At 42.6% G+C, this 72089-nt stretch overlaps 1 protein-coding gene across 2 annotated transcripts; it reads left to right on the top strand.

The window, feature by feature from the left end:
* The first annotated feature begins 11805 nt into the window (after positions 1-11805).
* LOC110507297 (ATP-binding cassette sub-family G member 1) lies at positions 11806-47770 on the top strand. 2 transcript variants are annotated; one of them, XM_021587187.3, is made up of 15 exons: positions 11806-11891; positions 14868-15111; positions 29506-29623; positions 30090-30222; positions 32025-32075; positions 32666-32811; positions 38151-38274; positions 39100-39214; positions 39509-39654; positions 39843-39944; positions 40366-40534; positions 40714-40814; positions 41558-41716; positions 42278-42396; positions 44317-47770. In XM_021587187.3, the coding sequence occupies exons 2-15, from the start codon at positions 14892-14894 to the stop codon at positions 44543-44545; spliced, it is 1932 nt and encodes a 643-aa protein (XP_021442862.1). In that variant the 5' UTR covers positions 11806-11891; positions 14868-14891; the 3' UTR covers positions 44546-47770. The 2 variants fall into 2 exon arrangements, with proteins under 2 accessions (XP_021442862.1, XP_021442861.1); XM_021587186.3 differs by lacking the exon at positions 11806-11891 and adding an exon at positions 12119-12453.
* The last annotated feature ends 24319 nt before the right edge of the window (positions 47771-72089 follow it).

Raw genomic sequence — 72089 nt, 5'->3', positions numbered from 1 at the left:
GACTTGAGTGCTACAGGGCGGTAGTCATTTAGGCAGGTTACCTTGCTTTCTTGGGCACACGGACTATGGTGAACTGCTTGAAACATGTAGGTATTACAGACTCGATCAGGTAGAGGTTGAACATGTCAGTGAAAACACTTGCCAGTTGGTCCTGGTAATCTGTCTGGCCCTCAGCCTTGTGAATGTTGACCAGTTTAAAGGTCTTGCTCATATTAGCTACGGAGAGTGTGATCACACAGTCATCCGGAACAGCTGGTGCTCTCATTCATACTTCAGTGTTGCTTGCCTTGACGCGAGCATAAAAGGCATTTAGCTCGTCTGGTAGGCTTGCGTCACTGGGCATCTCGCGGCTGGGTTTACCTTTGTAGTCCGTAATAGTTTGCAAGCCATGCCTTATCGGACAAGTGTCAGAGCCGGTGTAGTAGGATTCAATCTTAGTCCTGTGTTTACGCTTTGCCTGTCTGATAGTTCGTCTGAGGGCATAGCGGGATTTCTTATAAGTGTCCGGATTAGTGTCCCGCTCCTTGAAAGTGGTAGCTCTAGTCTTTATCTCAGTGCGGATGTTGCCTGTAATCCATGGTTTCTGGTTGGGATATGTACGCACAGTCACTGTGGGGACAACGTCGTCGATGCACATATTGTTGAAGCTGGTGATTGAGGTGTTATACTCCTCAGTGTCATTGGATGGATTCCGGAACATACAGTGCCTTGCGAAAGTATTCGGCCCCCTTGAACTTTGCGACCTTTTGCCACATTTCAGGCTTCAAACATAAAGCTATAAAACTGTATTTGTTTGTGAAGAATCAACAACAAGTGGGACACAATCATGAAGTGGAACGACATTTATTGGATATTTCAAACTTTTTTAACAAATCAAAAACTGAAAAATTGGGCGTGCAAAATTATTCAGCCCCTTTACTTTCAGTGCAGCAAACTCTCTCCAGAAGTTCAGTGAGGATCTCTGAATGATCCAATGTTGACCTAAATGACTAATGATGATAAATACAATCCACCTGTGTGTAATCAAGTCTCCGTATAAATGCACCTGCACTGTGATAGTCTCAGAGGTCCGTTAAAAGCGCAGAGAGCATCATGAAGAACAAGGAACACACCAGGCAGGTCCGAGATACTGTTGTGAAGAAGTTTAAAGCCGGATTTGGATACAAAAAGATTTCCCAAGCTTTAAACATCCCAAGGAGCACTGTGCAAGCGATAATATTGAAATGGAAGGAGTATCAGACCACTGCAAATCTACCAAGACCTGGCCGTCCCTCTAAACTTTCAGCTCATACAAGGAGAAGACTGATCAGAGATGCAGCCAAGAGGCCCATGATCACTCTGGATGAACTGCAGAGATCTACAGCTGAGGTGGGAGACTCTGTCCATAGGACAACAATCAGCCGTATATTGCACAAATCTGGCCTTTATGGAAGAGTGGCAAGAAGAAAGCCATTTCTTAAAGATATCCATAAAAAGTGTTGTTTAAAGTTTGCCACAAGCCACCTGGGAGACACACCAAACATGTGGAAGAAGGTGCTCTGGTCAGATGAAACCAAAATTGAACTTTTTGGCAACAATGCAAAACGTTATGTTTGGTGTAAAAGCAACACAGCTCATCACACTGAACACACCATCCCCACTGTCAAACATGGTGGTGGCAGCATCATGGTTTGGGCCTGCTTTTCTTCAGCAGGGACAGGGAAGATGGTTAAAATTGATGGGAAGATGGATGGAGCCAAATACAGGACCATTCTGGAAGAAAACCTGATGGAGTCTGCAAAAGACCTGAGACTGGGACGGAGATTTGTCTTCCAACAAGACAATGATCCAAAACATAAAGCAAAATCTACAATGGAATGGTTCAATAATAAACATATCCAGGTGTTAGAATGGCCAAGTCAAAGTCCAGACCTGAATCCAATTGAGAATCTGTGGAAAGAACTGAAAACTGCTGTTCACAAATGCTCTCCATCCAACCTCACTGAGCTCGAGCTGTTTTGCAAGGAGGAATGGGAAAAAATGTCAGTCTCTCGATGTGCAAAACTGATAGAGACATACCCCAAGCGACTTACATCTGTAATCGCAGCAAAAGGTGGCGCTACAAAGTATTAACTAAAGGGGGCTGAATAATTTTGCACGCCCAATTTTTCTGTTTTTGATTTTTAAAAAAAGTTTGAAATATCCAATAAATGTCGTTACACTTCATGATTGTGTCCCACTTGTTGTTGATTCTTCACAAAAAAATACAGTTTTATATCTTTATGTTTGAAGCCTGAAATGTGGCAAAAGGTCGCAAAGTTCAAGGGGGCCGAATACTTTCGCAAGGCACTGTATTTCAGTTTGTGCTAGTAAAACAGTCCTGTAGTGTGGCATCCGCGTCATCTGACCATTTCCGTATTGAGCGAGTCACTGGTACTTCCTGCTTTAGTTTTTGTTTGTAAGCAGGAATCAGGAGGTTGGAATTATGGTCAGATTTCTCCCTCGCCCTCCAAATGGAGGGCGAGGGAGAGCCTTGTATGCATCTCTGTGTGTGGAGTAGAGGTGGTATAGAGTTTTTTTCCCTGTTGCTGCACTTGTTACATGCTGGTAGAAATTAGGTAAAACAGATTTAAGTTTGCATGCGTTAAAGTCCCCGGTCACTAGGAGCGCCGCTTCTGGATGAGCATTTTCTTGCTTGCTTATGGTCCTATACAGCTCGTTGAGTGCGGTCTCAGTGCCAGCATCGGTTTGTGGTGGTAAATAAATGGCTACGAAAATATAGATGAAAGCTCTTGGGAAATAGTGTGGTCTACAACTTATCATGAGGTACTCTACCTCTGGCGAGCAATACCTCTAGACTTCCTTAATATTAGACATAGCGCACCAGCTGTTATTGACAAATAGACACACACCACCCTTCATCTTACCAGACGTAGCTCTTCCGATGCACGGAAAACCCAGCCAACTGTATATTATCTGTGTTGTTGTTCAGCCACAACTCGTGAAACATAAGATATTACAGCTTTTAATGTCCAGTTGGTGGGATTAGTCTCGAATGGAGATCCTCCCGTTTATTCTCCAGTGATTGCATGTTGGCCAATAGAACGGATGGTAGAGACAGGTTACCCACTTGCCGACCAACCCTCACAAGGCACCTCGATCTCCGCCCGTTTTTCCATCTTTTCTTCACGTGAATGATGGGGATTTGGGCCTGGTCTTGGAGAACCAGTATATCCTTATGTTGGACTCATTAAAGAAAATAATATTTGTCCAGTTTGAGGTAAGTAATCTCTGTTCTGATATCCAGAAGCTCTTTTCGGTCATCAGAGACAGTAGCAGCATTATGCACAAAAAAGGTTACAAACGATGCGAAAAATAAAAAAAAATTGCACAGTTGTTTAGGAGCCCATAAAACGGCATCCATCCCTTCAAGAGCCACTATCTCCTATCCATCCACCTAACAGGTGTGGCATATCAAGAAGCTGATTAAATAGCATGATCATTACACAGGTGCAACTTGTGCTGGGAACAATAAAAGGCAACTCTAAAATGTGCAGTTGTGTCGCACAACACAATGCCACAGTTGTTTCAAGTTGAGGGAGCTTGCAATTGGCATGCTTACAGCAGGAATGTCCACCAGAGCTGATAACAGAGAATTTAAAGTTAATTTCTCTACCATAAGCCGCCTCCAACGTCGTTTTAGAGAATTTGGCAGTAAGTCCAACCAGCCTCACAACCGCAGACCACGTGTAACCACACCAGCCCAGGACCTTTCTTTACCTGTGGGATCTTCTGAGACCAGCCACCCGGACAGCTGATGAAACTGAGGACTATTTCCGTCTGTAATATAGCACTTTTGTGGGGAAAAACGTATTCTGATTGGTTGGGCCTTGCTCCCAGTGGGTGTTTCCCAAGTGGGTGGGCATATGCACTCCCTGCCCAGTCATGGGAAATGCAAAGATCAAGGCCTATTTCATTTATTTCAATTGACTGTTTTCCTAATATTTATTTTGAATTTGTATTCAACCTTTATTTAACTAGGCAAGTCAGTTAAGAACAAATAATTATTTACAATGACGGCCTACCAAAAGGCAAAAGGCCTCTTGCGGGGACGGGTGCATGGGATTTAAAATAAATAATAAATACAATATAAATATAGGATAAAACACACATCACAACAAGAGAGACAACACTACATAAAGAGAGACATAAGACAACAACATAGCAAAGCAGCAACATATGACAACACAACACAGCATGGCAGCAACACAACATAACAACAACATGGTAGCAACACAACATGGTAGCAGCACAAAACATGGTAAAACATTATGGGGCACAGACAACAGCACAAAAGGACTAAAAGGTAGTGACAACAATACATCACACAAAGCAGTAACAAACTGTCAGTAATAGTGTCCATGATTGAGTCTTTGAATGAAGAGATCGAGATAAAACTATCCAGTTTGAGTGTTTGTTGCAACTCTTTCCAGTTGCTAGCTACAGCGAACTGAAAAGAGGAGCGACTCAGGAATGCGTGTCCTTTAGGGACCTTTATCAGAATGTGACTGGCAGCACGGGTGTTGTATGTGGAGGATGAGGGCTGCAGTAGATATCTCAGATAGGGGAAATGAGGCCTAAGAGGGTTTTATAAATAAGCATCAACCAGAGGGTCTTGCGAAGGGTATACAGAGATGACCAGATTACAGAGGAGTATAGAGTGCATTGATGTGTCCTATAAGGAGCATTGGAGGCAAATCTGATGGCCGAATGGTAAAGAACATCTAGCTGAACTGTAACTAGTTTAAATTGTTGCATGTTGTGTTTAGATTTTTGTTTAGTATAGTTGCAGTCCCTGGTATAAATATTCATGAACACTAGGCAAACATGACTGATGCAATGGTTGTTTGCACAACTATCCACAAGAGGGAGTGTTAAGATTACTGTCCTCAATTCTAAACCTGTTGACTGACCTGGGAGCCCTGTTCCCCATATAAAACATTTTTGTCCATGAAAAATATATTCTATAGCCTATCACAAGATAACACAAGATGAATGTTGCCTATAATCTTAGGATGATCCTTTCCTATGTAATATTTCATGGGAATATCATCAAAACTATAATTGATATGTTTTTAGAACAATTTTGCTTCCCATTTTTATGGAGTTTCCTTAGTAGCTGAGGAATGTTCAACTCCGTTCTTTTGAGACAGAGTTTGGTAGGCCTATTGATAATTGGTTGAGGGATTTGATAGCAACAACATTGAGTGGCCATCTGTTGATTGGCCTACCCCACTAGGCAGTTTGTTCCAATTTGGTTCAAAGTAATTTCATTCAAATGAAGTGGTAACAACGTTTATTCAACCAGTGTGCACCCAGTGGGTAGACCTACTTGTAAAAATGGCAATTCTGAAAACGCTTACCTGTAGCCTAACTATGTATGTCCTGTAGGGTAATTCACATTAAGAATACCAGATGTCACCAAATTATTTCTCAAAACACTTTCTCTGGCTACCAATGCTATCTCATTACAACTTTAGGAAAAATATTTTATGGTACGTTTATCAATTTTTTTAAGTTTTGAAAAAGTTTAGATATATTCCAATGAAGATATAGAGTGACTTGCAAAAGTATTAATCACCCTGGTGTTTTTCCTATTTTGTTGCATTACAACCTGTTATTAAATTGATTTTTATTTGAATTTCATGTAATGGACATACACAAAATTGTCCAAATTGGTGAAGTGAAATAAAAACAATTACTTGTTTTAAAAAATTCAACAAAAACCCCCAGAAAAGTGCGTGCATATGTATTCACCCCTTTGCTATGAAGCCCCTAAATAAGATCTGGTGCAACCAATTACCTTCAGAAGTGACATAATTGGACATTTCCACCTGACCTAATTAAAGCGCCCCTGGCCCAGCTGAGCAAGTGACCATAAATGAAAGGATTCTTCCACCAACTCCATGGGTCTTTTCTACAGCCACCCCGGAAATGTGTTAAATTCCACACTCCTCAAAAAGGCACATTGCTCCCCGTCCTCTGTCATCTCAGGTAGAGGAGTTAGTCGAGCAACTGGCCGGATATGTGTCTGGTTCTTTAACTGGATCTCCACTGATCTAACACGACCATCGGTCCCAGGCATGCTCTTAGTGATATGGCCCACCGGCCAGGAGGCTCGAGGCAGCTGAGGGTCCACTATCATTACAACTTGGCCAGTTTCCAGGCTGGCCGTTTCTTTCTACCATTTCCCTCTGTGCTGTAGGCTTGGTAGGTAATCCCGAATTAATCGGGCCCAGAAATGGTCAGCCAAGAGTTGGCTGTGTCGCCACCAGCGTCTGCCAACAAGGTTGGTATCAGAATACATGGCTTGAGGAAGTGATGCATCTCGGCGTCCCATCAAAAACATATTCGGTGTAACCAGATTGGGGCCAGCGATGTCTGCAAAGAGATATGCCAAGGGTTTGGAGTTCAGTATCCCTTCCACCTTTATCAGGACCGTCCGCAAGACAGTTTCAGTGACAGTTTGATCCCCCAGGACGACTCGTAAGACCGTCTTAACAGATTTGATCTCTCGCTCCAATGTTCCTCCAAAAGAAGGAACTCCTGGAGGGTTACATTTGAATAAGATTTGTTGGTCCATCAGCTGATCCTGGAGGCTGGGTTCCATGGCTTGGAAGGCTTCCTCCAACCTGGCTTCTCCTGCCTTGAAGTTGGTGCCCCTGTCATCCAGGATCTCGTAGGGTTTCCCCCATCGGGAGATAAACAGCCGTAGGGCCATGAGGAAGGCTTCAGTATCCAAACTCTCCAGTAGGTTCAGGTGGACACATGTAGTTGTCAAACACTTGAATAGATTGCCCCAGCGCTTTTCCACTCAACGACCTAGCTTGATCGTCAAGGGGCCAAAACTAATCTACTCATTTACCAGAAGGGTGGTTTGAGGAGGCGCAAGCGAGCAGGGGGTAAATCTGCCATTTTGGGCACAGTGGCTCTGGCCCGCCATCTCTGACATTCCACGCAGGCGTATGGGTGCTTATGAATGGCTCCTCGTCCTCCAAGTATCCAGTACTTCCGCCTCATCTCCCCATAGACTCTCTCTGGCCCTGGGTGGAGAAGCCTCTCATCATATCTCTTGATGAGGAGGCTGGTAATAAGGTGTCTGGAGTCAAGGATAATTGGGTGGATAGCATCGGGATACAAGATTTCTGCTTGGCGCAGCCTCCCTCCGACTCTGATCACTCCGAGGATTTGGTCATATTCTGGGGCAAGAGAGAGAAGACGGCTGTCCTTAGCCACTTCTCTACCGGCTTTCAGAGCTTTTAGCTCCTCAGGGAAACTAACTGCTTGTGCATGCTGGAGGAGTAGTGTCTCTGCCGCGAGGGAGGTTGGTATGGAAGCCACCCCATCTGAGGTCTGGTTTGTGGCGGCGATGAGATCTGGCAGTGTTTGGGATTGTGCTAGGTCAGGGAGAGCTGTTGTTGGTTCCGTTGAGATGCTGTAGCATTGGGCGGACATCCTTAACTCATGAGCTTCAGTTGGTTGCGGAGGGGCCGCGCGACTGGGGGCTATCGGCCACTCGTTCTCTGGTTGGGACAAGAATGGTGGTCCCAAGCTCCTGCGATGGGGTTGAGCCAGTTCCCTAAGGGTCTTCACGAGTAATGTCATCAGCAGGATTGTTTACACTGTCAACATACCTCCATTCCTGGACTTCTGTTAGGTCTTGGATTTCCGCAATGCGAGTTCTGACGAACACTTTATACAGTTGAAGTCAGAAGTTTACATACACCTTAATCAAATACATTTAAACTCAGTTTTTCAAAATTCCTGACAATAATTTAATCCTAGTCAAAAATTCCCTGTCTTAGGTCAGTTAGGATCACCACTTTATTTTAAGAAAGTGAAATGTCAGAATAATAGTTGAGGAATGATTTATTTCAGCTTTTATTTCATTCATCACATTCCCAGTGGGTCAGAAGTTTACATACACTCAATTAGTATTTGGTAGCATTGCCTTTAAATTATTAACTTGGGTCAAACGTTTTGGGTAGTCTTCCACAAGGTTCCCACAATAAATTGGCCCATTCCTCCTGACAGAGCTGGTGCAACTGAGTCAGGTTATTTGGCCTACTTGCTCGCACACACTTTTTCAGTTCTGCCCACACATTTTCTATAGGCTTGAGGTCAGGGCTTTGTGATGGCCACTCCAACATCTTGACTTTGTCCATTTGGAAGACCCATTTGCGACCAAGCTTTAACTGATGTCTTGAGATGTTGCTTCAATATATCCACATAATTTTCCTGCCTCATGATGCCATTTATTTTGTGAAGTGCACCAGTCCCTCCTGCAGCAAAGGACCCCCACAACATGATGCTGCCACCCCATGTGCTTCATGGTTGGGATGGTGTTCTTCGGCTTGCAAGCCTCCAGCATCTTCACAAGGTCCTTTGCTATTGTTCTGGGATTAAGTTGCACTTTTCGCACCAAAGTACGTTCATCTCTAGGAGACAGAACACATCTCCTTGCTGAGCGGTATGACATCTGCGTTGTCCTATGGTGTTTATACTTGTTTGTATTCTTTGTACAGATGAACGTGGTCCCCTCAGGCATTTGGAAATTGCTCCCAAGGATGAACCAGACTTGTGGAAGTTTACCATTTTTTTCTGAGGTCTTGGCTGATTTCTTTTGTTTTTCCCATGATGTCAAGCAAAGAGGCACTGATTTTGAAGGTAGGCCTTGAAATACATCCACAGGTACACCTACAATTGACTCAAAATGATGTCAATTAGCCTATCAGAAGCTTCTAAAGCCATGACAACATTTTCTGGAATTTTCCAAGCTTTTTAAAGGCACAGTCAACTTAGTGTATGTAAACTTTTGACCCACTGGAATTGTAATACAGTGATTTGGAAATGAAATAATCTGTCTGTAAACAATTGTAGGAAAATTACTTGTGTCATGCACAAAGTAGATGTCCTAAACGACTTGCCAAAACTATAGTTTGTTAACAAGAAATTTGTGGAGTGGTTGAAAAACGAGTTTTAATGACTCCAACCTGCAGGACTCTGTCTTGAGCAAGGTCGAATCACTTCAGTAGATTACCCTTTGGATTGGCAAAGTGAGCTCAGCTCACAAGTTAGAGGCCAACTGGGCTCCTGAAAGAGTAGCACTGAGTTCCAGCCTAGGCATTGACAACTGCTTCTTGGGTGCGACCCTGGACATGACAAAGGAGACATGGGTGTGGCCTGCCTTATCCTCTGCTCTTAGATAGGAAACTGCCCCATAAGCTCGCTCCGAACGTCACAGAACACGTGCAGTTCTAGACATGATCCCAGTTGGTCAGCACAGGGTGGTATTTGGGAGCTCCGATAACTGTTTCCTTACAGATCCATCATTCCACTAGGTCAGCCGGGTGGATCAGTTCATCCCAGTCCCTCTTGGTTTGCCACAGGTCCTGGACTAAGACTTTGGCCCGGGTTGTGTATGGCAGGATATACCCAAGGGGATCGTATTGACTGGCCAGGGTCCGATATATGGTGCGCAGAGTGGGGGTTTTGGTACTCAGGGCTGAGTGGTGCTTGTACCCAGAGTATCCTGTATGCAGCTCCATCTCAGTCCTAGAATGGGCTCTTGTGGGGTAGGGCCAGACTGCCATAGCTATAGTTCACTGCTACTGGACCTGGATTGTGGCGGGAGGTGCTGGATAACCTCGCCCACTGTCGGACTTCGAATCCCCCTTTCGACAGGAGATTCCTTACTTTATCAAGGAGTGCTTTTGCTTCAGCCGTGGATGGGACGCTCTGTAAGAAGTTATCCACATAGAAGGCATACTCCACTAAATCCCATACTTCTGGGTCACTGTCTGGGTGCTCCCGTGCGTGTCTCTGCAGAGCATACATGGCACAGCAAGGATGGCAGGTGGTGCCAAATGGGAGTACTTGCCATTCATAGATTGTGGGCTCTACGTCTCGTTCCATATCTCGCCATATGAACCAGAGCAGTGTGGGTTCGGAAGGCAGCTGACGAATCTGATGAAACATGGCTTTGATGTCTCCACTGATGGCTGTGAAATGCTGCCGAAACTGGAGAAGGACACCGAGCACAGAAGGACCTAAGTTGGTCCGGGGAGTAAACAGTCATTCAGGCTTTGACCAGCAGCTTGGAATGAACAGTTGAAGTCAGGTCTGTACTTCCAACCGTGTTGCTGGATAACATGGTGAGGGAGATACCAGGATTTGCTGAGTGGGTTTCCCTCTTCATGAGCTGTCACTTTGGTGACTTAGTCTGCCTTCACAAGGTTATGAATCTCTTGGTTATGAATTTCAGCAAGCTCAGGATTCTTCACCAGGCGTCGCTCCATTCCACGCAGTAGTGGGAGTACAGCCCGTGTCGTGGTTGCCAGAGGAGGATGGTTGGGCACCCACCCGTAGCAGTGGTCGCGTACCTCTGAACGCCATTTATTTCAGTGGTTGTGGTGTGCTTCTCCAGGAGGTCTAATGCATAGGAGTCATGTTACGAGTGGGTGACCTCCTGTAGCTTCCGGTTGGAGAAGGTTTCCTTCTTCCAGGGCATCTCCACATTCCAAAGGAGGTCAGTGGCGGGACAGGGGGATGGATTGCTTCTGGTGAAGAGGACTTGCTGGGACTGTACAGCTTGGGAGTGGAGAGAAGTGGAGAGAAGTAGATGGGCTGGACCTTGCACACTCCAACCCAAGGTATGGACAGCAACGGGCCCTCCTTTTGGTCCAGCTCGCATAGGCTTGGTCGGGGTGACGAGATGTGGGTGGTCTGACCCAATCAGGATGAGTGGCGCAACCCTGGCCAGGTTAGAAAGAGGCAATCCTTGGAGATGAGGATATTGTTTCTGTAGAACACTTACCGGGCAGGAGTGCTCTGCGAGATTCAGGCCATCTGCCGTGAAGGCATTGGGGATGTTATAGGCCACGTCCCTGTTTCCTGAAGGTGAAACGCTGAAGGTCACAGCAGAGCCTTTCACTTGGATAACATCATGTCACACCGTTCTGAGATTAAGGGTCTCGGGGGTCCCCTCCAGGTTAAGCTGACGGGTGGCCACCGGGAGAATGATGGTTCTTTCAGAATTAAAGGATTCTTCCATGGGCCTTTTCTACAGGTACATTACATCAAATCTACTCATAGTGTGGATATCTATGGTGACATATGCAACACCATTTCCCCCCAATTTAAATAATTAAAATAAGACAGCTTTTAAGTATTACTTACTAAATCATTTCTGAATAAAATTGATTAAATGGATATACCCTATACCATAATCTTCTACCAGGGTAACTGGCACCCCCAGTTCTAGAAACATTTAATGAAATAACAAAAAAAGTGAAAACTCTGGACATTTATTTCCCTTTGTAGTTTATCACCTAAGCATGACCTTCATCCATATACCAATGTTTTTCTCCAAATGTAGCTTTTTTGTGTCAGCAATTAGACAGTGTTCTTAGGGGTGCCTAGTTACCCCCTAGTACCCTACAACTGCCTTCCTTCTACTGGGTGCTAAAATTCATACTTTTAATAAAAACTTTTATGTAATACATCCACTGACTTTTTTTCTATGTTGAGTTGATCCAACTGAGACATGGTAGCCTTGACATAACTGAGATTAATGGTGCTTTCACGATAACTCGGAACTCGGAAATAATCGCGGTCATGTCATGACCTAGAAAGATGCCCGAGTTTCCGACCTTGAAGTTGTCTTGAACGCAATGAAGTCGGAGATTTACCAGTTACAATTTGTTTTGAACAGAGCATCAATTGGCACAAACCTACTTGCGCTGAGTTGAGAAACCGGTGGTTGTATTCGATACAAGTCTTTATTAATTACAAGTTAGAATTTCAGCAACCCGCGGAAGGACGGCAGTTGTACAGGACAAACATAGGTACAGGTAAGCGTTTTCAGAATTGAAATGTTTACACGTATCGACGTATGGTGACCCAATGCTGTTGCTATCAGTTCTCAACTCCGTCTCGGTAAAAAATAACGAAATTGAGTTTAGTAGCCTATAATACGTTTTGTATTGTAGGCCTACACCGTGACCGGCAAGCTGGTGCGTATTGACATGCGTATTGTGCAATTCCACAAGCATTTACCTAGAGACAGGCGATAATTTTTGTGCACGTTTGCTCCTTCCACCCGTAGACCTCCAGTCGCCGTCGGTCCGGTGTGTGACGTCACATTTTAAACACGTTGTGCGCTTGTAAACAACAGGCTACTGATTTCGTTCTGAGCACAGGGCAGGTAAGACACGCGGGAGAGAACATAACTAGGAAGAGTGAACACCTATTTTAGGTGCTCAGCGCATACCAAGCGGCGATGCAACAGATTTGTGCAGGTTTTTAGGTGGAATATTTTTGTGCATTTATTGGATCCATTTTTGGAGGGGAATGGCATGTCTTATGGCGGCATTTTCTGTAAATAACGCCACTGTCACTAACTCCATCCTAATGGTAAGAAAACGCTCTTATTCATTAAAAATGAAAATGTGATTGTGTCAATGTATTGTGATAATAGTGATGGTATTTTCTTTAATGACATTTTTTTATCCTTTTATTTATCCTTTATTTAACCAGGCAAGTTGATTAAGAAAAAATGCTTATTTACAATGAAGGGCTGGCAAGGTGTGCATTTCTTTAAATGAAAATGTTTGATCAGCATTTTGCTATCAGTTCTTCTTGTTCATCATAATGTCCAAAACGGTTCATCATAATAGGCAGCCTTGATGAGAATATGAACTGTAATATCCCCTCGCCAAATGATTGAAATGCATTATGATCAGTGGTATAAAGTATTTAAGTAAAAATACTTTAAAGTGCTACTTCAGTAGTTTTTGTGGTATCTGTAGTTTACTATTTCGATTTTTGACAACTTTTACTACATTCCTAAAGAAAGTGATGTACTTCTTACTCCATACATTTTCACTGACACCCAAAAGTACTCCTTACATTTTGAATGCTTAGCAGGACAGAACCATTTCACGCACTTATCAAGAGAACATCCCTGGTCATCTCTACCCGCCTCTGATCTGGTGACTCACTAAACACGTTGCTTTGTTTTCTAAATTATGTCTGAGTGTTGGAGTGTGCCCCTGGCTATCCGTAAAAAAAACAAAAAATGAGCAATTGTGCCATCTGGTTTGCTTAATATTAGGAATTTGAAATGATTTATACTTTCACATTTGATACTTAAGTTCAATTTTGCAATGACATTTAGTTTTGATACTTGAGTATATTTAAAACCAAATACTTTTAGACTTTTACTTAAGTAGTATGTTACTGGGTGACTTTCACTTTATTTCTTGAGTCATTTCCTATTTACTTTTACTCATGTATGACTATTGGGTACTTTTTCCACCACTGATTATGATAGTATTAATACAATGTGGGAAATACTTTAATATATGTTTTGCATTTTCAAATCATGATAATTACAGGAACGATAACAGTATTTGCTAATTATTAGGCAACATATATCAATCTGCAAGTTTTTCATTTAGTCAGTTTTGTTTAACCTGGTGGCCATAAATGCTGGGTTAAAAACAACCCAATTTGGGTCATTTGGTAACCCAGCACTGGGTAAATATTGGATAAAACACATGCTGGGTTATTTTGACCCAGCCACTTGCGTATCTTTTACTTTCATGCTTGGTTGACCTAGCATCTGGGTATTTTTTTATGTAATCCCTAGGTTATTTTCAGGAGGTGTGGCTTTCAGATATAACTTATTAATGGCAACCCGTGAGAGTAAATGTAATTCCTGTTCACCATGTTAAGTTTACACATTGCAAATAAAATGTTTTCTTGAAATGTTTATCATTTTACAAATTCTATTAGAATATTAGGATTACTTATTACATATTATAATAAAGTGGTATCTATCCCAACAGTGTGATTTGTATAGGCTTTTAGGGAACTCATACACTTCTGTAAGCCTCATGGAACACCAAAACCCCCTACTAAACTACATATAGTACATATTTTAATAACCCAGCATCAACAACCTAACTGTGCTCTTTTTAAAGAAAACAATCCAACTATGTGTCCCAATGCCTGCAACCCGGCAGTTGGGTCAACCAAACAACCCAACATTTTTTTGTGAATGAACCATAGATTCGAATGACTGCCGTCTTTCTTCAATAATCCATTTTTTTATTACTCAAATGTGTATATGTAATTAACACATACCATGTAGTTCATCAGTATTGTTGCATGGCTGTTGTTTTTCTTTGTGCTCAGAGTAAGCTTTGTCCGATAGTAACCTCGGCACTCTGCCTATAGATAGAAACAGATTAGGCGACTCTGCAGTAGCCTACAGTAGCCTATGCCAATATGCACTTTGCCTAAATCGTATTCTGAAAGGGAAATTATCAGAAATGTACATGCATATGTACATCTCATATCAAGGAATTGTGTTATAAGATATCTTTATTGTATTCAAGTTTGATTGTTGTCTACAATCTGGGATATTTTCAGTGGTCAAATTACAATTATTGACCTTGATTCTTGAAGAATATAACTTAGAAATTCCTCTCAGGCTCAGCACAACTGTCTTGGTCTATCATAAGCCAAAATATGTTTTTTTTATTCCATTGTTTAAGAATATCAAGATCGGAAATGAACAATGCATAGCATCACGTTTCAAACATATCACTTCCATCACAAACATTGTCTATGAATTTGAGAGGGGTTACATTTTCTTAGTCTCACCTCTCAACTTTTAATATCAAAACAAGTGGCGAGGCTGCTGTTTTTCAATTCACAGTTTTAATGGTGTAACCTACCCCACTTTGTTTGCAAATGTTTTGATAATTAAATCATTTTATACCCCAAACCATCTGTTGTACCTCTCTCTCCATCACCACCAGAACACCAATGGGCCTCCTGATCTGATGCTGGACCCCAGGACTGTATGTGTATCTCTTGATGAAGTGGTATCCAATCATTTGAGCAGTCAACATACTCCATTATTAAATGGGCATCTCAAGAAAGTGGAGAACAGTCTAACTGAAGCCCAACGTTTTTCCTACCTGCCACATCGACCAGCAGTTAACATTGAATTCAAAGATGTCAGCTACTCAGTTCCAGAGGGACCATGGTGGAGAAAGAAAGGTGGGTGCATTATAGGCGTTTCTCAGGAATCTTATTTTTCAAATCAAATCAAATTTTATTTGTCACATGCTTTGTAAACAACAGGTGTAGACTAACAGTAAAATGCTTATGGGCCCTTCCCAACAATGCAGAGAGAAAAATAGATAGAAAGTAATGAGGTATAAATACAGTTTCCCACAGAGCTGGTGCAACTGAGTTAAGTTAGTTGGCCTCCTTGCTCGCACACACTTTTTCAGTTCTGCCCACACATTTTCTATGGGATTGATGTCAGGGCTTTGTGATGGCCACTCCAATACGTTGACTTTGTTGTCCCTGCCACAACTTTGGAATTATGCTTGGGGTCATTGTCCAGTTGGAAGACCCATTTGCGACCAAGCTTTAACGTCTTGAGATGTTGCTTCAATATATCCACATAAATTTCCTACCTCATGATGCCATCTATTTTGTGAAGTGCACCAGTCCCTCCTGCAGCAAAGCACCTCCACAACATGATGCTGCTGCCCTGTGCTTCACGGTTGGGATGGTGTTATTCAGCTTGCAAGCCTCCCCCTTTTTCCTCCAAACATAACGATGGTACATTATGGCCAAACAGTTCTATTTTTGTTTCATCAGACCAGTCGACATGTCTCCAAAAAGTACGATCTGGCGTTTTTATGGTGGTTTTGGAACAGTGGCTTCTTCCTTGCTGAACGGCCTTTCAGGGTATGTCGCTATGGGACTCATTTCATTGTGGATATAGATACTTTTGTACCTGTTTCCTCCAGCATCTTAAAACCTGTTACGGATGGTGGTTCCTGTACAGGCACCAAATCAGCGGAAATTTCAGAGCGCCACCTATAGTACTCGATAAAACTCAAACTTTCATTAAAACACACACGCAAGATACTCAATTAAAGCTACACTCGTTGTGAATCTAGCCAACATGTCAGATTTGTAAAATGCTTTTCGGCGAAAGCATGAGAAGCTATTATCTGATAGCATGCACCCCCCGAAATACCTGAACGAGACCTAAACAAAAGATTTAGCGGTAGCCGGCGCTACACAAAACGCAGAAATAAAATATAAAACATTCATTACCTTTGACGAGCTTCTTTGTTGGCACTCCTATATGTCCCATAAACATCACAATTGGGTCTTTTTCCCGATTAAATCCGTCCATGTATACCCAAAATGTCAATTTATAAAGGCCGTCTGATCTAAGGAAAATTCACCTTTTCCAGACGCAACGTCACTTTTTAAAATTAAAAAAGTTGCCTATAAACTTTTACAAATCACTTCAAACTACTTTTGTAAACCAGCTTTAGGTATTAAAACGTTAATAATCGATCAAATTGATCACGGGGCGATCTGTATTCGATAGCAGCAAGTCTTGAAATCATCGTCCATTCACTTTCATATTTTCCTGGGTGCACCCCAAGACAGGAAGTGCCTATACGTCATCCCACCAAGGATAAACCTGCAATGAAATGCCAGTACTGGCGACATCGTGTGGAAGCTGTAGGCATTGTAAGCGGGACCTCATCTATTTTCGAACACCGTAGACAAATCAAAGACTGGCGGATTAATATTATTATTATTTTTTGGTGAACAGTTTTCCCTGGGATTTTTACTCCTGAACACGTTCTGTTATAGCCACAGACATGATTTAACCAGTTTTAGAAACTTCAGAGTGTTTTCTATACACACATACTTATCATATACTATATTCCTGGCATGAGTAGCAGGACGTTGAAATGTTACGCGATTTTTAACAAAAAGTTGCGAAACGCTGCGAGAATTCGCATCATCCCTAACAGGCTTTAACAAGGTCCTTTGCTGTTGTTCTGGGATTAAGTTGCACTTTTCGCACCAAAGTACGTTCATCTTTATGAAACATAACGCATCTCCTTGCTGAGCGGTATGACGTCTGCGTGGTCCCATGGTGTTTATACTTGTGTACTATTGTTTGTACAGATGTACGAGGTACCTTCAGGCGTTTGGAAATTGCTCCTAAGGATGAACCAGACTTGTGGAAGTTTACCATTTTCTTTCTGAGGTCCTGGCTGATTTCTTTTAATCTTCCCATGATGTCAAGCAACGAGGCACTGAGTTTGAAGGTAGGCCTTGAAATACATCCACAGGTACACCTCCAATTGACTCAAATTATGTAAATTGTTGGAAAAAGTACTTGCGTCATTCTAATGGTATCCCTCGTCATCTGAGGAAGAGTAGTCAAGATCGGACCAAAATGCAGCGTGGTACGTGTCCATGTTAATGTTTATTTAAACTGAACACAAAACAACAAGAGAACGAATGAAAATGAAAAAGTTTTGTCTGGTGCAGACACAGAGACAGAAAACAACTACCCACAAATCATAGGCAGCCTGTTTTCCCACTAAGTATGGTTCTCAATCAGAGACAACGATTGACAGCTGCCTCTGATTGGGAACCATACCAGGCCAAAAACAGAAATACAAAACATAGAACAAAAACATAGAATGCCCACCCCAACTCACGCCCTGACCAAACTAAAATAGAGACATAAAAAAGGAACTAAGGCCAGGACGTGACAGTCATGCACAAAGTAGATGTCCTAACCGACTTGCCAAAACTATAGTTTGTTAACAAGAAGTTTGTGAGTGGTTGAAAGACTAAGAACACGTCCCTGAGGGGCCGCCATGTTGAGGGTCAGCGTGCTGGATGCGTTGTTGCCTACACTCCCCACCTTTGGGTGGCCCGTCAGGAAATTCAGGGTCAAGCTCCAGAGGGCGATGCTCCAGAGGGCCATGATCCTGAGCTTAGTGATGAGTTTGGAAGGCATATGGTATTGAAAGCTGAGCTGTAGTCAATGAACAATTTTCCCACATAGGTGTTCCTCTTATCCAGGTGGGAGAGGTTAGTGTGGAGTGCAATAGAGATTGCGTTGTCTGTGGACCTGTTGGGGCGGTATGCGAATTGGAGTGGGTCCGATGTGTCTGGCATGATGGGGTTGATTTGAGCCATGACCAGCCTTTCAAAGCATTTCATGGCTATAGATGTGAGTGCTATGGGGTGATAGTCATTTAGACAGGTTACCTTGGCATTCTTGGGCACAGGGACTATGGTGGTCTGCTTCAAACATTAGACTGGTTTAGGGAGAGGTTGAAAATGTCAGTGAAGACACTTGCCAGCTGAACAGCACATGCTCTGAGTACGCATCCTGGTAATCCATCTGACCCCACGGCCTTGTGAATGTCAACCTGTTTAAGGTCTTACTCACATCGGCCACAGAGAGCGAGATCACAGAGTTGTCCGGAACAGCTGGTGCTCTCATGCATGGTTCAGTGTTGCTTGTCTCGGAGCGGAAGGAATTTAAGAAGGAATTTAGCATGTCAGGTAGGCTGGCGTCAATAGGCAGCTCACAGCCGGGTTTCCTTTTCTAATCCGTGATCGTTTTCAAACCCTGCCACATTCGACGAACATCAGAGTCAGTGTAGTATGATTCAATCTTAGTTCTGTATTGATGTCTTGCCTGTTTGATGGCTCGTCCGAGATTGTAGCAGTATTTTTTTAATAAGCGTCTGGATTAGTGTCCTGCTCCGCTTTCATGGCTTCTGTTTGGGTTATGTAAGTACGGTCACTTTGGGGATGACGACATCGATGCACTTATTAATGAAGCGTGTGACTGATGTGGTAATGTTATCGGATGATTCCCAGAACATATTCCAGTCTGTGCTAGCGAAACAGTCCTGTAGCTTAGCAGCCGCTTCATCTGACCACTTGCGCTCAATACAGATCACTGGTACTTCCTGTTTGAGTTTTTGCTTGTAAGCAGGAAGAAGGAGGATAGCGTTATGGTCAGATTTGCCAAAAAGAGGGCGAGGGAGAGCCTTTTATGCGTTTCTGTGTGTGGAGTAAAGGTGATAAAGAGTTTGTCACCTCTAGTTTCAAAGTTGACATGCTGGTATAAATTTGGTAAAATGGATTTCAGTTTCTCTACATTCCCTTCACCAGTTTATTTTACTATTAAGTCAATCAATAGTAGGTCAATTGTTACAATTATGTACTTACATTTGGGGAGGCAGGTAGCCTAGTGCTTAGAGCGTTGGGCCAGTAACCAAAAGGTTGTAACTGAAAGGAATCCCTGATCTGACAAGGTAAAAATCTGTCATTCTGCAAGGCAGTTAACCCACGGTTGACACATTTCAGTACATTCAGTTGGACAACTGACTAGGTATCCCCCTTTCCAACTGAAAGTGTAATTATTTTCCTCTGTATGTAGTGTACTACAGAAAACTGCAGCCTAGTGAAATTCTACGTACCGCTTGCTCTTCAAATTTTTAAAATTAAATTAGACATAATGATTGCTTTGTCTGGTGGATTATCATAAATAAATGCAGATTTGCATATTTGTAGGAAGAAATAGATGCTAGTTAGGTTTGATTTAGCATGGATCTTATTGTGGTTCAGTGAAGCTTGTACTAATGTTCAGATAACACATACTGTAAGCTCCAGTTAGGAACCTCAAATCACCTTTTAGAGAAATCAGCTACCTGACAACACTCCGATCCCACTGAGTATTTTAAGAATCACCAATCATTATAAAAGTCTGATTTGATGTTGAGAGGGATGGAAGGCTATTGCTTCAAAGATGTGCCATCATACAAATTACTGTAAACAAAGTAAGATATTACTTGTTAGCCTTTTGAATAGGCGCATCATTACTCCCTCTGGGTAAGTGATGGCTCTCCCTCAAGACCAGAGTGAGAGAGTTGTTAGCGAGGTTGCTTTACGTTTGGGATTGGGTGCTGGTGGTAGTGTTTCTGTGAATCTGTGTTGACAGAACTGCACAGCTGGCTAGTTACTCTGGCATTTCTTCACTGGAGGGGCCCTCCTCCCATCACAGCAAAGCACTGTTGTCTTCATTAGCACTCTCCATCTGGATGTTCATTGGCATGCAGACCTGCGCCTTCTGTCTGTCTGTGCGCCTGTCCATCTGTCTCCTTCTCGAAGCGTAGACTAGATCAGAGAAACATACAGACAACATTTAAGATAAAAAAGTGCAGAGAATACAAACATGTAATCTAATAATTAAAAGTCAGCGTACAGTTAGATGCAGTGATGCACATGTATTAATTTGTTATATATATATAAATGCATCAACCATGAGCATGGAGGAAACGTAGTTCATCTAAATTGATTGGACATTTGATTTAGATAATGGGAACTTCTGTCTGACCTTGTGGACTTGACCGGATGCCGTTGTCCCTGCCAGGCTTTAGGTCTGGGCAACATTACAGCCTGTATTGTTCCTGGTTGACTGAAATGGAAACCGGGCCGCCGAGCTGTCCTGCAAATCTTGGTAATACATAAGATAAGGAAACTGAGAAAAACTCTGTAGCAAGTCATCTGCAGTAGCAACTAAGACTCTGAGCTGCTCTCAGCCGGTTACTATCGGTCAGCAAACTGCAGTAACCCAGATGCAGTGGGGGTGGGGCTGATGATAACACAGCAGGATGCCATGGGCTTTGCACTCACAAAGATACAAACTAAAAAGGATGCCTCTTGAGCTGCCTTTCATCTCTTAAAAGAGCAATGTTTTTTTTGCATTAACATATATGTCTTATGCTTCAATTCTTAATTGACCGAGGGAGCTGGTTGCATCATAAAATTCACTAATAATAATAAATCTATAACGTTAATTTTAGATGTCAAATCGACCTCAACCACATTTCAATTCATTACGTCACTTTATTTACTGTAGAACACACATTTATTTGCATAGCTAGTTGTGATGATGGCTTGAACACAAATGTTCAACCTTAATATTCATGATCTCCAGCACTACTCCAACATCAACAATGTACAGTATGTGAATCATGTGATTTTAACCAATTAGTAGGCAATGACTACTCACAATTGATTAAAATCACATGATTCACACCAGATGATGCCATTGGAAAAAATGATCTTGCTGTATCTTTTTTTACTACAAAACATAGACATTTAAATATCCGTTTAACCAGACCCAGACCTACAGTTTAGTGCATTGATGTGACCTGACCTTGTTTTCTGACTGACCATCTGTCTAACTGAGAGGATGACGAGGCATGGCTATCACCCTGGAAATCCATTAGATGACATGTCAGTTAGCGCTTTAAAGACCTGATGCATTTCACTTAGGCTGAACCTTCCAGACATACAGACATTCTGTTACTCTGCCGTTTACACCAAATAGTATTGGTGGTGACGAAAGTGTGTGTGCTTGCTTGTGTGCATGTCTGTGCCTGTGTGTGAGTGAGCAAGCGAGCATGACTAAATGTTTTGCTCCCCGTTTTTAGTGCATCAGAGGACTAATATTCAAGGGATTAGGCCACTGTAAGCTTTTGTTTGTTGGCATGGCTCTATATAGCTTTTTTAGAAACGTTTGTGTAAGGGGTCTGCTCAATGGTTTTTATTAGACTTCACACAATTGAGTCACATACTCTTTTAATGTCAGCTTTGGTTGAAAAGAAAAACAGCTCTGCCCTGGTTATAATCTCGATCTTTCAGGACAATCTTTCAAGATCCGTCAGGGTCATGGGAAAGATTTTTAACAGGGTAGTACAACTCAGTCACTGTCACGAAGGGTTGTCAGCATCTACAATATGTCTGGCAGAGCATGGGCACCTGTGCTGGGGACCCTGGGGATTGGATTACTCTCAGATTTGTGCCACTGAGGATCCCTGTGATATCCTGCCAACTTTAGCAAGGTGTTCAGATCTACATTTAGATGTATTTATTTTATTTTATTTAACCTTTATTTAACTAGGCAAGTCAGTTAAAACCTGTTAAAGCTAGGGGGCAGAATTTTCACTTTTGGATAAATAGCGTGCCCAATTTCAACTTCCTGCTACTCATGCCAGAATAGAAGATATGCATATTATTCATAGATTTGGATATAAAACACTCTGAAGTTTCTAAAACTGTTTGAATCATGTCTGTGAGTATAACAGAACTGATGTAGCAGGCAAAACCCAGAGGACTAACTGTTCAGAATTGTTTTTTTCCCCCTCTCTGTTCCCTATATTGTCTTTGCCATTGGATATTTAATAGGAACCTAGTTTCAGTTCCTAGCGCTTCCACTGGATGTCGCCAGTCTTTGGAATATGGTTGAGGTTATTCCTTTGTGCTATGAAGAAGTAGGCCAACTCGGAACTGGGGACACTTTTGTGAGTTGTGCATTTTATTTCAGCATTTTGTGTAGCGCCTTCTATGCTAGCTCCTTTGTTTACTGCTGGTGCAGATGGTGCAGGCTATCAGATAATAGCTTCTTATGCTTTCGCCGAAAAGTATTTTAAAAATCTGACATGTTGGCTGGATTCACAACGAGTGTGTGATTTAATGAAAGTTTGAATTTTATAGCATTTTATTTGAATCTGGCGCTCTGCATTTCCCCCAGCAATTGGCCAGTTGAGACGTTAGCGTCTCGCCTATCCGTAAGAAGTTTTAAGAACAAATTCTCATTTATAATGACGGACTACCAAAAGGCAAAAGGCCTCCTGCGGGCAAGGGGGCCTGGGATTAAAAATAAATTATAAATACAATATAAATATAGGACAAAACACACATCACGACGAGAGACAACACTACACTACATAAAAAGAGACCTTAGACAACAACATAGCAAGGCAGCAACACATGACAACACAGCATGGTAGCAACACAACAAAACAACAACATGGTAGCAACACAACATGGTATCAGCACAAAACATGGTACAAACATTATTGGGCACAGACAACAGCACAAAAGGGCAAAAAGGTAGAGACAACAATACATCACACAGAGCAGCCACAACTGTCAGTAAGAGTGTCCATGATTGAGTCTTTGAATGAAGAGATTGAGATAATACTGTCCAGTTTGAGTGTTTGTTGCAGCTCGTTCCAGTCGCTAGCTGCAGCGAACTGAAAAGAGGAGCGACCCAGGGATGTGTGTGCTTTGGGGACCTTTAAGAGAATGTGACTGGCAGCACGAGTGTTGTATGTGGAGGGTGATGGTTGCAGTGGACATCTCAGATAGGGGGGAGTGAGGCCTAAGAGGGTTTCATAAATAAGCGTTTAACACAACATCTGGGGAGGGGCCAGCTGAGTATAAGACTGTATCATCTGCCTATAAATGGATGAGAGAGCTCCCTACTGCCTGAGCTATGTTGTTGATGTAAATTGAGAAGAGCGTGGGGCCTAGGATCGGGCCTAGGATCGAGCCTTGGGGTACTGCCTTGGTGACAGTCAGTGGCTGAGAGAGCAGATTTTCTGACTTTATACACTGCAATCTTTGAGAGAGGTAGTTAGCAAACCAGGCCAAAGACCCCTCGGAGACACCAATGCTCCTTAGCCGGCCCACAAGAATGGAATGGTCTACCGTATCAAAAGCTTTGGCCAAGTCAATAAAAATAGCAGCACAATATTGCTTAGAATCAAGGGCAATGGTGACATCATTGAGGACCCTTAAGGTTGCAGTGACACATCCATAACCTGAGCGGAAACCAGATTGCATACCCGAGAGAATACTATATCAAGAAAACCAGTCAGTTGATTATTGACACGTTTTTCCAACACTTTAGATAAACAGGGCAAAATAGGCCTATAACATTTAGGATCAGCTTGATATCCCCCTTTAAATAATTGGATGAACCGTGGCTGCCTTCCAAGCAATGGGAACCTCTCCGGAAAGGAGAGACAGGTTAAAAATGTTGCCGATAGGCTTGGCAATGATAGTGGCAGCAACCTTAAAGATGAATGTTAAATTAATACCTTCTTATAGCACTCAGTTAGTGAGAGAAAGAGAGATGGTGTCTTTAAACTCGCACTTGTCTTTTCTAACTAGCACTGATTTTGTAGATTTTCTGAAGAAGGGTTTTGGTTGCTGTGCTGAGCTGCTCTTCTTCCAGTGTATTTTATCATCCATGACTGGAGACCCAGTTGAGTAGACGCATCACCCTGACAATGATGTCTTGTGACTTAAGCAGTGCAGCAGTCTCTCCTTGATGGCCCATATTCTCAAGATTTCTCAGGGTAGGCGTAGCCTACCGATCTAGAATCAGTTTTGCCTTTCAGATCACAATGAATAGGACAGGGGGGACATGATCCAACGGTGCATTCGGGAAGTATTCAGACTCCTTGACCTTTTCCACATTTTGTTATGTTACGGCCTAAAATTGATTAAATAGTCCCCCCACCCATCAATCTACACACAATACCATATAATGACAAAGCAAAAACTGTTTTTAGATTTTTTTGCAAATTTATAAAGAATAAAAGCTGAAATCACATGTACATAAGTATTCAGACCCCATCGGGTTCAAGTCCGGGCTCTGGCTGGACCACTGAAGGGCATTCAGAGATTTGTTCCGAAGCCAATCCTGCTCTGTCTTGGCTAAATGCTTAGGGTCATTGTCCTGTTGGAAGGTGAACCTTCGCTCCAGTCTGAGGTCCTGAGCTCTTTGGAGCAGGTTTTCATCTCTGTACTTTGCTCCGTTCATCTTTCCCTCGATCCTGACAAGGCTCCCAGTCCTTGTTGCTAAACAACATCCCCACAGCATGATGCTGCCACCACCATACTTCACCATAGGGATGGTGCCAGCGACGGTCCCCAGTCCGGGGTCTCCAGCAACGGTCCCCAGTCCGGGGTCTCCAGCGACGGTCCCCAGTCCGGGGTCTCCAGCGACGGTCCCCAGTCCGGGGTCTCCAGCGACGGGCCCCAGTCTGGAACCTCCAGCGACGGTCCCCAGTCCAGAACATTCGGCGATGATCCACGCAGCGAGGGTCCCCAGCCCGGGGCCTACGGCGAGGATCCGCAGTCCAGAGCATCCGACGATGATCCACGGGTCAGTGATACAAGAGCGGACTCAGTGTAAGGAAGGGGGGCGGCGTCCAGAACCAGAGCCGCCACCAAGGTTAGATGCCCACCCAGACCCTCCCATATAGGTTTAGGTTTGCGGCCGGGAGTCCACACCTTTGTGGGGGGGGCTTCACGTTCGTTGTTTTGTTAGTTTGTTTAGTGTTCTTTGTGTAAATAAAGAAGAATGTACTCATCACGCTGCGCCTTGGTCTCCTCGTTTTGACGAACGTGATATGATGTCACAAATTGCTGTACAGAAACCCAGCCTAAAACTCCAAACAGCAAGCAATGCAGGTGTAGAAGCACGGTGGCTAGGAAAAACTCCCTAGAAAGGACAGGACCTAGGAAGAAACCTAGAGAGGAACCAGGCTATGAGGCATGGCCAGTCCTCTTCTGGCTGTGCCGGGTGGAGATTATAACAGAACATGGCCAAGATGTTCAAATGTTCATAGATGACCAGCAGGGTCAAATAATAATAATCACAGTGGTTGTAGAGGGTGCAACAGGTCAGCACCTCAGGAGTAAATGTCAGTTGGCTTTTCATGGCCGATCATTCAGAGTATCTCTACCGCTCCTGCTGTCTCTAGAGAGTTGAAAACAGCAGGTCTGGGACAGCTAGCATGTCCGGTGAACAGTTGAAACTGGAGCAACAGCACGGCCAGGTGGACTGGGGGCAGCAAGGAGTCGTCATGCCAGGTAGTCCTGAGGCATGGTCCTAGGGCTCAGGTCCTCCGAGAGAAGGAAGAAGGAAAGAAAGAAGGAAAGAAGGAAAGAAGGGGAGAGACAGGATAAAAATTCCATGATATAACAGACTGACCCTAGCCCCCTGACACATAAACTACTGCAGCATAAATACTGGAAGCTGAGACAGGAGGGTCGGGAGACACTGTGGCCCCGTCCGACGATACCCCCGGACAGGGCCAAACAGACAGGATATAACCCCACCCACTTTGCCACAGCACAGCCCCCACACCACTAGAGGGATATCTTCAATCACCAACTTACCATCCTGAGACAAGGCCGAGTATAGCCCACAAAGATCTCCGCCACTGCACAACCCAAGGGGGGGCGCCAACCCGGACAGGAAGATCACGTCAGTGACTCAACCCACCCTCCTGGGGACGGCATGGAAGAGCACCAGTAAGCCAGTGACTCAGCCCCTGTAACAGGGTTAGAGGCAGAGAATCCCAGTGGAGAGAGGGGAACCGACCAGGCAGAGACCGCAAGGGTGGTCCGTTGCTCCAGTGCCTTTCCGTTCACCTTCACACTCCTGGGCCAGACTAAACTCAATCATAGGACCTACTGAAGAGATGAGTCTTCAGTAGAGACTTAAAGGTTGAGACCGAGTTTCCGTCTCTCACATGGGTAGGCAGACCATTCCATAAAAATGGAGCTCTATAGGAGAAAGCCCTGCCTCCAGCTGTTTGCTTGGAAATTCTAGGGTCAGTAAGGAGGCCTGTGTCTTGTGACCGTAGCGTACATGTACGGTAGGACCAAATCGGAAAGTTAGGTTGGAGCAAGCCCATGTAATGCTTTGTAGGTTAGCAGTAAAACCTTGAAATCAGCCCTTGCCTTAACAGGATGCCAGTGTAGAGAGGCTAGTACTGGAGTAATGTGATCCATAATTTTTTTTTTCTCCAAACAAGTCAGATGCTTATAGAAGCGTTTTAGATTCATTGTTCTCTCTCTTTCTTTGTTCCTGACACTCTCTCTTTCTTTCTGTCTCCTCACCAGGGACTCTTGGGACATGGCCTATGACTTCGCTCTCTCTCCCTGTCTGATCATGCCTAGATATTAAATGCCTTGTTAATGTCAGTATTGCCTTGTAACTTAAGCTTTATGCCTTATATGTGATTTCATTGATTTGACAAAGTAATTAAATACACTTGTATTTCGAATTCCATTCTCAGACCTTTCTTGATTTTCTATTACTTTAATGCAACAATATTTTTGCTGTAATATTGCTCAATTTTCTTCATTGACAATTAATTTATATTGCATTTTTTACGGGTCGCAAATGAAGGACATGTAATATGCATATAATAAATATTACCCCACTACACAGGAACATCCACGCTAAACTAGAATCGGTTCAGTTTGTTTGCCGGAACACTTTTTGACCCACTTCTATCCTACTGTCACTTTGACTTTTGCCCTAACTATCTTGATCTGCTACTACATGTATACCTTTAATGTTTTGTCATGAGTAACACATACCTTTGGTTACAAACAACATTTTCTACATTATCGAAGGTAAAGACCACTTCGGAGTGCTGTGGAAAAGCAAAGAACTAAAAAGGAACTGTAGATTGTTTTTATTGAGTAGGCCTAACTTAACATTTGCTTTATGGTCAATTAAAAGAAATTCAAAAGTTCAATTGACTTTTTTTCATCAAATCCTGGCTGACCGTTTCTTGCTCTTGAAATATCATGGCTCTAAGTTAGTGGAATAACTATTTTGGCATTAAGTCTCGGGCTAGTCCAATTTCGACAATCACAGAGTGAACACTGGGTGTTGGTGCCTTATAAGTTGAATAGCGAAGGGAGACACTCGGGTGCTCATCCTCTTTGGCTGCTCTAGATGTCCGCCCAGGCATTAGTGTCTTTCACTGGAAGAGAAGGGGAGGGGAGGCCCTCCTCTGTCATCCTTCAGCATCCCAAACACAAATACTGGTAGTACAGCCACAGCAGGTGCCACTATGCCCACCACATTGTTTCTCTTTTAAGCCACTTCACCACTCACCTCTCTTGCTCCCTCACTATCTCCCCTCTCTTCTTGCAGCTGCTCACTGATACAGATGGACATGCATTAAATAGCAACTGTTTCACCTCTTTTTAGACCATCTTTAATTTCCCCCACACACATCTGAAATATATTTTTGGACCATACAGGTCAGTTGGAAAGCACTTAATGCAACTTTATTGCATTTATATGATCATTTACTTATCTGAACATAAGAAGACTATGTATTAGGATCCACTTATTTAGCTGCCAACTCATTCCCACCCTAAAATCCATTGACTCAAATTGTTCAACTTAAATTAAATGGATAATAAACAAAGCTCAGATTTTATGCAGTGTGTGATTTTAACTTTTCTGTGTAGCCTACTTTGTCATTATTTTGCCAGAGGGCAAGTACATTGGTCTTTCAGTGAATGCACCTAATCCAATCAACTGTGATTAATCCTTTTGTTTACTGATTGTGCTGATATTGTGTGCTGATTGGGTGTAACACAAGTCTTTGCCCAATTTGGTTACCTGCCTTATTTTTACCAGGTTTGTTTGATTCTGAGGGGCTTACATACACATTTTTGACCATTTCTGTCCAATACCATGCACATATGGACACCGAACAACTATGACGTTCCGTGTTGTCATGCTTTGGACTCAAATAATTGAATGGAATTGATTTGTTTACCTCAGTTCTTCTCCCTTTCAGTCTAGGATAAATTGATGGAACTTGAATTTGTTTCTCACGTTTGTTCAGTTTTCTTGCTGTAACATGCTGACAAAAACATACCCGTATTGGAATTAAGCCGTGAAATGAACAAGTAATGAACATGCCCTTCCTGAACCAGTCAATTACTGTCTGTGCAACCACTGTCTGTGCATGGCTTACACACTGTGTCCTCACAAGGGAGAGGTTACTAAAGTGCATCCTCTCCTAGCAGGAACTACATTCCATTAAAAGAGGACAGATAAGGTTGGAGGTATTTGTGTATCGCTCTGAAGGATTATACCAGAAAATCCAAATAAACTGGCAGCCACTGCAATCAACTGGATTAGCGTTCAGATGGTTGTGTCCATTAGATAAATAGCAGGTACCTATAGGCCATTCCACTGGCTTTCTGCATGCTTATGGCTAGGCAATTATTCAATTTCCATTTTATTTAGAGTGTTATCACATACAATAGATTAAGAGTGAGACAGTGAGACACTCTAGTACTGAGACCTTGGACCCTGGGTTGCACATTTCTGTTCTAGCCCAGCTCTAACACACCGGATCCAAATCATCAAGGTCATGAATTGGGTGTGCTAGTTCTGGGCTAGAACAGCAGTGTGTTCACTGTTTACACGAATGTGCTGTTCAAACAGAATAGATAAGCGGCTCATTTTAAAATGTGAATTAATTCTAAAATGTATAACAATAACTTTATTTATAAAGCATATTTTATGAATGCAGCTCAAAGTGCTTCTCAATAAGCACCCCAAAAAACAGTGTGTGTTGATTTGAATCACTCCATGGGCATGTTTGGGTGGGAACCCGGCTAAAACCAGCTTGTTCTGGGGTCTGAAAGGTGAGCATGAGGAGATTTAAAATGTAATAGACACCCAACCAGATGGGTGCATTCACTCAGAAATACAATAAAATCCAAATACCCCCTTTTAACCCGAAACACAAAGAGGGTTTTATCCGAGGAGGAGAGAATGCATGGTTTGGACATTTAAGCAGGTTTAAGCAGATACTGTGTGAAGCTTAAAGCCTGAAGTGCCATTGTGAGGCTGATGGAGGGTTTTATATGGTTCTGCTTTCTTTTGTACCCGGCTCTTAGGTTACAAGACTCTGCTGAAAGGGATCTCTGGAAAATTCACCAGCGGCTGCCTGGTGGCCATCATGGGTCCCTCAGGAGCTGGGAAATCTACGCTGATGAACATTCTGGCCGGCTACAGGTGAGCCACAGGCCCGACACTTAACAACCAAGAGGTGTACAAGGACACTGATAGACGATTAACTTCTACTAACAAGTATCACGCCACACCCACAGTTCTGGGCATTCAAAAGTTGTCATTACAAAAAGCCTTGCTGCAGCTTGCTATTACCTTGCTGTGACTCTCGCAGGGTGACGCCAAGCGCCAAGTTAATTCGAAATCATTTAACAATGACCCAAGTCATGAAATACATTTTTGAGAATGATTACTGTATGCATTTTTGTATATATTCCATTTGTATTGTATGTGTATGTTTTCATGTTTTAAACTGTTTTAAACTTTGGAAATATGTGTTGTTCATGTTTACATTAATGTATTAGCTGTTCCCTATTGTTTCAATTGTTAATTTCTCTTTTAAACCCAGAAATAAATAAATTATATCATATGGATCAAATGCGTAACCCAGGTATGGCTTTGCCCTCTGTAGAGAGACAGGGATGAAGGGGGAGATCTTGATCAATGGGCAGCCTCGTGACCTACGCTCTTTCAGGAAGGTCTCGTGCTACATCATGCAGGACGACATGCTTCTGCCTCACCTCACAGTACAGGAAGCCATGATGGTAATTTAAAAAAATTATATATTTAACCTTTATTTATCCAGGAAGTCCCATTGAGGCCAGAAGACCTCTTTTACAAAGGAGACCTGGCCAGAGTCCAGATCAATAGATTAAACACATTGCAGTGCATACACAATGGAAATGAATGCTTCTGGAAGTAAACAATAGGTTAATTAAAAAAAATGTATTTCACTTTTATTTAACCAGGTAGGCCAGTTGAGAACAAGTTCTCATTTACAACTGCGACCTGGCCAAGATAAAGCAAAGCAGTGCGACAAAAACAACAACACAGAGTTACACATGGGATAAACAATCGTACAGTCAATAACACAATGGAAAAATATGTGTACAGTGTGTGTAAATGAAGTAAGGAGGTAAGGCAATCGATAGGCCAATAGTGGTGAAGTAATTACAATTTAGCAATTTACACTGGAGTGATATATGTGCAGATGAGGATGTGTAAGTAGAAATACTGGTGTGCAAAATAGCAGAAAAACATATGGGGATGAGGTAGGTAGTTGGTTGGATGGGCTATTTACAGATGGGCTGTGTACAACTGCAGCGATCGGTAAGCTGCTCTGACAGCTGACGCTTAAAGTTAGTGAGGGAGATATATAAGTTTCCAACTTCAGTGATTTTTGCAATTCGTTCCAGTCATTGGCAGCAGTGAACTGGAAGGAAAGGTGGCCAAAGGAAGTGTTGGCTTTGGGGATGACCAGTGAAATATACCTGCTGGAGCGCGGGCTACGGGTGGGTGTTGCTATGGTGACCAGTGAGCTGAGATAAGCCGGAGCTTTACCTAGCAAAGACTTATAGATGACCTGGAGCCAGTGGGTTTGGCGACGAATATATAGTGAGGACCAGCCAACGAGAGCAAAAAGTATTTTGTCAGCCACCAATTGTGCAAGTTCTCCACTTAAAAAGATGAGAGAGACCTGTAATTTTCATCATAGGTACACTTCAACTATGACAGACAAAATGAGAAAAATAAATCCTTAAAATCACATTGTAGGATTTTTAATGAATTTATTTGCAAAGTATGGTGGAAAATAAGTATTTGGTGAATAACAAATGTTTCTCAATAGTTTGTTATATACCCTTTGTTGGCAATGACAGAGGACAAATGTTTTCTGTAAGTCTTCACAAGGTTTTCACACACTGTTGCTGGTATTTTGGCCCATTCCTCCATGCAGATCTCTGCTGTGGGGGGTGCAGAGCTGTTGGCCGGGGTTGGTGTAGTCAGGCAGAAAGCATGGCCAGCCGTAGAGAAATGCTTATTGAAATTCTAAATTATCATGGATTTATCAGTGGTGACAGTGTTTCCTAGTCTCATGGACTTTACAGTGTCCCAAAACATTTTGTAATTAGTGCTGCAGGATGCAAATTTCTGTTTGAATAAGCTAGCCTTTGCTTTCCTAACTGACTGTGTGTATTGGTTCCTGACTTCCCTGAAAAGTTGCATATCGCAGGGACTATTCGAAGCTAGTGCAGTACGCCACAGGGTGTTTTTGTGCTGGTCAAGGGCAGTCTGGAGTGGAGTTAAACTGGTGAAATGTTTATAAAGCTGCAAATACAATGTATTAGAGCAGTCAGAATTCATTATTCCACATGATGTCTGTTCTACATAATGCATTTATATGTGACATGGTGCCCTTCTAAACTGTGTCTTTCTTCACATTGATAAGATACATCTTCTCTCTACATGGTTGCTTCTGAGACATGAAAGATTCTATGCATGTAGGCGTCGTTTCTCTTCTTTGGGACGCAGCCGTAGTGTGAACTAAATCTTACTCTCTCTCTGCTAGGTGTCTGCTAATCTGAAGCTCCAGGAAAAGGATGAGGGCAAGAGAGACATGGTGAGAGAGTTGCATGGGAACGGCTTCAGAATCTTCCCTCACCTTAATCTCGTACATGTTCCCTGACCCTCAAACTGGAAATGAGGACAAGTTACTATTTCAGCACAGGAGTTTTGCCACTAGTGCAGTCAGTACTGGCTTTAAACAGGCTGGAATGGATGTAAAGTGATATGATGATTGTGCCTGGGAAGGTGCATGTGTGTAGATGTTGCTACTAACCACTGATGCAGGGTCAGATATGATTTCCTCCCCCTTATGTTTAAAAGGATAATTCGGGATTTTGCCAATGAAGCTCTTTATCTACTTCCCCAGAGGTAGATGACCTAGTGGATACTATTTGTATGTCTCTGTGTCCAGTATGAAAGAAGTTAGAGGTAGTTTCACTAGCCAATGCTAACTAGCGTTACCCATAGACTGTTAGTCATTGTGCTATCTGCTAGCTTGCTAGTAGTTACCCATAGACTTCCAGTCATTGCGCTAACTTTAGTTAGCATTGACCCTAGATCTGTGATTAATGTAGACATATGTCACGTTGCCAAGAGGGAGGGATGTGGTTATAGGTGTTTGTAATCCTCCTGTGTTGTTTTTAGGTGAGGGAGATCCTGACGGCCCTGGGCCTGCTTGAGTGTGCGAAAACCCGAACGTCACATCTATCAGGGGGGCAGAGGAAAAGGCTGGCCATCGCCCTGGAGCTTGTCAACAACCCTCCCGTCATGTTTTTTGACGAACCCACCAGGTCAGAAGCTCCCATTGCACATCGTATAGAACACATGCATGTGTGTCCGTGGCAAGGAAAGTCTTGACGTGACTATGGATTATAACGTGCCACTGTCTAAGCACACTGTACAGTCCATATTTTAGAGGCAATGCTATTCTTTCATGAGCTGTACAAGGCAATATGACGTTGTTGAGTGCAGGTGTTAGTTGTGTTCCATTTTGTGTGTGTTTTTTTCAGTCTTGTTTGTGTCCCCACTGAAAGTAATCTGAAAGAAAAGTTCCAAGGTTAACCTGTCCTCTTTTGGAACAGAGGATGCAATTGAATATCATCTCTCCCAGTTGGCTTCTGGTTAGGAAAGACTAGAGTCTCACCAGGGGACACAAATGAGTCCTCCCAAAGTCCTTAATGACCAAAAAGCAGCCATTTGTCTCCCTTTGGTTTACATTTGTACCATCTGTAGGGATTAGCCTACTCCTGAAGCTCACACACAACATTTTGTCATTGCTCTACACAAAATACTCCATAATGTCAAAGTGAAAAGAAAATTATACACTTTTTTAAATTGATAAAAATTCAATAACAAAAAAATTGCCTAAATTAGTTAAGTAAAAAATTATTCTGACTACCCCTTCGTCTGTCCCTCATACATACAACATCTGTAAGGTCCGGCACCAACAGATATGGCCGCCTCGCTTCGTGTTCTCATGTTCTTATTCATTCCTTTACACTTGTGTGTATAAGGTAGTTGTTGTGAAATTGTTAGATTACTTGTTAGATATTACTGCATGGTCGGAACTAGAAGCACAAACGTTTCACTACACTCGCATTAACATCTGCTAACCATGTGTATGTGACCAATAAAATTTGATTTGATTTGAGGTCCCTCAGTCAAGTTTTATTTTTATTTTTATTTCACCTTCATTTAACCAGGTAGGCTAGTTGAGAACAAGTTCTCATTTACAACTGCGACCTGGCCAAGATAAAGCATAGCAGTGTGAACAGACAGCAACACAGAGTTACACATGGAGTAAACAATAAACAAGTTAATAACACAGTAGAAAAAAAGGGGAAAAAAGGAGTCTATATACATTGTGTGCAAAAGGCATGAGGAGGTAGGCGAATAATAAACATTTTAGCAGATTAACACGAGTGATAAATGATCAGATGGTCATGTGCAGGTAGAGATACTGGTGTGCAAAAGAGCAGAAATGTAAATAAATAAAAACAGTATGGGGATGAGGTAGGTAAATTGGGTGGGCTATTTACCGATGGACTATGTACAGATGCAGCGATCGGTTAGCTGCTCAGATAGCAGATGTTTAAAGTTGGTGAGGGAGATAAAAGTCTCCAACTTCAATGATTTTTGCAATTCGTTCCAGTCACAGGCAGCAGAGAACTGGAAGGAAAGGCGGCCAAATGAGGTGTTGGCTTTAGGGATGATCAGTGAGATACACCTGCTGAAGCGCGTGCTACGGGTGGGTGTTGCCATCGTGACCAGTGAACTGAGATAAGGCGGAGCTTTACCTAGCATGGACTTGTAGATGACCTGGAGCCAGTGGGTCTGGCGAAGAATATGTAGCGAGGGCCAGCCGACTAGAGCATACAGGTCGCAGTGGTGGGTGGTATAAGGTGCTTTAGTAACAAAGCGGATGGCACTGTGATAAACTGCATCCAGTTTTCTGAGTAGAGTATTGGAAGCCATTTTGTAGATGACATCGCCGAAGTCGAGGATCGGTAGGATAGTCAGTTTTACTAGAGTAAGTTTGGCGGCGTGAGTGAAGGAGGCTTTGTTGCGAAATAGAAAGCTAGTCGGCGTGCGGGTGCAGGCAGCAAACAGTTGAAAAGCATGCATTTGGTTTTATTAGCGTTTAAGAGCAGTTGGAGGCCACGGAAGGAGTGTTGTATGGCGTTGAAGCTCGTTTGGAGGTTAGATAGCACAGTGTCCATGGAAGGGCCAGAAGTATACAGAATGGTGTCGTCTGCGTAGAGGTGCATCAGGGAATCGCCCGCAGCAAGAGCAACATAATTGATATATAACAGAGAAAAGAGTCGGCCCAAGAATTGAACCCTGTGGCACCCCCATAGAGACTGCCAGAGGACCGGACAACATGCCCTCCGATTTGACACACTGAACTCTGTCTGCAAAGTAGTTGGTGAACCAGGCACGGCAGTCATTAGCAAAACCGAGGCTACTGAGTCTGCCGATAAGAATATGGTGATTGACAGAGTCGAAAGCCTTGGCCAGGTCGATGAAGACGGCTGCACAGTACTGTCTTTTTTCGATGGCGGTTATGATATCGTTTAGTACCTTGAGCGGGCTGAGGTGCACCCGTGACCTGCTCGGAAACCAGATTGCACAGCGGAGAAGGTACGGTGGGATTCGAGATGGTCAGTGATCTGTTTATTGACTTGGCTTTCGAAGACCTTAGATAGGCAGGGCAGGATGGATATAGGTCTGTAACAGTTTGGGTCCCCCTTTGAAGAGGCAGATTTCCAGTCCTTGGGGGATCTCAGACGATATGAAAGAGAGGTTGAACAGGCTGGTAATAGGGGTTGTGACAATAGCGGCGGATAGTTTCAGAAATAGAGGGTCCAGATTGTTAAGCCCAGCTGATTTGTACGGGTCCAGGTTTTGCAGCTCTTTCAGAACATCTGCCATCTGGATTTGGGTAAAGGAGAAGCTGCATTTCAAGTATTGCATTTCAAGCACAGATTAATCTACAAAGACTCATCTACAAAGACCAGGGAGCTTTTCGAAAGCCTCATAAAGAAGGGCAGTGATTGGGAGATGGGTAACAATAACAAATCAGACATTGAATATACTGTATCTTTAAGCATGGTCAAGTTAAAACTTCTTGTGACTCTCAAACCCGGATCCGGGAGCACAATCATAGCCTCAAACGAATTAGCATAACGCAGCGGACATAAATACCCCTAGAAAATGTTCCTATTCATGAAAATCACAAATGAAATATATTGAGACACAGCTTAGCCTTTTGTTAATCACACTGTCACTGACTGATCCGTGTAAAGGAAAGAATGAATGGGGCCATGTATCGTGAGATTTTGAGTGAAAACCTCCTTCCATCAGCAAGGGCATTGAAGATGAAACATGGCTGGGTCTTTCAGCATGACAATGATCCCAAACACACTGCCCAGGCAATGAAGGAGTGGCTTCGTGAGAAGCATTTCAAGGTCCTGGAGTGGCCTAGCCAGTCTCCAGATCTCAACCCCATAGAAAATCTTTGGAGGGAGTTGAAAGTCCGTGTTGCCCAGCAACAGCCCCAAAACATCACTGCTCTAGAGGAGATCTGCATGGAGGAATTGGCCAAAATACCAGCAACAGTGTGTGAAAACCTCGTGAAGACTTACAGAAAACGTTTGACCTCTGTCATTGCCAACAAAGGGTATATAACAAAGTATTGAGATAAACTTTTGTTATTGACCAAATACTTATTTTCCACCATAATTTGCAAATAAATTCATTAAAAATCCTACAATGTGATTTTCTGGATTTTTTTTCTCATTTTGTCTGTCATAGTTGAAGTGTACCTATGATGAAAATGACAGGCCTCTCATCTTTTTAAGTTGGAGAACTTGCACAATTGGTGGCTGACTAAATAATTTTTTGCCCCACTGTATATGGAATTGTTTTAAGAAGGTCATACCAAGGATACTTCCGCTATTTGATTTGGAATTTTAAGACCACTTGAGGTATGATGGAGGCCACTGTGTTTTTGGGGGCCTACAATGCTGCAGAATTATTTTGGTACCCTTCCCCAGATCTGTGCTTCGACACAATCCTGTCTCAGAACTCTATGGACAATTCCTTCAACCTCATGGCTTGGTTTTTGCTCTGATATGCACTGTCAACTGTGGGATTTTATATAGACAGGTGTGTGCCTTTCCAAATAATGTCCAATCAATTGAATCAAGTTGTAGAAATATCTGAAGGAGGATCAATGGAAACAGGATACATCTGAGCTCATTTTCAAGTCTCATAACAAAGGGTCTGAATACTTATGTAAATAAGGTGTTCTATTTTTTTATTTTATCCATTTTAGATTAAGACTTTAAGGTAACAAAATGTGGAAAAGGTCAAGTGGTCTGAATACTTTCCGAGTGCACTGTACTTCCAATACATTTTTTTTCAACGTCCTAGAGCAACAACCATCATGTGCGTGTTCGTGAGTCTCACCTTTCCACAGAGGCGTCATAATACATACGATTTTGTGAGAAGACCGATTTTCGGGATGTCTCATGGTCTAACAAACACCGCTCTTCTAGCTCTGTCACCTTTAACCGCAAGTGCCACATTGCGGTAGATTGAGACACATCGAATGCAAACAAAACTGATAACTCTAGTTTAAACTGATGGATTTGAATCGACTCTAGGGGGTTGAATCCATTTTAATCCCACTTTGTAACAGAAATCCAAAAGAAATCCAAGGCGTTTGTAGATTTTCTATAGGCACTGTAAATATTCCAAGCATCTGAAATGGTATCTTCTAAAGTCAATCTGACAACATATGGGACTGAGATAGGGCAGATGGAAAGTCCCTGACAAATACAATCGATAAACAGCAGAGTACTGTAGAGCTACCACATTTGCTAACCTTACCATAAACGTTCTCAAGTGATCTTGTTATTTAAGGCTCAATGTTGTTTTTAGGGTACATTGTCCACTGTTATTAGAGATAGAGAGGTGTCTGAAACAGGATTTGGGTCAATTTGAATTGTCAGCCAATTCATGTAGAGTAGTAAACTGAAATTCCAATTCAATTTTTAGAGAAAATATTTTATTTTCAATGACTTCTCAATAAATCAAAAAGGAGAATCTATTTATTTAAAAATGTTAAAATTCCTTCCTGAATTGACTGACTTCAATTTGAATTGAACCTGGTCAAAAACTGGAATGATGTCATAGTTTTTGAGAGCAGCAGCGTGATACAACAAGTTAAGGGGATTTACTCCTGATGCCCAATCCTCTCTGTCTCCTCTGACTGCTTAACTGCACTGTGATACACACTCAATCCAAAGAGTCTTCTCACCTGGTCAAAATCACTGACATATGATTCATATCAGTGTCCAGTGATAAGCCATTAGATCAGTTACAGAACATGTGTGCAGAAAAAAATATGTTAACTTCAGTAGCTCACGTTAGTGTTTGTTGCTTTGTCATATAGTGCAAGTTTATGCAATGTGCTGGAGTCCTTCTACCAGTTCACTTCACTAGTTTGCTTCTCCTCCATATTGATGATCTAAGATGTTACTTTAGGTGTACAAAAGCAAATCTATTCTTTGCTTTGACATTGTCCACCATATACTAACCTTGGCCCCTATACCCTGTTTTGCAGTGGCCTGGACAGTTCCTCCTGCTTCCAGGTGTTGTCTCTGCTGAAGGCCCTGGCCAATGGTGGCCGCACCGTCATCTGCACCATCCACCAGCCCAGCGCCAAGCTCTTTGAGCTCTTCAACAAGGTCAGCCTCCAACCTGGCCTTCTGTTAGCCTGAGTCCCAGATCTGTTTGAGTTGTCTTACCAACTCCTACGCCATTGGCATGAAAAAAATTAAAAAAAATTATTCAGCCCCTTTACTTTCAGTGCAGCAAACTCTCTCCAAAAGTTCAGTGAGGATCTCTGAATGATCCAATGTTGACCTAAATGACTAATGATGATAAATACAATCCACCTGTGTGTAATCAAGTCGCTCGAGCTGTTTTGCAAGGAGGAATGGGAAAAAATGTCAGTCTCTCGATGTGCAAAACTGATAGAGACATACCCCAAGCGACTTACAGCTGTAATCGCAGCAAAAGGTGGCGCTACAAAGTATTAACTTAAGGGGGCTGAATAATTTTGCACGCCCAATTTTTCAGTTTTTGATTTGTTAAAAAAGTTTGAAATATCCAATAAATGTCGTTCCACGTCATGGTTGTGTCCCACTTGTTGTTGATTCTTCACAAAAAAATACAGTTTTATATCTTTATGTTTGAAGCCTGAAATGTGGCAAAAGGTTGCAAAGTTCAAGGGGGCCGAATACTTTCACAAGGCACTGTATGTAGCTAGCTATACATGTGGCACAATACTTATGCATGGTCCCCAACAAATAAACAAATCAACAGGCTAATGTAGTTGTTTAACAAAGTCAAAACAAACTGTGTATGCTTGGTATATACAGTACCTAGTGTGACTAACCTTTTCCCCTAATGTCAATGATTCCAATACTATTTTGATAACTAAATGAATGGTCTGCTAAATGAATGTACTGTATCCTGATTGCTTCGTGCCCCTGTGTTTCCCTCCCTAGCTGTATGTCCTTAGTCAGGGCCAGTGTATCTACAGAGGGAATGTACCTAACCTGGTCCCCCATCTTAGAGAGCTGGGGCTCAACTGCCCAACGTACCACAACCCTGCAGACTTTGGTGAGAAACTCTTACCAGTTTAATAAAAAACGAGTAAAGTGTGTTGTCATCATTGTTATAATAACCTTATTTGCACATGCATATCAGTGTATTCAGGAATCTGCCTTATTTTCTTAGAATAACTGTCCCAGGAAGTTATTTTAGTATACTTTGGTATAAAGCATTCTAGAAACGATTATTTCTATTAGTTCAACTGAAAATACATTTTCTCAGAATAGCTTTTACAGATGGTTCCCATGCAATAATCACTGGGCTTTCTGTGACATGCGTATCTCTCTCGCCATTTGATCCCAGTGATGGAGGTGGCGTCTGGGGAGTACGGAGATCAGACGGCGCGTCTGGTGAAGGCCGTGCAGGAGAGGAAATGTGAGCAGGTCTACAAGACAGACATGAACAATGGACCCCTCAATCCCTTCCTGTGGCACAAATCGTCTGAGGAGGTAAAGGGGGGATTAGTGTATTACTACAGCTCTCAATGGGTTGAAATTAAGAATCTCACTGAAGTTTTATTTTCAGAGTCAAAGCATTTCATTTCAATGTTTCAGGAAATTTATGTTGAGAAGTCTTAGCACTTCAGGTTGTTCAGTCTCTGTTTTTCTCTCTCTATGTTGCTCTCCAATCCTTTCAGGACTCCTCTTCCAGTGAGGGCTGCCACAGTTTCTCGGCCAGTTGTCTGACTCAGTTCTGCATCCTGTTCAAAAGGACGTTTCAAAGCATTATTAGAGATACGGTAAGACACTGCCACCTACTGTTTTGTTTTTATACTGCAACAGCTTCCTTTTTAAAACAGCCAAATGTTACGTAATGAACCCAAAACATTTTAATATGATTCAAAAGCAAATGAAAAGGATAAGAGGAAAAAGTTCAACAAATTGATATGAGAATGTCATAACACAAACAAAAAATAGATCTATTCATACCATACTTTGCATAGCCATTCCATTTTCCCTCTTCCTCTCTGCCCTCCTTCCTCTCAATCAAATGTATTTTATAAAGCCAAATGTATTTTTACATCAGCAGTTGTCACAATGTGCTTTACATATACCTGGCATAAAACCCCAAAGAGCAAGCAATGCAGATGCAGAAGCGCAATGGATAGGAAAATATATAAACAAAAAATGTTCTCTTCTTCTCCTGTTCTGGTCCTACAGGTGCTGACTCACCTAAGAATCTGCTCTCACATTGGAATTGGGATTCTGATTGGCCTGCTCTACCTGGGCATCGGCAACGACGCCAAGAAAGTGCTCAGCAACTCTGGCTTCCTCTTCTTCTCCATGCTCTTCCTCATGTTTGCTGCTCTAATGCCTACTGTTCTGACCTGTGAGTATTCTCTGCTCTTCTTACTGACAGGCATCTGCGTGCAATGATTTAGTGCATGAATTTACAAGTCGGAAGCCATTGCATACAGTATGTTAGGAGTAGACTGTGCTGGGATTTACCTTGGCTCTGATTACTTAAATGAGATTACTATGACGCTGTTTCCTCCGTCTCTAATGCAGTCCCTTTAGAGATGGGAGTTTTCCTAAGAGAGCACTTGAACTACTGGTACAGTCTGAAGGCCTACTATCTGGCCAAGACTATGGCGGACCTCCCCTTCCAGGTAATTACAAATGTCACATAGAACTCTGGAGGGTCATTTTTAGTAGTTTTGTGTCCCAAAAAAGGTCTAAGTTGGTATTTCATCAAAATGTAAAAGACAAGAGAAAAAAACAACAAAAACATTATGATTCTATCATTCACTGAAAAGAGCAAAGGTATTGATTGTAACTCAAGAAACCTGTTATGGGAGCTCAAAGTGGCTTTAGCATCAAAGTGGATTTAGCATCAAAGCAATTCTGTCTGTCAGATTTGGACAAATCCCACAATAACATTACACAAGGAGGCTTTACGCGTCACCAGACATCGCCCTGTGCTCTAAATTTAAAGTGACGAAGGTTTACTGCATGTTTTCATTTATTGTATTGAATTTGTATTGTATAGCATCTAATTTGGCTTTTTTCAACAATTTCGAAATTATTATTTCAAAGCACAAATAGCTTGGCCTTTATTCTCCACATGAAGAAAAGTGTTTTCCATGGTGTGATATTGTTGGCTGAACATGAGGAATGTGAGGTGGCCGTATCACAATCTTAGATAACAACAGCTTCTCCCGCTGTTGTGCCCTTCAGCAAGGCACTTAACCACCTAGACAACCCTGGGGTGCTGCACTGACACTATCCTTACAATCTGTCAATGTGTGGTTGGGCTTGTGTGGAACTACGTGCGTGTGCATGAAAGAAAAGCTGACAGGACAAATGTGTCCACAAATGGACAATCAAGTATTTGTCTTATTTTGCTTCACAGATAGTGTTCCCAGTCGCCTACTGCAGCATCGTCTACTGGATGACGTCCCAGCCACCTGACGCTGTGCGTTTCATCCTTTTCTTAGCCCTGGGAGTCCTCACCTCTCTTGTGGCTCAGTCTCTGGGCCTGCTGATAGGAGCGGCTTCCACCTCTCTACAGGTACATCCTCCATTCACTCAATACTAACACGCAATAATAACTGCTACCCTTATTGTTTGCAGCTTGAGATTTGCAAATAAACTCTATTGTGACCATTCCAGCAGAGTATTGATATTATTAGCAAATTACGACTGAGTATTGATATTACTTGCTCTTAAAAATATATATTTTGTGCTTGTGGCTGGTCTAAGGGTAGTGCCGCCCCGTACCACATATGCCCCTAGAGGCAGCGTTTCAATCCCCTGTTCCACCTTCCACTCTCTCTACTGTATTCCTCTCTTCTGTCCCCCCCATCTACATGTATAACTTGTATCTGTAAATACAACTTTTTAGAATTAAACAAATATTTATACATATTTTTAACTGTATTTCCTGGCACAATCACACCAACCACATTGTATTTACACAGTACCCACCTGTAGTATATGAATATAATTCTATGTTTCTCAGAGTGGTACCCAGTTTTATTCTAAGCAGACATTATAAACCGCAGTATTTTCATGTAACATGGTTACAGTGAGTCACGTCCTGCCTCTGATGTTGCACTTGTCCATGTCTCAGGTTGCCACGTTTGTAGGTCCGGTGACTGCCATACCTGTACTGCTTTTCTCTGGCTTCTTCGTCAGTTTCGACACAATTCCGTGGTATCTTCAGTGGATGTCATACATTTCATATGTCAGGTAAATCGTTTTTCAGATACTTTTTCCTGAGCATGTGACCTGCCCCTAATACTGAGAAAGTGGCATGTATTCAGCACTTGAACAGTAGGGGAAAGGGGGGTATGTTGAGCCAAAGGGTTAATTCAGCCACCCCTTGTTTCTAGGAAACCATACACAAAATGAATCATGTGACCAAAGAAGTGGTAATAATTTCATGAAGTCTGTGACAGAAGAAACCATGTGGAAAAAGTGATAAGCAAGTTATGTCCAAAAAAACTGATTTTCCCAAAGTCAAATTAATTTGTGTTATAGATTTCATGATGCTTGTATCTAAACCAAAGTACATTGTTTTATACAATCAGTTGAGGTCTATATAAGCTACAATATGAGGTCCTAAACCTAGCATGAAAGTGCATCCTTGTAACTGTGTGGGCTAATAGTCAAAATGTCAGTTTAACACATAATATGCATTTTTATTTTTGCATTCTGTCATTCATATGAATTCAAGAGTGCATTTGTATTGTTACAGAGCCGACATCATCATGCGCCGTGTACACAAATGTAAAACAAGCCGGGGTCTAGTCCCCATTGAGGTTCTTGACAGAGCAGCCAAAGAAGTGAGAAAAGTGAAGTCCATTTGAGCAGCAGCAAGGATGAAAAAAATAGACTTAATGACACTGAAGAGGTACATTGGGAGAAAAAAAAAACGGACATGTATCTGTGCGAAAGGGAGGCTATGATAGAAGAGCAGAGGCACACAAGGTCTTATGGATGACATGGAGTCTGGCACTGGGCCAATTGTGTCTCCCGGTTGCGGATGGCTACAACACAGCCCGGGATCGAACCCAAATCGGTAGCTTGCATGCGATGCAGTGCCTTAGACCGCTGCGACACTTGGGAGGCCCACCCTATGCTTAACTTACCCCATACCAGGGGTAAGATGTGCCAAGTGACCACATTTTTTGGACAAGCTATGTTTTCAAAACTGTTATGTTTACATGAATTTGGATTATTTCCAGGGATACACAACATCCTGAAATATATGTAGATATCTTTCTTATAAAGAATTATATATACACACTGAACAAAAAATATAAATGCAACATGCAACAATTTAAAAGATTTTACTGAGTTACAGTTCATATGAGGAAATCAGTCAATTAAAATGTATTCATTAGGTTCTAATCTATGGATTTCAGGTGACTGTTGGTCACAGATACCTTTTTAAAAAAAATGGCCCTCACAATGGGCCTCAGGATCACGTCACGGTATTTCTGTGCATTCAAATTGCCATTGCGTTTGTTGTCCGTAGCTTATATCTGCCCATACAGGGGCACTCTGTTCACAACGTTGACGTCAGCAAACCGCTCGGCCCACACAACGCCATACACATGGTCTGCTGTTGTGAGGCCAGTTGGACATACTGTCAAATTCTCTAAAATTAAAATGGAGGCAGCTTGTGGTAGAGAAATGAATGTTAAATTCTCTGGCAAAAGCTCTGATAGATGTTCGCGCAGTCAGCATGCCAATTGCACACTCCCTCAAAACTTGAGACATTTGTGGCATTGTTATGTGACAAAACTGCACATTTTAGAGTGGCCTTTTATTTTTCCCAGTCACAAAGTGCACCTGTGTAATGATCATGCTGTTTAAATCAGCTTCTTTATATGCCACACCATTCAGGTTGATGGATTATCTTAATACATTTTGTGCACAACATTTTAGAGAAATAAGCTTTTTGTGCATATGGAACATTTCTGGGTTCTTTTATTTCAGCTCATGAAACATGGGACCAACACTTTACATGTTCCATTTATATTTTTGTTCAGTGTATTTCCATTGACGTAGGGATGCTGAATGTAAGAAATGTCTCAACTTACCTCACTACTGTTCATCCTAGCATCTTAGCAGCACCATAAAACAGTTCCTATTATTTTGTAGGTATGGCTTTGAAGGTGTCATCCTCTCCATCTATGGCCTGGACCGGGAGGACCTCCACTGCAACAAGGATGAAACATGCCATTTCCAGAAGTCGGAGGCCATCTTGAAAGAGCTTGACGTGGAAGATGCCAAACTGTATCTTGACTTCATAGTGCTCGGCATGTTCTTTGTGAGCCTCCGCCTCCTCGCATACTTTGTGCTGCGCTATAAGATCAGTGCAGAGAGGTAGACTGGAGAGTGGGGGTAGGGGGAAGAAGGCCTAGATCGCTTGCATGCTGGAATACCGCTTCTGGAGACCTCCAGGCAGTGACCAGAAACACACCATGCACACTGCAGGAATTATGGGTACACTATGTGGCGGTGGCACGAAGGGGCTGGATTTTGACACTTGACTGGCCAATCAGAACATTCTCCATGGCTAAATATGTGGTTGCTTTACAGTCTTTTATGTTTTGCATTGTCATCAACGCCAATTTGAATGTCAGTCCGCTATAGCCTAGTTTGTTAAATAGCCTATAGAACCAAACTAACTAAATGTAGGCCTACCCATCTTTCCTAAATATATTGAACATGTTGGCAGGCCACATTGCTCTATGTAATTGCATTGCTTCAATATGGAAATATATTATTAAACATAGCATTCACACTGATATGAGCTAGGCCTACTGTAAATGTCATTATGGCTGAGCCATGGACATGCCAAACGTTGTCAATAAGCAAGATGTAATTCACTATTGATGAGGCCTAAAAAGAGTGAATCATTCTAATCAAATTCTAATCAAAAGAAAAAGTTGTTTTAAGTAGGCTATTCCTAAATACATGTTTAAATGTTTTGTAGTAAACAAGTGTTTCAAATGACATCATCAACCAATTAGTAGACCATTAGTAGGCAATGTTTACTCACAATTGGTCAAAATCACATTATGCACACCGATGATGTCATTGGAAACACTTATCTTCCTCTATCTTTTTTTTTACAACAAAACATAGAAACTCACCATTTTCACATGTTGATGTTGGGGTGATGATGAATATGAAGTTGGAAAAAATGCTTAAAGTTTCCCTTTAAGGGTAGACTGCAGGATGGCTTGGTTTGTCATATGAAATGGAATCATATGAAACGGAAAACAAGCAGGAAAATAAGTTATAAAGGGTCACCAGCATTATCTCATCTCTCCTTTCATGATGGGCATATGGACACAAGTAGCCTGCGTGGAGGGTTTTTTACGCACGTCCAAAACGGGAGCTGGCTAAAATAACATGCATATATATTATATTATATTATATAAGGGGATGTCCACTTACTGTTTTTTCTATTTTTCTGCTCCCAAACTTTCATTTTTAATTAAGCTTTGTTGGTTAAGATGTATTTCAAAGCGGTCTCACTAGCGAAACCCTTTATTGTTAGGCTTGGCTACTTGGCGAACGCATTGGGCAGGACAAAACAACTGTCTTCATTGAGAGGAAGGGAGGATTATGCACAATTTTTAATCAAATGAAACCAAATGAGAAAACATATCCTCTCTTCTTCCATGAGTATAAGGGTCACAGCTGGATAGGTTGCGCTTCAGCTCACAAAATCCTTGCCATTACCAACCGCAAAGACCGGCTTTTCATTGGTCTTAAGTCTCCCGATATGCGCTGCATGAAATTGTCACTTTTGAACTTGTTTTCAAGGGCACAGAAATGATATGACCTCATGGCATCTTGTCAATATACATGGCTTTCATTTGTTTACCATAGTGAGAGGAACATGCACTGGCCACATGTGTAAACCTCAAAAATATTGGAATGAATAGCAAAGTGAATGCATTAAAGGGATAGTTCACCCAAATTACAAAATTACATTGGTTTTCTTACCCTGTAAGTAGTCTATGGACAAGTTAAGACAGCAATCCATGCTTTGGTTTTGTTTATTTGACCACTGTCTCCAAATGCTAACTTTTTAGCATTCATGTCATAATTACAATATGTCGTTAGTGTGAACTATCCCTTTAAGTTGTGAATTAGGCATTAAAACGATATACAGGTTGCATAACATGACAGCAGAACTGCAAGAAACAAATTAAGCTGCTTAATCTCTTTAGTGGTTTACTTATATGGCCTGAAAAATATACTTTATATGTTTTTAATTAAATATCAGACAATTTCATACTGCCTTTGACAACCTAAGATTATATTCTCATCATCTGTAAGGTTCTACTGACAACAGGGTTGGGGTCAATTTATCATTGAATTGGAATTTGAGTTAACTTCCCGAATTGACCGACTTCATTTCGAATTGACCCCAAACCTGACAGACAAATACTCCGCTGGACATAGTCATGGTTACAACACACCATCCATATGCATTAAAACATATGGAACCAGCTGCACATTGGAACTAATAATGTTGATTCAATTGCACGTCAATATTGATTATCAAGCCTATATTCAATTCCATAATTACTTCACATCAAGAATCATGTACATTTTCTGAAAAGTGTTGGCCTAGAAAGTATGATGAATTTTTTAAAACTTGAAAACAAATTACACACTTTACATAAAGAGATACTGCAAATATCAATGCAAAACCTTTTGCAAAACATGATAATATGCTTTTGTAGATTGGTATGTTTTTGTCATTACTTTATTTTGTGTTGCAATATTTCACACACAGAGGTTGAAACTCTAATAAAACACTGCAGAGGAAAGGTTGCATGTTACACTATTTCAAAGCTATGTTTTAATGGCAGTGTTATGAACATGTTTTCAGTACATAGGATAGTATTATTAAATATGTTTAATTGGCTTGCTGGGGAGGAGGCTTTAAAAGTTTAATGTTTAGACAAACCCCACTCTGAAGTTCTGAACTCATTGGAACAGCTTTCTATCAAGAATGTGGGGCATTACCAAATTATTTTTTTGTACATTGGTTTGTTTTTCCGATTGTTTAGCTTTTCCTCCGTTGAATCCTCTTTATATCTACACGATACACTGATTATACAAAACATTAAGAACACCCACCTAATATTGAGTTGCACCTCCTCCCTTTCTTCCTCAGAACAGCCTCAATTTGTTGAGCCATGGACTCTAATGTATCAAAGCTTAAAAATCCTTCTTTAACCTGTCTCCTCCCCTTCGTCTACATTGATTGAAGTGGATTGAACAAGTGACATCAATAAGGGATCATAGGTCAGTCTGTCATGGAAGGAGCAGGTGTCCTTAATGTTTTGTATACTCAGTGTAGATTACCTCATGGTAAACTGCAGACCCTTTTATCTACCAAAATAATCTACATCCCGCTCCATAATGTTTTGTAGGTCGATTCTTGCATCAAACTAAAGCTGTATTTGAATAATGTTTTATTTTCAAGTGTTGAGATACTCAGTTTATAGCTCATATTTTCTGCAACGTGTGAACTGTTACGTACTGACATTGTAGATGAATGAAATTAATAAAGTTGCAATATTTTTCACATGGCCTGTCTTGATTAGTCTATTTATATCCCCACATAATTGTATTGGGTACTAGGGGTGGGTTATAGGTTTCACACACTCAAACACAAACGTGACAGATCAACATGCCAGACAAAAAACATCCAGGACAAACTCAACCTGATAGGCACACATTTCTCTGTTGATGACATCTAAATAATGATGAAGTAACCATCCTCATGGTTTTATTATTTTGAAGTTCATTGAATGCCAACCATTTCAATTCATGACATTTTTTTTAGCACCCTTTAAGCATGCTTGCCCTTATCTTTCTCTCAGAACTTCAAATTCTCATTGATGTGAGCAGGCGGTTTCTCCAACAGGAAGATGATGTCTACCTACCTCGCTCATTAGTAGTAATTCAAAGGGTAAACAATCCAAAGACAGTATTTTTACATTTCTGAACAATATCTCAGTTTTTTATGCCCCATGGGATCCTTGTTATTCATCAGTAAATATAATCCAACCACTGTCTAAACAGGGCACTTCCTCTTTTGGCTTAATTTGGATAGGCTAAGAGAACTATAACAGAAAAGTACATTTCCAACATATGATTGCTTGTAGATTGAGTACATTTTGTCTGGGATCTTTTGATAGGTGATTGTATGTTTTCAAAGTAGCACGGTATAGATAACGGTACACATGATAAAGTCTATTATGGCAGGGAATAGAAAACAAATGTGTATGGCTGCATTTCAGATATATTTTTTAACAGTAGGACCTACAGTAGAAGGAAATGTTTTCTGTCTGGTGCTTTAGCGTTTGAGCGAGAGAGAGAGAAGGAGAACTCTGGGTTTTCAGTGAATTTATGTAAATCAACGAGGCTCATTTGAATTTCCTGCAGCACAGGAATATTCTTTGCGACAACAGAGTGATCAAATTAGGATAGGCTCTGTCCCACTTTGTGCAATCAAACATCAAGCTCAGTGATGTGTAGGACACCCATGCATGTACCACAAACATATCACCAGATGGCAAAATTATCAAACGAATCAGTTTGCCCACAATACGGACCCCAAACTGGCCACCAAACGCAACCATTTTTCTATGTAGTTTGGCTTCGTGGAGTTTGCAATTTAAACCAAAGCAATAGATTACATGCTGCTGTGTGGCACACGCACCATAAAAACACAAAAATATAAAATATAACATTACAATAAGGAACCGGACTACAGCTGTATAGTTTTGAACCTTAAAGAAGAAGGAGTCGACCGGGATTGGTGAGAAGAATGTCGAGTTGGCCAGAAAAGCATGGTAAGCTAACGTTACACTAGTGTTAAGGGTTCCGTCAATCGAATCTGGTATCAGGATAAGTATGACACTGAGTCACAGAATTGTTTACTATGTACTTTTTATTAGCTATGCAATAAGTGTTAAATGCAATTTTCGTATATACGGGCTCTCTGTCCCACCTCTCAGGGCAAACAGAGAACTGACTTGTTCCTTACAAAGTTATTATTATATACTCTGACAGAAGTTGTTCCTGCTTCCGAGCCGGCCTGTCAGAGTAGAGACTGGGCGTGGTTTAAACTCACCCAGCCTATCGTTGATTGTTGGCGCAAATAAAAGATAGGGGCTCTAAACAGAATCCACCACTTTCCCAACAGAGAACCATGGGTCATTTTTGGCGAGCCCCATCTTTCTCTCATAATCTGAGTCAGAGTCTGCACCGCCTCTGGAGCCTCCAGGAGAGGCATCATACTGGCAGCATGCACATCTGTAACATATTTATTCAAACAAGGGATTATACAGGCAGCACAACACATCAATAACAAAAACACAAGAATTAGGGTCAGAAATCCAGTAACCACCAGCGATACTTACCAAGCCACACCCCCATCCAATACATCCAGCCAGACTCCTCCACCCCAGCCATGCCCTTCATTTCAACTGAGAGCTTTTCCAACCCAACCAATGCTTTTGATATACTCCCATCAGGACTGGTATTATTAGGTATAAATGTACAACATTGTTCACCAAACATTTTGCAAACCCCTCCTTGGCTGGCCAGGATCATATCTAAAGCCAATCTATTCTGCCTGGCGGTCCTAGTAGTAGCCTCCAATTGCTCAGCCATACCAGTAAGGGCAGAGCGGGTATAGTTAACAAAACGTTGTTGATTATAGTATATATAATTTATCCATGAGGTCTGTTTGGCATCCACAATAGCGGGGCCAAGAATTGGTAGTAGATGCCATAAACCATCATTCCTGTTTAGCGCCTGGAATTCCTGAGGAACACCTACTGGCACACCTAGTAGGTTGATATGTATATTATCTGTTATCTCAGACCAAGGTGCATCACGCTTATATCTGGAGTACGGGTGAACATCATTAGGTGCTTTTCTAGTTGATCCCAGGAGCTGATTAGCTATAACTTCAATAATGGTTAGTGGTATTATCAGACTGGCTAAAGCACACGTACCCTGTCAGTCACCTCTAAGGACAGGTGTTAAATGCCTGTTTGGGCCACATATCCACCATACATCAGCAACACCCTTAGTTTGATTCAAGCCTTTCACTGGCCAGGTGGCATTAATGGTTATGTTACTATTACAATCTGCTGCAACCGCCCATAGTCAAAACCCCTACCTGTACCAGTGATGCAACTGTAGTTACCTCCGTACGCCTTAACACCCCATGGAGCCTTTTGAGGAGGGACTTCCGGGGAACACTAGAGAGACAGAGCCTTACAAAGGGTGGAGTTGGGTTTAACATGGTAAAAACTTTCCAGTATACACCTCCATCCTTCCCCCTTTCCCAAGGCAAATGGATGAGTAGCCAATATAGGCCTAGTATGGCCACAAATAACACAGTCCTTCCTTTGTAATGTCTTGGCAGTATATCGAATGTATGCCAACCACATATTTTCCCTACCATCATATCTAGTTTCAGTGCCCAATTGGTCGCTATCTGTGATATCCTTGATATTAATTACTTGGATAGGGTTTGATATTTTGGTTGGTGGAGGCAGGGTTGGGCCTGGAGTGGTGGAGGAGTGTGTCTGGCTCAGGCTCTGGTTCATCTGGGACTGCTGTGGCTTCGGCAGAATTTTTACAGAGAACACACCCATCGTGTCAGCCCCATTCCTTTACAGACCGAGGGTGTAGGTTCCTGCATCAGAAAGCTTAATGGACCTAATGGTTAGTAGGATTTCATCACCTTTACAGAGTTCAACAGTGCTCCCAGGTTTTCTCCATATCATAGAAAACCTATCCACCTTTGTGGGATCCCCTATGCTATAAGGATACCCTCTTCTCCAATCCAAAAACTGTTCCAAGTTGGTTATCATGTAATCCCCATACGGACACCCTCCCCCATTACACAGGTACCCTCCTATACACAGGTGTTAAAACCAAACATAAATATCTCAATTTCTTCCCTGTTTATCCAGATTAAGTGATCCCACATGCTTGGTTAATATATCGCTATGTCACATTTGACATTGTCCGTAAGCTTGAGTTCATTTGCACACAAAAAATCATACATTTGATGGAAAGACCTATGTGTTGTCCTTGTTAAAGCAGACAGAAAAGAGCTCCAACTTCTTAATCATAGCCTCAATTTTGTCCCGCACATTGAAAATAGTTGCGGAGAGTCCCCGTTATCCTAGATTCAGATCATTCAGGCAAGAAAAATTCCCCCAGATAGACCAGTCGTGTGGGAAACTCGTCATCATGCAAGTGGTCAGACAAGTGAAAATTATGGTCAGTAAAGAAAACTTTACGCTTGTCTCTCAATTCAAAAAAACATGTTTATACTTTGACTCTTGATAACCAGTGCAGTGTATGTTGTAAAAGCATTACATGGCCACTGCCCATATCATTGCACAATGCAGAAAATACACAAGAGTTCATGGGCCTTGCTTTAGCAAAGTTAACCATTTTCACTGTAGTGTCCAAAATGTCTTTAAAGCTGTCAGGCATTCCTTTGAAAGCAAGAGCCTCTCGGTGGATGCCCACACGTTACCACTCCTGTAACGACGTTCGTCTGTAGGAGGAGAAGCGGACCAAAAAGCAGCGTGGTGGTTATTCATGTTCTTTAATGGAAAACTGAACGATACATGAAATAACTCAAATCTACAAAACAACAAACGGAACGTGAAAACCTATACAGCCTATCCTGTGACAACAAACACAGTGATAGGAACAATCACCCACAAACACACAGTGAAACCCAGGCTACCTAAGTATGATTCTCAATCAGAGACAACTAATGACACCTGCCTCTGATTGAGAACCATACTAGGCCGAAAACATAGAAATGCCCCAAAACATAGAAAAACAAACATAGACTGCCCACCCAACTCACGCCCTGACCATACTAAATAAATACAAAACAACAGAAATAGAGGTCAGAACGTGACAGTACCCCCCCCCCCAAAGGTGCGGACTCCGGCCGCAAAACCTTGACCTATAGGGGAGGGTCTGGGTGGGCGTCTGTCCGCGGTGGCGGCTCTGGCGCGGGACGCGGACCCCACTTCACCATTGTCTTAGTCCGCCTTATTGTCCGCCTCCCTGGCTTACTCACCATGGCCACCCCTCTCAATGACCCCACTGGACAGAGGGGCTGCTCGGGACAGAGGGGCAGCTCGGGACAGAGGTGAAGCAGCTGCTCGGGACAGAGGGACAACTGCTCGGGACAGAGGGGCGATAGCAGCTCGGGACAGAGGGGCGATAGCAGCTCGGGACAGAGGGGCGATAGCAGCTCGGGACAGAGGGGCGATAGCAGCTCGGGACAGAGGGGCGGCAGCTGCTCGGGACAGAGGGGCGGCAGCTGCTCGGGACAGAGGGGCGGTAGCTGCTCGGGACAGAGGGGCAGCTGCTCGGGACAGAGACCCAGCTGCTCGGGACAGAGGGACAGCTGCTCGGGACAGAGGGGCGGCAGCAGCTTGGGACAGAGGGGCGACAGCTGCTCTGGACAGAGGGGCAGCTGCTCGGGCGGCCCCTGGCTGACTGACGGCACTGGCGGCCCCTGGCTTACTGGCGGCCCCTGGCTTACTGGCGGCACTGGCGGCCCCTGGCTGACTGGCGGCACTGGCGGCCCCTGGCTGACTGGCGGCCCCTGGCTGACTGGCGGCACTGGCGGCCCCTGGCTGACTGGCGGCACTGGCGGCCCCTGGCTGACTGGCGGCACTGGCGGCCCCTGGCAGACGGGCGGCACTGGCGGCCCCTGGCAGACGGGCGGCACTGGCGGCTCCTGGCAGATGGGCGGCACTGGCGGCTCCTGGCAGACGGGCGGCACTGGCGGCTCCTGGCAGACGGGCGGCACTGGCGGCTCCTGGCAGACGGGCGGCACTGGCGGCTCCTGGCAGACGGGCGGCACTGGCGGCTCCTGGCAGACGGGCGGCGCTGGGCAGACGGGCAGCACTGGCGGCGCTGGGCAGACGGGCAGCACTGGCGGCGCTGGGCAGACGGGCAGCACTGGCGGCGCTGGGCAGACGGGCAGCACTGGCGGCGCTGGGCAGACGGGCAGCACTGGCGGCGCTGGGCAGACGGGCGGCGCTGGGCAGACGGGCGGCACTGGCGGCGCTGGGCAGACGGGCGGCACTGGCGGCGCTGGAGAGGAGGAAGGCTCTGGAACCGCCGGACTGACGGGCGGCACTGGCGGCGCTGGGCAGACGGGCGGCGTTGGCGGCGCTGGGCTGACGAGCGGCACTGGCGGCGCTGGAGAGGAGGAAGGCTCTGGAAGCGCCGGACTGAGTAGCTCTCGTAGCGCCGAACAGGCGGGAGACTCCGGCAGCGCTGGAGAGGAGGAAGGCTCTGGTAGCGCCGGAGAGGCGGGAGACTCCGGCAGCGCTGGAGAGGAGAGAGCCCCTGCAAGGATGGGCCGGAGAGACAGCCTGGTACGGGGAGCTGCCACCGGAGGGCTGGTGCGTGGAGGTGGTGACGGATAGACCGGGCCGTGCAGGCGCACTGGAGCTCTTGAGCACCGAGCCTGCCCAACCTTACCCGGTTGAATGGTCCCGGTCGCCCTGCCAGTGCGGCGAGGTGGAATAGCCCGCACTGGGCTATGCAGGCGAACCGGGGACACCGTGCGCAAGGCTGGTGCCATGTAAGCCGGCCCAAGGAGACGCACTGGAGACCAGATGCGTAGAGCCGGCTTCATGGCACTTGGCTCGATGCCCACTCTAGCCCGGCCGATACGCGGAGCTGGAATGTACCGCACCGGGCTGTGCACCCGCACTGGGGACACCGTGCGCTCCACAGCATAACATGGTGCCTGCCCGGTCTCTCTAGCCCCCCGGTAACCACAGGAAGTTGGCTCAGGTCTCCTACCTGGCGTAGCCATACTCCCTGTTAGCCCCCCCCCAATAAATTTTTGGGGCTGACTCCCGGGCTTCCTTGCCAACCGTGTTCCCTCATATCGCCGGCTCCTCTCTCCGGCTGCCTCTGCTCTCCTCGCTGCCTCCACCTGTTCCCATGGAAGGCGATCCTTTCCCGCCAGGATCTCCTCCCATGTGTAGCAACCCTTGCCGTCCAACACATCGTCCCAAGTCCATTCCTCCTTATGCCGCTGTTGCCCGTTACCACGCCGCTTGGTCCTGTTGCGGTGGGTGATTCTGTAACGACGTTCGTCTGTAGGAGGAGAAGCGGACCAAAAAGCAGCGTGGTGGTTATTCATGTTCTTTAATGGAAAACTGAACGATACATGAAATAACTCAAATCTACAAAACAACAAACGGAACGTGAAAACCTATACAGCCTATCCTGTGACAACAAACACAGTGATAGGAACAATCACCCACAAACACACAGTGAAATCCAGGCTACCTAAGTATGATTCTCAATCAGAGACAACTAATGACACCTGCCTCTGATTGAGAACCATACTAGGCCGAAAACATAGAAATGCCCCAAAACATAGAAAAACTAACATAGACTGCCCACCCAACTCACGCCCTGACCGTACTAAATAAATACAAAACAACAGAAATAGAGGTCAGAACGTGACAACTCCACCATTTCTCCCTGTCATTGCTTTTGCACCATCAGTACAGATACCAACACATCTTGACCACCAAAGTCCATTTGATGTCACAAGCTGTCCAGTACTTTAAAAATAACCTCTCATGTTGTCCTGGTTTCCAGTGGTTTGCAGAAGAGGATGTCTTCCTTAATAATTAACCCACCATAAACGTAATGGACATATACCAGGAGCTGTGCCAGGCCCACCACCTCTGTTGACTCATCCAGCTGTAACGCATAGAATTCACTGGCTTGTATGCGAAGCAGTAATTGTTTCAAAACAACTGCCATGTCACTGAGGCGTCGTGAAACAGTGTTGTTGGATGGCATTGTCTTTATAGTTTTTTTTGGCCTTTTCCCCCAGCATTGTCCCAGCCATATCCGCGGCAGCAGGAAGAATTAAGTCCTCCACAATAGTATGGGGCTTGCCTGTCCTAGGCACTCTTTAGGTCACCATATAAGACGCTTCTAGCCCATTCTTATTAATTTTAAGCAATTGTTCCACGGGCACTTAACTGAACAATGTAAAGATCTCCTCAATTTAAGGTAAGGTATTGTAAGGCCCTTATATGATCTAAATTGATATTGTTTTATGATGATACATCTATCTTTTCATATTTGTGCAAATCTTTCTAAAAGAGAAAAGGGACACCATTCAATCTCTGTCACACCCTGATCTGTTTCACCTGTCTTTGTGATTGTCTCCATCCCCCTCCAGATGTCGCCCATATTCCCCATTATCCACTGTGTATTTATACCTATGTTCTCTGTTTTTGTCTTGTTTGTCAAGTCAACCAGCCTTTTTGTTATCAGCTCCTGCTTTTTCCAGTCTTTCCTTTTTCGCGCCCTCCTAGTTTTGACCCTTGCCTGTCCTGACACCTGAGCCCGCCTGCCTGCCCACTCTGTCTGCCCCTGACCCTGCCCGCCGTCCAGTACCGTGGCCCCACCTCTGGTTTACTGACCCCTGCCTGCCTTGACCTGTCTATTGCCTGACCCTGTTGGAATATTAATCCATTGTCTATTCGACGTGTCTGCATCTGGGTCTAACCTTGATTTCTGATAGATTTCAATCAACAAAGAGGGAAGAATATGTATGCTATAAGAATATGTTTAAGGCTACTTGTATTGGGTGCAGATGACTGAACTGCTCACTTTTGTATCTGTGTCTGCAGGTATACTGACGAGGAGGCATACAAAGGTATGTTTTGCAGATCACATGTACCATCCTCCTTCCGTATCTCTTCAAATATAATCCCATAGGCCTCTACATTATGAACAAGGTGTGTGTACGAAAACCATTATCAAAACATTTTTTTTCATTCACGTTTACCATAAAAACAAAGTTATGAATTCTGTCGTGTGCATGTTTTTTGTTAAATATCTGTATAATTAAAATATTTTATTTTCACAGACTTCACCCTCCCTACACCTCTGAATATAAAAGGAAGCCTTTTTAATCACCGTTCACTGCAAAATCATTCTGGCTATGGATATGGAGTACATCAACACATTAGCATCAACATGCCAGAGGATATATCCATTGGACTTGGGGCTCTAGATTTTTTAAATTCTGTTTTGCCACTGAAATCATAATAAACACTGACAACTAAAATATTGTGTTATTGTTATTATAAATAATATGGTTATTGAAACGGTTCCTAAGAATTTATAGGGGTTCAGATTCAACTTGAAGAACCCCTAAAGGCTACCCCAGGAACATTTTCTTTGTAGAATGCATTACAACTGCAATTTGCTGCAAATACTGCATCCAAAAAAACTGCAGTTACTGCACTTTTACTACAGTTTCAAAACTGCATATTTATTTGTAATGATTTTAGTGCAAAGACACACTCAAGAAACACCTACATAAAACCACACCCCCAAGACAACTCTCATTTGCCAGTCATGGCCACTAGTATTTCTTAATGAGCATTGATTGAAAAACAATGTCCAGTCATGAAGAGCAGTCACCCTTTAAGGCTAGGGCTGAAATCAAGGTTTTCTCAGCAAACAGCTGGAGGCAGGGCTTTCTCCTATAGAGCTTATTTTTCTGGAAAGGTCTACCGATCCATGTGAGAGATGCAGTCTCATCCTACACATTTTGCCAATACTTACAGTTGAAGTCGGAAGTTTACATACACTTAGGTTGGAGTCATTTAAAACTCGTTTTTCAACCACTCCACAAACTTCTTGTTAACAAACTATAGTCTTGGCAAGTCAGTTAGGACATTACTTTGTGCATGACACAAGTCATTTTTCCAACAATCGTTTACAGACAGATTATTTCACTTATAATTCACTGTATCACAATTCCAGTGGGTCAGAAGTTTACATACACTAAGTTGACTGTGCCTTTAAACAGCTTGGAAAATTCCAGAAATTGATGTCATGGCTTTAGAAGCTTCTGATAGGCTAATTGACATCATTTGAGTGTACCCGTGGATGTATTTCAGGCCTACCTTCAAACTCAGTGCCTCTTTGCTTGACATCATGGGAAAATCAAAAGAAATCATCCAAGACCTCAGAAAAAAATTGTAGACCTCCACAAGTCTGGTTCATCCTTGGGAGCAATTTCCAAACGCCTGAAGGTACCACGTTCATCTGTACAAACGATAGTACACAAGTATAAACACCATGGGACCACGCAGCCGTCATACCTCTCATCTCCTAGAGATGAACGTGCTTTGGTGCGAAAGGAGGAAAAAGGGGGAGGCTTTCAAGCCGAAGAAAACCATCCCAACTGCGAAGCTCGGGGGTGGCAGCATCATGTTGTGGGGGTGCTTTGCTGCAGGAGGGACTGGTGCACTTCACAAAATAGATGGCATCATGAAAAGGGAGAATTATGTGGATATATTGAAGCAACATCTCAAGACATCAGTCAGGAAGTTAAAGCTTGGTCGCAAATGGGTCTTCCAAATGGATATGACCCCAAGCATACTTCCAAAGTTGTGGCAAAATGGCTTAAGGACCACAAAGTCAAGGTATTGGAGTGGTCACAAAGCCCTGAACTCAATCCTATAGAAAATTTGTGGGCAGAACTGAAAAAGCCTGCACGTGCAAGGAGGCTAACTAACCGTTAACTGACTCAGGCTAACTAACCGTGCACCAGCTCTGTCAGGAGGAATGGGCCAAAATTCACCCAACTTATTGTGGGAATCTTGTGGAAGACTACCCAAAACGTTTGACCCAAGTAAAACAATTTAAAGGCAACGCTACCAAAAACTAATTGAGTGTATGTAAACTTCTGACCCACTGTGAATGTGATGAAAGAAAGAAATCATTCTCTCTACTATTATTCTGACATTTCACAGTATTAAAATAAAGTGGTGATCCTAACTGACCTAAGACAGGGAATTGTTACTTGGATTAAATGTCAGGAATTGTGAAAAACTGAGTTTAAATGTATTTGGTTAAGGTGTAAAACTTCCGATTTCACAGTATTAAAATAAAGTGGTGATCCTAACTGACCTAAGACAGGGAATTGTTACTTGGATTAAATGTCAGGAATTGTGAAAAACTGAGTTTAAATGTATTTGGTTAAGGTGTAAAACTTCCGACTTCAACTGTATGACAGACTGACCAGGTGAAAGCTATGATTCCTTATTGATGTCAGCTGTTAAATCTGCGGCAATCAGTGTAGATGAAGTGGAGGTTAAAGAATGATTTTTAAGCCTTGAGACAATTGAGAAATGGTTTGTGTATGTGTGCTATTCAGAGGTTGAATGGGCAAGACAAAAGATTGAAGTTCCTTCTGTAAAACAACATTGGAGGCAGCTTATGGTAGAGATATTATCATTAAATTGTCTGGCAACAGCTCTAGTTGACATTCCTGCAGTCAGCATGCCAATTTCCCACTCCCTCAAACTTGAGACACCTGTGGTATTGTCCCCAGCACAAGGTGCACCTGTGTAATGATCAAGCTGTTTAATCAGCTTCTTGATATAGCACATCTGTCAGGTGGATCGATTATCTTGGCAAAGTAGAAATGCTCACTAACAAGGATGTCAACAAATTTGTGCACAACTTTTTACCTTTTATTTTTATTTATGCTCTGGCAATGTTTTTCAGCGGCAGGGACTGGGAGACTAGTCAGGATCGAGGGAAAGATGAACGGGGCAAAGTACAGAGAGATCCTTTACAAAACCCTGCTCCAGAGCGCTCAGGACCTCAGACTGGGGCAAAGATTCACCTTCCAACAGGACAATGACCCTAAGAGCACAGCCAAGACAACGCAGGAATGGCTTTGGGACAAGTCTCTGAATGTCAGCCAGAGCCCGGACTTGAACCCAATTGAACATCTCTGGAGAGACCTGAAAATAGCTGTGCAGCAATGCTCCCCATCTAACCTGACAGAGTTTGAGAGGATCTGCAGAGAAGAATGGGATTACTCCCCATATACAAGTGTGCCAAGCTTGTAGCATCATACCCATGAAGACACAAGGCTGTAATCACTGGCAACGGTGCTTCAACAAGGGGGGTGGCAGGTAGCCAAGTGGTTAGAGCGTTGAGCCATGACCAAAAGGTTGGTGGATCGAAACACCAAGCTGACAAGGTAAAATAAATCTGTCATTCTTCCCCTGAACAACCTGCTGTTCCTAGGCCATCATTGTAAATGAGAATTTGTTCTTAACTGACTTGCCTAGGTAAATAAAGGTAAAAGCAAAGGGTAATTATGTAAATGAGATGTCAGTTGTTTCTTTTATAATTGTCTAAAAACCTGTTTTTACTTTGTCATTATGAGGTATTGTGTGTAGATTGATGAGTAAAAAAATTATTTAATCCATTTTCGAATAACATTTGGGAAAATGTAGGTCTGAAATGTAGGTCTGAATACATTCTGATTGCACTATATGTTAAGAATATAAATGTATCAATGAGATAAGATGATAATTAATACCTTTTTACCCCCAAAATTTGTGTTGGCTATTTAGAATTTTATCAGAGTAGCCTAGTCAGTTCAAAATGGAGAGCCAACATAAACTGTATTGAAAAGCGAAGCACCAGATAAACAAACTATTTTAAATCTTTAAGGTTTCAGACTACTTCATTCTTCTCTCCATACCCTATCAAGGTTTAAGAGGGTACGCTACACTACTAAACCATGTGTCCTACGCTTTGCCATTGCAGAGCAAGTAGTCAATATTGCATTTTGTGAGTACCATAAATTACTACGTTGTTGGTCACTTTACCTGAACAATGGTGGGATACAGACCATCATAATACATTTTCAACAACTACCATGCTTTCATGTTTCCCTACATGCTGCTAGTACAAAACCACAATATTTTTAAAATTATACTACCATGGTTCATTTTTGGACCATGGTAGTTTGTACAATGTTTTTGTGGTTACTACCTTGGTAGTAATAGTAATTCAAATGCTGTCAATAAGGCAAAACGAATAAGGCTGCACGAATAGGGCAGCGCTATCTAACTATCTAGAATCCATGTGGATGTGACAGACCTAATGTGATTCTAAGTCAGCCTGGATATAACTAGCTTGATTTAACTCTGTATAATGTTTTGTCTAACGCTAGTTTAGTTTTAGCAAATATTTTTTTATAAGTTAACCAAGATAGACCACAGCCTGTCCTTGGAGAGGTGAGGAGTCATATATTCCAATTAGGAATGAGAGGAATGATTAAGTGCCCATGATGAAATGTGGCCAGGTTGGGAATTGGGAATAGGTTGGGCCAGGTTGGGAATAGCCATGATACCAAGGTGAACACCCCTACTCTTACAATATGCGCTGTGGAATTTTAATTGACCACAGAGAGCCAGGACACCCATTTTAACGTCCGAAAGACGGCGACCTACTATGATTATGTTTACTATGATTATGTTTCAGTCAAATATTATATCTGTTTAGGCTTCTTGCGGAAAATTGGCCCGCAGCTGAATATAGTTGATGATCCTTGGCCTATACAGTAGTTTACATCAGGATGCACTACACTTCAGTTCTGTAAAGGGTTCTTTATCTTGTCATTCTTACTCTGATGCAGTACTTGTTGATTGTTTTTTAAAAGCAGGACAGAAATGAAGCAAATTATTTTTTACAACGATGGCCTGGCAAGAGGCCTCCTGTGGGGACGGTGGCTGGGATAACATTAAACAAAGTTAGAAAGGATGGAACCCCTACAGTCACAACAAACCGTATATCTGACATCGCTCCTAATATTGGTTTGACATAATAACTCACATTGTTAGTGGCTGTGTAAATACTGTACATGATGTTGTGAACATCTTATAGAATTCTGGAGTTGGTATATTATACTACATGTGCATAACGCTTTTATCAAATACTGTCTAATTTAGAATGTTGGTCAATTTTGTCAGACAAGGCAGCTTTACTGAGTAATAGGTAAATCATAACTGCATAACATTTGCAGAAACTTTTTTCACTAACATTTCATTTTGTAACAAGTCATATGTATAGTTGTAATTGAATAGAAAATATCACACAACTGCTAGGTCTCCCGAGGTGCACATGTAGAACACATATTATTTAGTCCTCAATAAGTTACTTCTATTAACTGCATACACAAAATGACCTTTCATGCTTTGTGTGCAGATTTCCCCTCCCCCATTAGTGGTGGTGCAAAAGCAGATTTTCCCCATCCAAGCTAGTCGCATCAACGCAGATCCCCAACACTGGCAGGGTGTTCAAAAGATTCCCAACACTGGCAGGGTGTTCAAAAGATTCTCGGGCTCATGCTTGTGATGACGTTGCTGCTTGCGCTCATGATCGCACTGCTCTGTTACTAGTCTCTAGGTGGAGTAGTCTCAGTACAACTGGAACTATCAAGAAGCAACCACGAAACAGCATATGCAAATTTGAGTAGATTACGTTGAAAAAAAACGATCTTGGATGCTGTCCAGTTCCTTATACCTCAGTGGGTGTATGTGTATTATACCTCAGTAGGTGAATTTGTACGCCAGTCATATCAGTGCACTGTCACAACGGTTGGCTGTTTTCAAGGTGTTAATCCTGAATGGGCCTGCCAAACCAAATATTGTCCACTTGCCAAAATGTGTCCACCCCTGCGTCACAATGTGATCGATTAGTTGTTAGCATCCGTTGCTATATCAACGGTGTGATGAGTTTATACTTTGAATTTTGGATCAAAGCCAAAATGAGTTTTTTTTCATCCCTGCTATGTAAACAAAGCTGATTTCGGCCACAATATCGCTGCTAAAACAATTTTTGTTTAGCTAAGAAGATGAATACATTACTTCAATCTATTTTTGACTACCTTGTTAACATTTCAACATTAAAATCAATGTTCTAAACGTTTCTATGATTTGAAATACATAGCAAAGAAAACGTGTAAACTACACAATAACTTACCTTTCAAATAACAAAATGAGCTGCAGCTATTATCGCTTCATTCATGTGCAAATCATTTAAATTCATACACTGGTTCGTCTGGCTGGCATGTTTTTATTTTGAGCTCATTCTACACTAAAGTATGCTATTAGTCCTATTATGATAATTTTTTCCTATCTCCCTTCCTCCACCACATGGCATAAGCATACCTCAGTACTACACTTGTGGTTGAATATAATGCTGGACACAACATATAATGTGAGACACAACAGGCAGTTGAATAATGTTGAACTCACAAATACCAAAAAGGGACTTACAACAATTAATGAATTAAATGAACACCCTGTGAAAACCAACCTGGCAATATTTAAGATTGAAACATGAAAATGTTTGTTGAACAGGTGTGTCATGAACTTGTTTATTTGATTTAATATACCCAGTTAGACTGAAATACATGCCTCAGGTGGTTCTGCCAGTCACTTTCCCTCGACAGGCAGCCAGTCTCGGAAGGGTAAACTGAAGAGTCCAGGCACAGCTGATCTCTTTGCTCTTGGAGTGTTTGCAGTGCTAGTGTATCTAGTGTGTCCAGTATGATATGGCAAGCACAGTTTATCAGATTAGGCAACATGATAATAACAGTAGCTTTAGATAATGTAATGAAAAGTGGGATCTTGGAGGGTGGGTTGTCATGGAGGACATCAGGTGGAGTCTGAGGAAGGGATACGGTAGGCTTTTTGGAGCATGGCAGAACCCCTAGATAAAAGGGTAAAGGGGAGGATGCAGAAATAAATGACACAGGTTACGGGTAGATTAGTGGCACATTCAGCAGGGTACAATGTTTTGGCGCATTCAGATAGAAATCTGTTACGTAGAACAAACATTCCTCTCCGACATGTCCTCCGACATATCCCAGTCCTTGGAGGATGTAGTACACTCACATACGCTGGGCTACATTAACTCCATCTTGCCCTCTGATAGGACAGGTAGAATTGTCACCATATTGCTTACACCTATCCAATCAGCATAAGTTTATTTGCCTTTGATTATTCGCGTCTTTTCTTTTCGCCTCCTTGGAGGATTGCAGGAGAATATCTAAGGTTCCGAGCAAGACCTTTTTTCTCCTAAGCAATATGGAATTGTTTTAATGTCTTGAGTCCTTAAATATTCAACCTCGAAATGTGCTTAACAAGCAGTGGTGTAAAGTACTTAAGTAAAAATACTTGAAAGTACTGCTTCAAATCAAACTTTATTTGTCACATGCGCCGAATACAACATAGACCTTACCGTGAAATGACTACTTACAAGTCCTTAACCAACAACGCAGTTCAAAAAAAGAGTTAAGAAAATATTTATCAAATTAACTCAAGTAAAAAAGAATAAAAAAGTGACACAATAAAATTACCATAACGAGACTATAAATACAGGGGGTACTGGTACTGAGTCATTGTACGGGGGTACAGGTTAGTCGAGGTAATTTGTACATGTAGGTAGGGGTGAAGTGACTATGCATAGATAATAAACAGCGAGCAGCAGCAGTGTAAAAACAAATGGGTGGGTGTCAATGTAAATAACCGGGTGGCCATTTGATTAATTTTTCAGCAGTCTTATGTCTAGGGGGTAGAAGCTGTTAAGGAACCTTTTTGGTCCTACTCCTGGCACTCCAGAACCACTTTCCTTGCGGTAGCAGAGAAAACAGTCTATGACTTGGATGACTGGAGTCTTTGACAAATTTTTGGGCTTTTCTCTGACATCACCTAGTATATAGGTCCTGGATGGCAGAAAGCTTGGCCTCAGTGATGTACTGGGCCATACGCACTACCCTCTGTAGTGCCTTACAGTCAGATGCGGGCCACTTACCATACCAGGCGGTGATGCAACCGGTCAGGATGCTCTCGATGGTGCAGCTGTAGAACTTTTTGAGGATTTGAGGACCCATGCCAAATCTTTTCAGTCTCCTCAGGTGTTATCGTGCCCTCTTCATGACTGTCTTGGACTGTTTGGACCATGATAGTTCGTTGGTGATGTGGACACCAAGGAACTTGGAATTCCCGAACCGCTCCACTACAGCCCCGTCGATGTTAATGGCGGACTGTTCAGCCCACCTTTTCCTGTAGTCCACGATCAGCTCCTTTGTCTTGCTCACATTGAGAGAGGTTGTTGTCCTGGCACCACACTGCCAGGCCTCAGCCTATTTTGAGGTCAGTCTCATCGTTGTTGGTGATCATGCCTACCACTGTTGTGTCGTAAGAACTTAATGATGGTGTTGGAGATGTGTTTGGCCACGCAGTCATGGGTGAACGGGGAGTACAGGAGGGGACTAAGCACACACCCCTGAGGGGCCCCAGTGTTGAGGATCAGCATAGCATACGTGTTGTTTCCTACCCTTACAACCTGGGGGCGGTCCGTCAGGAAGTCCAGGATCCAGTTGCAGACTGGGGGTATCATTGGATGGGGCCACAGTGTCTCCTGACCCCTCCTGTCTCAGCCTCCAATATTTATGCTGCAGTAGTTTATGTGTCGGGGGGCTAGGGTCAGTCTGTTATATCTGGAGTCCTGTGTGAATTTAAGTATACTCTCTCTAATTCTCTCTTTCTTTCTCTCTCTCGGAGGACCTAAGCCCTAGGACCATGCCTCAGGACTACCTGGCATGATGACTCCTTGATGTCCCCAGTCCACCTGGCTGTGCTGCTGCTCCAGTTTCAACTGTTCGGCCTGAGCCTATGGAACCCTGACCTGTTCACCGGACGTGCTACCTGTCCCAGATCTGCTGTTTTCAACTCTCTAGCGACAGCAGGAGCGGTAGAGATACTCTTAATGATCGGCTATGAAAAGGTAACTGACATTTACTCCTGAGGTGTTGACTTGCTGCACACTCGACAACTACTGTGATTATTAATATTTGACCATGCTGGACATTTATGAACATTTGAACATCTTGGCCATGTTCTGTTATAAGGACTGGCCACACCACCCTCTCTAGGTTTCTTCCTAGGTTTTGGCCCTTCTAGGGAGTTTTTCCTAGCCACAGTGCTTCTACACCTGCATTGCTTGCTGTTTGGGGTTTTACGCTGGGTTTCTGTACAGCAATTTGGGATATCAGCTGATGTAAGAAGGGCAATATAAATCGTGGCCAATAGTTTTGAGAATGACACAAATATTAACTTCCATAAAGTTTACCTTTTCAGTGTCTTTAGATATTTTTGTCAGATGTTACTATGGAATGCTGAAGTATAATTACAAGCATTTCATAATTGTCAAAGGCTTTTATTTACAATTACATGAAGTTGATGCAAAGAGTCAATATTTGCAGTGTTGACCCTTCTCTTTCAAGACCTCTGCAATCTGCCCTGGCATGCTGTCAATTAACATCTGAGCCACATCCTGACTGATGGCAGCCCATTCTTGCATAATCAATGCTTGGAGTTCGTCAGAATTTGTAGGTTTTTGTTTGTCCACCCGCCTCTTGAGAATTGACCACAAGTTCTCAATGGGATTAAGGTGTGGGGAGTTTCCTGACCCTGGACCCAAAATATCGATGTTTTGTTCCCCGAGCCACTTAGTTATCACTTTTGCCATATGGCAAGGTGCTCCATCATGCTGGAGAAAGCATTGTTCATCACCAAACTGTTCCTGGATGGTTGGGAGAAGATTCTCTCGGAGGATGTGTTGGTACCATTCTTTATTCATGGCTGTGTTCTTAAGCAAAATTGTGAGTGAGCCCACTCCCTTGTCTGAGAAGCAACCCCACACATGAATGGTCTCAGGATGCTTTACTGTTGGCATGACACAGGACTGATGGTAGCGCTCACCTTGTCTTCTCCGGGACAAGCTTTTTTCCAGATGCCCCAAACAATCGGAAATGGGATTCATCAGAGAAAATGACTTTACCCCAGTCCAATCCCTGTACCTGTTGCAGAATATCAGTCTGTCCCTGATGTTTTTCCTGGAGATAAGTGGCTTCTTTGCTGCCCCTCTTGACACCAGGCCATCCTCCAAAAGTCTTTGCCTCACTGTGTGTGCAGATGCATTTCCTGCTGCCATTCCTGAGCAAGCTCTGTACTGGTGGTTCCCCAATCCCGCAGCTGAATCAACTTTAGGAGACGGTCCTGGCGCTTGCTGGACTTTCTTGAAGCCTTCTTCACAACAATTGAACCGCTCTCCTTGAAGTTCTTGATGATCCGATAATTGGTTGATTTAGGTGCAATCTTACTGGCAGCAATATCCTTTTTATGCAAAGCAATGATGACGGCACCTGTTTCCTTGCAGGTAACCATGGTTGACAGAGGAAGAACAATGATTCCAAGCACCACCCTCCTTTTGAAGCTTCCAGTCTGTTATTCCAACTCAATCAGCATGACAGAGTGATCTCCAGCCTTGTCCTCGTCAACACTCACACCTGTGTTAACGAGAGAATCACTGGCATGATGTCAGCTGGTCCTTTTGTGTCAGGGCTGAAATGCAGTTAATTTGCATGGCAAAGAGGGACTTTGCAATTAATTGCAATTCATCTGATCACTTTTCATAACATTCTGGAGTATATGCAAATTGCCATCATACACTTGGTGAAAATGACTAATTATGTCATTCTCAAAACTTTTGGCCACAACTGTACTCCGGTGGTCTCCTTGAAACATGTAGGTATTACAGACTCGGTCAGGGAGAGGTTGAAAATGTCAGTGAAGACACTTGTCAGTTGGTCCGTGCATGCTTTGAGTACACGTCCTGGTAATCCGTCTGTCCTCGTGGCTTTGTGAATGTTGACCTGTTTAACGGTCTTGCTCACATCGGCTACCGAGAGAGAACAGCTGGTGCTCTCATGCATGCTTCAGTGTTGCTTGCCTCGAAGCGAGCATAAAAGGCATTTAGCTTGTCTGGTTGGCTCGCGTCACTGCGCAACTCGCAGCTGGGTTTTCCTTAGTTTTCAAGCCATGCCACATCCGACGAGCTTCAGAGCCGAAGTAGTAGGATTCAATCTTAATCCTGTATTGACTCTTTTCCTGTTCGATGGTTCAGGATTCTTACCACCCTCCGGATTAGTGTCCTGCGCCTTGAAAGTGGAACCTCTAGCCTTTAGTTCGATGCGGATGTTGTCTGTAATTCATGGCTTCTGGTTGGGATATGTACTGTGGGGACGAAGTCGTCGATGCACTTATTGATGATGCCGATGACCGGGGTGGTATATTCCTCAATGCCATTTGATGAATCCCGGAACATATTCCAGTCTGTGCTAGCAAAACAGTTCTGTAGCGTAGCATCCGCGTCATCTGACCACTTCTGTATTGAGCGAGTCACTGGTACTCACTGCTTTAGTTTTTGCTTGTTTTGCAGGAATCAGGATGATAGAATTATGGTCAGATTTGCATCTCTATGTGTGGAGTAAAGCTAGTCTAGAGTTATTTTTCCTCTGGTTGCACATGTGACATGCTGGTAGAAATTAGATCAAACGGATTTAAGTTTGCCTGCATTAAAGTCCCCGGCCACTAGGAGCGCCGCATCTGGATGAGCATTTTGTTGTTTGCTGATGGACTTATACAGCTGGCTGAGTGCAGTCTTAGTGTCAGCATCATTTTCTGGTGTTAAATAGACGGCTTTGAATAATATAGGATGAGAACTCTCTTGGTAGATAGTGTGGTCTACAGCTTATCATGAGGTACTCTACCTCAGGTGAGCATTTCCTCAAGACTTCTTTAATATTAGACATCACTCACCAGCTGTTATTGACAAATAGACACACACTCGTGCCCCTCGTCTTACCAGACGTAGCTTCTCTGTCTTGCCAGTGCATGGAGAATTCTGCAGCTCTGTATTATCCGTGTTGTCGTTCAGCCACAACTCTGAAACATAAGATGTTACCATTTTTAATGTCTCATTGGTAGTATAATATTGATTGTAGGTCATCCATTTAATTTTCCAATTATTGCATGTTGTATAATAGATGACAGTGGGAGTTTACTTGTTCGCCAACAAATTCTCAAGAAGGCAGTCCGACCTCCGCCCCCTTTTTCTCTGTTTTTCTTCACGCAAATGACGGGAATTTGGGCCCGTTCCTGAGAAAGCAGTATATCCTTCCCGTCGGGCTCGTTAAAGAAAACGTATTCTTCCAGTATGAAGTGAGTAATCACTGTTCTGACGTCCAGGAGTTATTAACGGTCATAAGAGACGGTAGCAGCAACATTATGTACAAAATGAGTTTAAAAAAAAAGAAGTTACAAACAACATAAAAAAAACGAACAAAATAGCACAGTTGGTTAGGAGCACGTAAAACGTCAGCCATCCCCTCCGGTGACATTTCAATGTGTGTCTTAACTCTAGTGACTCCCCATCCCGGGTGCGGGAGTGTAATCGTCGACTGACACTAATTAGCATAACGCAACGGGCATAAATATTCCTAGAAAATATTCCTATTCATGAAAATCACAAGTGAAATATATTGAGACACAGCTTAGCCTTTTGTTAATCACCCTGTCATCTCAGATTTTCCAAATATGCTTTACAGCCAAAGCTAGACAAGCATTTGTGTAAGTTTATCGATAGCCTAGCATAGCATTTTGTCCAGCTAGCAGCAGGTAACTTGGTCACGGAAATCAGAAAAGCAATCAAATTAAATTGTTTACCTTTGATGAGCTTTGGATTTCACTTACGAGACTCCCAGCATAAATGCGTTAACTACGTCACAATGCTGTAGACACCTTGGGGAATACAGAGAAAAAGTAATCTGGCTGATAGCCCATTCACTGCTCAATAGGGACGCATTGGAACTTTCAAAAGATGAGTCACTTCCGGATTGGATTTTTCTCAGGCTTTCGCCTGCAATATCAGTTCTGTTGTACTCACCGACAATATTTTTACAGTTTTTCTATCCTAAGCTGTCAATTATATGCATATTCTAGAATCTTGTCCTGACAAAATATCTCGTTTACTACGGGAACGTTATTTTTCCAAAAATGAAAATACTGCCCCCTAGTCACAAAAGGTTATGTAGTTTTCTGCGGTATCTGTACTTAACTTTACCATTATTTTTGACAACTTTTACTATTTATATTTTGACAACTTTTACTTTACTACATTCCTAAAGAAAATAATGTACTTTTTACATCCAATTTCCCTGACACTCAAAAGTACATGGTACATTTTGAATGCTTAGCAGGACAGGAAAATGGTCCATTTCACGCACTTATCAAGAGAACATGCCTGGTCATCACTACTGGCTCTGATCTGTCCGACTCACTAAACACAAATTCTTTGTTTGTAAATGATGTCTGAGTATTTTGGGGCGCACCGTTCACTGGGGATGGGGACCCAACATTTTGAAATAGCATTTTTATCCCCCCAAGTTTTATCATTGGAATGTGATACAAAACGAGGCAATGGTGTGCTTTAAGACCATGCGGATGCCTTCGAGCAGTCGGGTAGGATGTTTGGAGTGTTTATCCAACTATTTCCCCCACTTCTATAACCAAAGTTTTGCCGCTACCCCTGGCTATCAGTAAACAGTTTGCAACAAGAAAATTGTGCCGTCTGGTTTGCTTAATATAAACAATTTGAAATGTATACTTTTTTTTAAATACATAAGTATATTTAAAACCAAATACCTTTAGACAAGTAGTATTTTAATGAGTGACTTTCACTTTTACTTGAGTCATTTTTATTAAGGTACCTTTTACTTTTACTCAAGTATGACAATTGCGTACTTTTTCCACTACTGAATAAAGGTGATGTATCTGTAACACACCAAAATGTGGAATAAGTCAAGGGGTCTGAATGCTTTCTGAAGGTACCGTATTTACATATCTACCTCAACTACCTCTTACCCCGACTCGGGACTTGTACCCTGTGTATATAAGTTATTACTCATTGTGTATTTATTCCTTCTGTTATTAATTTTGCATTTTTTCCACATTCTTATTTTAAACATTTCCACGATTATCAAATGTTTTTCTCTCTGCATTGTTGGTAAGGGTCCATATGTGAGCATTTCACTGTTAGTCTACACCTGTTGTTTACAAAGCATGTGACAAATATAATTGTATGTATTTTTTCTCCCACCAAGGAAGTTCATCTCAGAGGGGCTGAAACATGAGCATACGCTGACTGTTCGACTGCAAAAGCAGGACACCTCTCGATGCTGTATTTTTGCAGGATTCTGTGAAATGGCTTAACCACTGGAAAGCTTGGGATTTCCTCATCATATTAGTGTTGGGCATTCTGAGATATTTTCGGTGAGCCGCATGATTTGGCTCCGTTTACATAAAAGTCATGAATTTGGCTTCCAAACTGCTTTTCATTCAAAATGCTTGAAGATTGACCTAGAACCATGAAGAAAATACACATTATTTAACGTAAAGACTAAAAAGTATGCTTGGATTATGTCATATCATGAAATGCATGTTCAAATAAATGTTTACATGTCCAAATTAGTCTATCAGCTGCAAAGAAAATGCAGCTTTTTTAAAAACGTACTGCAGAAATGGGGGTGGACCCGAATGATGTGCTCTCCTAGCTATTTATTGTTTCTACAGTGAGGATTCACCATCTTCAGAGAATGATTTTGTAACTTATGTTCAGAAGCTACAGAAGCTGTAGTAGCAGTATGCAAATCTGGGGGCCAAATGAACGACTCTGTCACCGATGCAATTCAGTTCCCAACGTTCACCAAAAAGAGCCGTTCAAAACGAGTGTGAATCCAAAATAAGTGTTTCTCATCCGCTCCCTCGCTCTCTCCTTACCTCGATCCCAACTTCTCTTGCTCTAGCCTTCCTTTTCTCTATTTCACCTTCCTTCTCTCGCTTCTCCCTTTTATTTTTGATTTACATTTATTTAAACAGGGAACCCCATTGAGATCAAGGCCTCTTTTTAAAGGGGAGGCACAATCATACACAATATTTACAATAAAAACATACAATATTTTCAATTTAAGAGAAGTAACTTGCAGAACACTATCATGAAAGACAAACACATTCCTCAATAAAAATGTATCAACCAGCCACCTGAACTGCCCTAGCGGCACCAAAACATTCAACCTTAGAGTGTTCTGAACATCATTCCACAAGTAAGGTGCAAAAAAACTAAATGCAGGGATCTCTGGTGACATGTATGTGCAATTTAAAAATTAAGTAAGTAAGTTTGCATAAGAGGGATTTATAAACAAAACGAGTGCAGTATCTACAGCACAAGAATTAACAGAGGGCCAGCCAGTGGAGGATCCTCAGAGGAGGAAGGGGAGGACCAACCTCCTCAGTGAATTACATAAATATTTACATTGTTAAACATTTAAAAAGTTAACCTCTTTAGATAAAATTATACTAAATATAATCACGTCACCAAATTAAAACACACTATTTTGCAAAGAAAGTCTACAGTAGCCTCAACAGTACTCTGTAGGGTAGCACCATGGTGTAGCTGGAGGACAGCTAGCTTCCGTCCTCTTCTGGGTACATTGACTTCAATACAAAACCTAGGAGAATCATGGTTCTCACACCCTTCCATAGACTTACACAGTAATTATGACAGGCTGGAAGACGTCCTCCAGCCTATCAAAGCTCTTGCAGCATGAACTGACATGTTGTCCACTCAATCAAAGTATCAGAGAATTAATCTAGTACTGAAAGCATAAGCTACAGCTAGCTAGCACTGCAGTGGTATAAAATGTGGTGAATAGTTGACTGAAAGAGAGAGAAAGACAACAGTTAAACGGTTTTGAACAAAATAATTTCTTCCAAAATGAAGGACAAGCAAGAGAGAGTTAGAGAGAGTAATTATTTTTCACTTTCAGCTTGACTTACTTAGCTAGCAAATGCAGCTAGATAGTTTAGCCTACTGAAACACCCTGCTCAAACAGAGGGATGCTATGTTAGCTAGCTTTCTAACACGACACTGGAATTCTTCCAAGTCAAGGTAAGCTTTCGGTACTAGCTTTTGGTACTACTAATTTATTGCCACCGGGTCCCGCCTGTGTAACTGCTTACTGACTGTACATTCATGTTACTGTATGATTGTAGTGGGTT

Source organism: Oncorhynchus mykiss, chromosome 27 (assembly GCF_057628025.1).
Source record: "Oncorhynchus mykiss isolate SJ-2025 chromosome 27, ASM5762802v1, whole genome shotgun sequence".
NCBI classification, from domain to species: Eukaryota; Metazoa; Chordata; class Actinopteri; order Salmoniformes; family Salmonidae; genus Oncorhynchus; species Oncorhynchus mykiss.
Note: the sequence above shows the minus strand (reverse complement) of the source record. Positions and strands in the feature narration are given on the sequence as shown.

What these genes read in the sequence shown, in the direction of transcription:
- LOC110507297 (XM_021587186.3), top strand. Translation starts at nt 12,391, where the DNA reads ATGGCATGTCTTATGGCGGCATTTTCTGTAAATAACGCCACTGTCACT. An exon ending in AAAGCATTATTAGAGATACG is followed by an intron (nt 39,945 to 40,365) that starts GTAAGACACTGC and finishes CTGGTCCTACAG; the next exon opens with GTGCTGACTCACCTAAGAAT. An exon ending in TGGCGGACCTCCCCTTCCAG is followed by an intron (nt 40,815 to 41,557) that starts GTAATTACAAAT and finishes TTTGCTTCACAG; the next exon opens with ATAGTGTTCCCAGTCGCCTA.